The sequence below is a fragment of the Pleurodeles waltl genome, chromosome 11, assembly GCF_031143425.1.
Source record: "Pleurodeles waltl isolate 20211129_DDA chromosome 11, aPleWal1.hap1.20221129, whole genome shotgun sequence".
Taxonomy (NCBI): domain Eukaryota; kingdom Metazoa; phylum Chordata; class Amphibia; order Caudata; family Salamandridae; genus Pleurodeles; species Pleurodeles waltl.
In genome coordinates this window covers 623,058,395-623,130,483 of record NC_090450.1, presented here as the reverse complement: position 1 = coordinate 623,130,483, position 72,089 = coordinate 623,058,395, and positions in this window count along the sequence as shown.

The window sequence follows — 72,089 nt, the reverse complement described above, 5'->3', positions numbered from 1 at the left end:
ATTGTGTCCAAGGCCATCAAGGAGACGTCTTTCTCAATCCAAAATGAGTTTTCATTTCAGTTATACTCAGACATGACTGTCAAGACTGTACTCAGGCACAAGGAGATCAGAAATAACATCCCTTTGTTCCATGCTGCCAATGCTCAGGCCTCGTTAGTTCACACATACAAACTGAAAGTTCTGTCCAAAGGACAATTTCACAGTTTTCCCAGACGGAAGAAGCACAAACATTCCTTACGGAATTGAAACCCGCATGATAGGTTAGATGGTAACCTTCGTAGGATGGTCTGAATGGGATTCAAAGTTAAATGACTGAAAATATTTGAAATTCAAAATGTTAAATTATAAGGGGGGCATGTAGTGGTATGATGGAGGTGGGGTTAGTTTAAGATCTTGGAATGTGGAACTGGGAAAGGTTCACAAGACCCTGTCATTGCCTTTGGACCCAGGGAGGGAGCTGTGAGCAGGATGTTGGGCAGGTTTCTCACTGTAGCTCTGTTGGCAGCCCTCAGTTTGTTATCAGAAGTCTACAAGTAATGTAAAATGCAGCTACTCGTATACCTTTGAAGATACCTAAACTCAACACTATTTCTAGAGTATTGGATTCTCTATATGAACTGCCTGTTTCTAAGGAAATACAGTTTAAAGATGTTTGCATAACTGATTGGGTTCTACACAACAAGAGTCCTCATCTATTTTATCACTTGGTATTTCCTTACATTCCAAAGAGATCGTTACATTCCCCTGCCCTATGACTATTAAAAGTTCCTAAGATAAATTTATCTAGGAGTGAAGGAAGATATGTAGCCTATTTGGGTCCCAAATGATAAAATGTACTGCCTGTAGCATTACAAAAGACAAAAGATGTGCTGCGCATTAGAAAGCAGTTAAAGAAGTTGCTGTTCAACAAATAGCTGAGTATACTAAGACTTATATGGTCTACTAGTGCTGAGAGGCATATTGGGTAGAATGGAAAACACAGTGGTAGCTGGTTGCTCCCTCGTTGAAGTCCTACACTAAAAGTTCTGCACCACTGAAACAGTTTTCCAGAAAGAAAGATGTAAAATAATGAGAATAATGGAGCCTTTCTCTTCGTGCCAGTGGCTGGTAGATTTGCAATAAATTGACCATTGAGCTGTCTCCCATTTTAGATTCTATGTTAGTGACCCTACTTGGCATGAAAAAATGCATCATAAACTATGGCAAGGATTCTGTAGCACACTTTGAATTGCTGGAATACTGCAATCAGACCATCATCATCTATGTCATCTAAAGAGCAAGGGATTGTGAGTCTGGGCTTGCATTATGTGGTGCTCCAGGTATAACAAATGGGACTACCAGGTGTATTCATTGTTTATATCATAATGATCTTGGTTCTCAACAGGCAAGTTGACTCTGAAATGCTAGAGAGCGATACATGTGACCCCACTGCATACTTGTTGCCATTCGGTTGGTGGTCTTCATGGGGCTTTGTTTGGAATGGGTCCAAAGAACCTCTTTTTAGCGCAGGCTTCCATTAGCCATCAAAGACCTTCACTAATAGGTATACAATTAGTCCGCACCTATATGCAACATTTTTATGCTAGTGATACTAGGCAGCATGGTGGAAAACAGGTCTAAAACCACTGCAGGTGGTGGTGGCGGTGTTCAACCTTGTGGGTGATGTGTACTATTTGGGATAAGGGAAGATTTTGCTTTAAGAATTATGTTTCCTGTTCACATTGGATCATGTTGGGCTCTTGTAACCAGAGTTATAGTCCTGTCAAAGATACACTTAAGGAAGCTTGGTTGGGGCTACACGGGGATCACTGAAAATCAACAGCAAGACTGCCAATGAGTTCAAAGATGCTGCTAATTCTTTCTGCATGAATTAACATTTGAATATACTGACAAATAGAAGGGATCAATTTAAACAATTTCTGGTTTTTTATCACCCTATACACTCTTAGCATGAAATCATTGTTTTTTTAATTATTTAAAATGTTCTAATTCAGTCTTTTGCCTGCACTATGGTTTCTCTAAGGGCAACTCAAAAATATTCGATCACTAGGAAAGTGGGATTCAAACTCTAGGTCAACATAGAGTTTAAACTAGAAAATAGTTGCTTGAGTGTGAAGAATCAAACACATGATTTTACACCAATTCATTTGTGGCTTTTTTAATCCCAAATGGGGAAAACAAACATTGCTTTTTGTCTCAAATGAAAATAAATATGTGGGAAACCTATGTATAATGCTATAGTATTTGGAATAGGAAAAAATAGAGGAAATGGTACTCTCTCATCAATTGGCCCTGTGCATATTGGAATTAAAAAGTTGTAAGTTTTGTATCTAGACTGGCTGTAGATCTGAATATTGACTATGAAGACATCAAACTACAATAACATCAAGGTCAACCATAATATTGATAACCTTATACTTATGATTAAAATAAAAAAAAAATTGTTTCCAAGATATAGCTAAACAAAATATATTTTGTTAAAACATTGGATGTAAAAATAAAGATTACAATATTATTGAGTTTTAAAATTAGAATGTCAATGAATACAATTATTTAAAACTAAATTATAGTGTAAAATGTTTAAAATATATCTTTAAATTATTATATTAAACATACTTAACCAAATAGAATTTTGAAAAGTAAAATGTTGCTATTAACTTTTAAATATATATTTAAATAAGAAAAATAAATTCATTTTTAAATTATTCTTTACAAAATATATAGAAGGCACAGATAATAAAAAATAAAATAATCGTTATAATGATTGATTCATCTGTACACCAAATAAAAGCACATATATTCACAAATATATTTATTTTTACAATTTAAAAACCTCAAAGATTTTCATATAAACCTTCAAAACTATAAATCATTTCAATACATTGAAATTTTAAATAACAAATGTAAATGGTTGGGGGGAGTCACATTTACTAATCCCACTCCAGAATAAACAGCACTGGAATAGAGAGTCTTCTGATTTCCTATTCCCACCCCAAACTTAACAACATTGAGGAAAAATGTTTGCTCTAGGAGAGGAGACCAGATTTCTTATTTATACTCTAAACTAATCAATGTTAATCAGCAAAACTTAGAGAAAATGTATGTAAATCAAGAGAAAGTAAAAAGCAATAAAAACATCAGTTGTATATTTCAAAAAATTCCAAAAGAATATTTTAAAAATTAAATCTCTAAAATCAAATATAAATGATTTAATAAATGAACTAATAGCTGACATATAACTTTAGAATAACCCAATCATTTAATTCGAAACAACTAATTTCTTCTCTTTAATAAAATAAAAAAAAGTTAAAATACAATCAGAACATTTCTTAATCAAACCAAACTATTTATTTTTATCAAAACGATTAAAATATATTAAAAGATGATGCAACCTTAAAAACACACAAATATTTAGTCTCCTTTTTTCCAACATCCTAGGGATTCTAGAGGTACCCAGGCTTTGTGGGTTCCCCTGAAGGAGACAAAGAAATTAGCCAAAATACAGTGAGAATGTTGATTTTTTTTAAAAAAATGGAAAAAGGGCTGCAGAAGAAGGCTTGTGGGTTTTTCCCTGAAAATGACATCAACAAAGGGTCTGCGGTGCTAAAATCACCAGCTTCCTAGCCTTCAGGAACAGGCAGACTTGAATCAGAAAACCCCATTCTTCAACACAATTCTGGCATTTTAGTGGGACATACCCCATTTTTACTATTTTTTGTCCTTTCAGCCTCCTTCCAGTTAGTGACAGAAATGGGTGTGAAACCATTCCTTAATCCCAGAAAGCTAAACATTTCTGAAAAGTAGAAGAAATTCTGAATTCAGCAAGGGGTAATTTGTGTAGATCCTACAAGGGTTTTCTACAGAGAATAACAGCTCTGTCAGATCTTTGAAAGCTATATACCGTTACGTCTGCTGGAGTCTTCTGGTTGTGGGGATATATAGGGCTTGTAGGTTCATCAAGATCCCTAGGTACTCAGAGCCAATAAATGAGCTGCACCTTGCTATGGGTTTTCATTCTATATGGGGTATACAACAATTAATTTGCTGAAATATAGAGAGTGAAAATAGGTATCAAGAAAATCTTTGTATTTCTAAAATGGGCACAAGATAAGGTGTTTAGAAGCAGTGGTTATTTGTACATCTCTGAATTCCAGGGTGCCCATACTAGCATTGAATTACAGGGTATTTCTCAAATAGACGTCTTTTTTACACACTGTCTTATATTTGGAAGGAAAAAATGAAGAAAAAAGACAAGGGGCAATAACACTTGTTTTGCTAGTCTGTGTTCCCCTAAGTCTCCCGATGAAAATGGTATCTCACTTGCGTGGGTAGGCCTACCTAATGCTCGCGACAGGAAACACAACATGGACACATCACATTTTTACATTGAAATCTGACGTGTTTTTTGCAAAGTGCCTAGCTGTAGATTTTGGCCCTTAACTCAGCCGGCACCTAGGTAAACCTACCAAACCTGTGCATTTTTTAAAACTGGAAACCTAAGGAAATCCAAATGGGGTGACTTGTGGGGCTCTGACCAGGTTTTGTTACCCAGAATCCTTTGCAAACCTCAAAATATGGCTTAAAAAACACTTTTTCCTCACATTTTGGTGACACAAACTTCTGGAATCTGAGAGGAGTCACAAATGTCCTTCCACTCAGCGTCCCCTGAAAAAAATGGCTCCTCACTTGTGTGGGTAGGCCTAGTGCCTACGACATGAAATGCCCCAAAACACAACATGGACACATAACATTTTCCCAAAGAAAACAGAGTTGTTTTTTGCAAAGTGCCTAGCTTTGGATTTTGCCTCTAGCTCAGCTGACACCTAGGAAAACCTACCAAAACTGTGCATTTTTTAAAATAGTCCTCAAGGGGAATCCAAGATGGGGTAACTTGCTGGGCTCTCACCAGGGTCTGGTACCCAGAATCCTGTGCAAACCTCAAAATTTGGCCAAAAAAAACACTTTTTCCTCACTTTTCGGTGACAGAAAGTTCTGAAACCTCAGAATTTGGCAAAAAAACTAACTTTTTCCTCACATTTCGGTGACAGAATGTCCTGGAATCTGAGAGAAGACACAAATTTCCTTCCACTCAGTGTTCCCCCCAGTCTGCCGAGAAAAATGGCACCTCACTTGTGTGGGTAAGCCTATTGCCTGTAAAAGGAAATGCCCCAAAACACAATGTGAACACATCAAAATGATCAAATAAAAAACTGTTTTTGCGGGGGGCACCTGCGTTTTTGGGCCAAGGCTCAGAAGCCATATAGGGAAACCTACCAAACCCAAACACTTCTGAAAACTAGACACGAGAGGGAGTCCAGGGAAGTATGACTTGCATTCATCCCCCAGTGTTTTCTTACGCAGAATCCTTTGCACACCTCAAAATTTGCCTAAAAAAATACTTTTTCCTCACATTTTAGTGACAGAAAGTTCTGGAACCTGAGAGAAGCCACAAATTTCCTTCCACCCAGCGTTCCCCCAAGTCTCCCGATGAAAATTAAACCCACTTGTGTAGGTTGCCTACGTGCCTGCAACAGTAAAAGGCCAAAAACCTGTTGAGATTGAGGGGATAGCACAGTGAGTTGATAAGCACATATCTTTCTTTCCTACATCTTTAGGCTACATCTTTAGGCTGACTCTGCTTTGGGGGCCCACCCAAGTGTGGTATCATTTTACTTGGGAGACTGAGAGGAACGCTGGGTGGTAGAAAACTTGTTCCGGAGCAGTGATGCTACAAAGAAAAGTGAGTAAAATATGCTTTTTTACGAACATTTTGAGGTTTGCAGAGGAGTCTGGGTAAGAAAATGTTGGGGGATCCAGGCAAGCCACACCTCCCTGGACTCCTTGGGGTGTCTAGTTTTTAAACATTTCTGGGTTTGGTAGGTTTGCCTAGATGAAGGCCGCACCCGGGACCAAAAACATAGGTGGCCCTCCCAAACACAGCTAGTTTTGCAATAGAACATTATGATGTGTCCACGTACTTCTATGATGTTCCAAACACTAAAATTGTGAAAAGAAATACACTTAGGTTATGTTAAAAAGACCACTCACCCACCATACAAGTTGGTGGCATGCTTCATCCGGGTCCCACCTGACACACCTAGCGTGTCACGGGTGTGCTGTAACGCCTGATTACAGTGGAGCAGGTTTTGTCATTTTTACCACACATATTGGTTGAATTTGGCACGAGGGTGAGTGATGGTTCAGTAGATCAAATTTTATTAACAAGTGATTTCACACAAGGCCAAAAACTGAACCAATGACTCACAGCTCGTGAGCTGTAAAGCCGCGTCAAGGCACCAACCGCTTTACAGTTCATTCACACACCTTTCATACATGAGATGCACAAGACCATTCACGACGCCAGCCATGGGCCCAGCACATTACAACCATCTCATCAACAGAGAGCGCCATTCAAGGGCCCATCACTTTCATACGCCCACATGTCTGATACAGCAATCACACCAGCTAATGGGAGTGTGTTGACTGGCGTTTGGCTGGCACTGCCAGCTAAGGGCCACTCCACGCACACCGCCAGCCAAGTGCCACCCCACACACACACCGCCAGCCAAGCAACACTCCACGCACACCACCAGCCAAGCGCAACTCCACGCACACTGCCAGCCAAGCACCACTCCACGCACACTGCAAGCCAAGTGCCACACCATGCACACTGCCATCACTTTGTTTTTTGTTTTTAAACAACAAGGAAACCACTAACTAATTATAAGGACAAAACTACAAACACAAAAGCTCTAGCTGAATACATGACAGTAATGCCAACACTGAAACTGAACATATGAAAATATAAAATGGCAGTTTACACTCACACTAGTTCCCAGTAAGTCTTCTGTGTGTGGTAACTCCTGAAACAGCTTGCCATACATAGCCCAGGCTTTGAAGGACAGTCCGGGCAGTACCACGGGCTTTCCCTCCAGATACCTCTTCGGACACAAACTACATTTATTTTTTGGGAGTGGGAGGAATCGGATCAGGAAAGTGGTTATCTTTCAATCGATCCTCATCCTCCACAATTGCTACTCTAGGAACTCTTGCATGATGCACCATAACTAGGCTCTCTATCACTTACTCCTGAAATTTAACAAATTTCACCCTTGACTCAGGGGACCAATCCTTAAACACAATAAAAGCATTAAAATATGCCAGATTGAACAGTCAACTTTTTATACCACACGTAAGACTTACGAACAACAGTGTAGGGTTCTATCCTCTGATCTACTCTATCAACACCACCCATGTGCTAATTGTAATCTAAAATGCACACAGGTTTGCGCACTTCAGCAATGTGACCCCAAACAGCAACAGGTGAAGTACTCTCATCATGGATGATAGTTAGCATGTACACATCCCTCCTGTCTACAAATTTCAGAGCTAGCAGCTCATCATTCTGTAAGGCACTGCACTGTCCCCCTCTAAAGATTTTTACAGACAAGCTCCCTTGAATAGCCTTTCCGGTTAGAGTGGATTGTGCCAGTAGCAACAGTGTCCACTCTGAACAACTCCTTGAACAACTGAACTCCAGTGTAGAAGTTTCTTACATACAAATGGTGACCTTTGTTAAACAGTCGTCTACCAAGTTCCCACGCAATTTTCTCGCTAACTCCAAAAGTGGGTAGACAACTGGGGGGTCAATACTGGAATCCCTACCAATGTAGACCCAGAAACAATAAACATATCCTGTACTACTTTTAGACAGCATATACAATTTAATTCCACACCGTGCCCTCTTGCTGGAAATGTAATGCTTAAAAACCAAACCAAACGACCCTTGAACAGTACCAAAGACTCATCAAAACTCATTCCTTTGCCTGGCACATAGACCTCTGAAAACCGATCTACAAAATGATCAAGGACAGGCCTAATCTTAAAAAGATGGTCACAAATGGGGTGATCTTGTGGCAAGGCTAAAGCATTGTTAACAAAATGCTGCATCTGAAGAAGAAGCAAATACCGATTACGAGTCATCGTTGCAGGAAATATAGCCATTGCCATCAAGGGACTAGTAGACCAATAAGAAGTCAGTGACGGCTTCCTTATCAACCTCATCAAATAAGTCAAACCCAAGAACTTTTTCTTCTCTTCCAAATTTGTGGGAATCCAATGGGTAGCTCTAGACTGAGGCCTATGTCTGACAGCGTTGTCCCTCAAATACTGCTCTGCATACAAATTAGTCTGCTCAACAATCTCTTACAAAAAATACATCGTCCATAACCAACTCAAAGAAATTGACAGGCAACAAGATTTCTGTATTTACTCTACCCCTCCCCCCCCCCCCCCGGAAGACTAGTTAAGGCAGGCAACTGTGGCTGCTCCATGTTTGGGGCAACCCAGGTGTCAGGTCTTCCAATTGGAAAACTTTCAGCCGCTGGCTGCTGCACCATTGGCACATTGATGTCCTCCTCGAAAACAGGCCCTTCATCTGCACTGAGAGTGGCTTCCTCATCAGAAGACTCCTCTTGGACAGAAATCTCACTGCCAGAATCTCTCTCTTCCTCCTCTGCCTCAGATGCAGAGTCTGTCTCATAATCATGGTCAGAAGACAACTCAAAAAGCATGCCAACAACCAGCTAAGAGGTCACTCTGCAGCTAGCCATGATCCTTTCTAAGAAGTGTAATGTGACAAATGTTCCAACAACAAGCAGCACTGTCTACAATAAGTAATAAACAAAGTGTAGCTTTATAACAAAGAGTTATGTACTCAAAAACTATGCCACTCACTTGCCTGAAAAAGCTACACTCACCAGCAACTAATCTGCACAGACTCAGCAATCACCAAAGTATATCCCACTAAAAAGAAAAACATATTAGACATAAGACAACACAAATGCTGTGCACAAATCTAAGGACAATTTCACACACAATCCTGCATTTAGTATGCCACCTACAAACATGTCATTCATGCACGGCAACAATACTCCTTTTGAGTAAATGTACTTACCTAAAACATGCAACTATGCAAACCGCAGGTCAACCACTGCCAAAACGAGCCACAACAAAAGAAGCAAAAGCTTTGAACTAGAACAAAAAAGAGAAATAAACTGCTATAATCACAAATACAAACACTTTGCCAGTAGAGAAACACCCTGCCACCAAACAGTAAAAAATATTCCCTGGAGTCCAGTGGTCTCCAGGGCAGATGTGCCTAAAAAAAATCTAGGCTGATCTGCCCCCAAGAGGGGCAGAAATGGCATAAAATGTTATGACCCTTTTGAGGAGTGGCCCTGGTGCCATCATGGCTTCTACCCCCTTGGGGGCAGGTCGGCTAAAAAATAATTAGCCGATCTGCCCCCAGGGAGGGCAGAAACGGCATAGAAGATTATGCTCCATTGGGAGAGCGGCCCTTGCCCAAGGGGCCGCCCCGCACAAAAAACTCTTACACATACACACAAAACAAAATCCCTGGTGCCTATTGGGCATTCCTGCTGCCCAACCGCATCGGAATCGGGCAGCAGGAATGCTAAAAGAGGCATTGAGGGAAAGGAAAACCCTATCCTTTCCCCCGATTACTCTTTTTAAGCAATTCCGCCCCACCACGGCTGGAGAAGAAACTTATCTCCTCTTCCTACGACGCGCTTGAAGTAAATGGCTTCCAGCGCATCAGGCGGCCTCTAATGATGTCAGCACGCATCGTGCACTCATGTCATTAGATGGGGCTGGGGGGCGGGAGTGGAAGGGGAAGCACTTCACCTTCCAGCCCTGCCTGGGGGAGCGGAAGGGAGGCCCTCGGTCGGAGCACCAGCTCTTCCCCTGAGGGCCGGGTGCAGGACATAACGGTTACGTCCAGGGCACCCGCGCGGTGCTGCCCAGGACGTAAGCATTACATCCCAGGCATCCGAGGGGTTAAAACAAATTAACATGACTACATTCAAAACACTACCCATCTAAAACCCCTGTAAAATACAACCAATCAAAACATAAACCCCTAAAAATATGTGAATATTAAATAAAAAATGAAAAAAACTATTGAAATTGATTCACTTTTAACATATTAACAAAAAATTTATTATTACCTACCCAAAAACCCAATATCCGAAAAAAAAGATAACATAAAACATAAAAAAGAAAATATTTTTAACATGCCATAAAATATATAAAAATGATTACAAAAAATGTTAAATAAATACAAATAAACCTCTATAACACCCAATACCTTGGAAAACATTCATATGATAATTTGAATCGCTTGGGTGCCTGGGACATAACAGTTACATCCTGGGCAGCACCGCTCGGGTGCCCAGATTCCCAGGACGTAACTGTTACGTTCTGCACCCGGCCCTCGGGGGGAAGCGCTAGCACTCCCCCCAGGGGCTCCCAGCCCCCTCCCATGGGCAGGAATGGAAGGGGAATCGCTTTCCCTTCCACCCCGACCACCCTGGCCTTCTCTAGTGACGTTGCTGGAAGCTCACAGCACGATCGGAAGAGAAATGCAAAGCACTTCTCTTCCGATAGCGGAGTGGGGGCGGCGCAGAGACATGAAAGGAAAGGAAAGGAGCATCTCTGCAGCCCGATTGTGAAACGATCGGGCTGCAGAAATGGCCACTAAACACCAGGGATTTTGTGTTTTTTTGTTTTTGTTGTTGTTTACTGCTGATGAGGGAAGAGGCCCCTTTGGCAAGGGCAGCTCCCTGGGGGGGGGCATTTTTTATAAGGCCTTTTCTGCCCCCATGAGAGCAGATCGGCCTATTTTAATTAGGCCAAACTGACCCCATGGGGGGCAGAAGCCACTAGACACCAGGGAGGTTTTTTTTTTTTAGATATAATCAATAAAGGGGAGCGACCCTTTCAGCACGGGTTGCTCCCCGGGGGGAGGGCATTTTTTTATTAGGCCATTTCTGCCCAGCCTGGGGACAGATCCTCCTATTTTAATTAGGCTGATCTGCCAGAAGCCACTAAACACCAGGGATTCTTTTTCATTTTACATAAGTAATGAAGGGGAGTGACCCCTTGAGTAATTATCTATGAGGCTTTTTCTGGTTCCCCTGGGGGCAGATCAGCCTAATATTATTATACCGATATGCCCCCACGGGGCATAAGCCACTAGGCACCAGGGATTTGTTTTGTTCTTTTTACATTTTTTACAGATGACGAGCGACCCCTTGGGCAGGGGTCGCTCCCATGGAGGGCAAATTCTTTTTAGGCCATTTCTGCCCCCCTTGGTGGCAGATCAGTCTATTTTTATTAGGCCAATTTGCCCCCAAGGGGGGCAGAAACCACTAGGCACCAGTGATTTTTTAAATTATTTTTTACAGATGGGGAGCGACCCCTTAGGCAAGTGTCGCTCACCTGTTGGGCAAATTGACTTTCGGCCATTTCTGCCCCACTTGGGAGCAGATCAACCTAATTCTATTAGCTGATCTGTCGCTGGGGGGTGGAAACCACTTAGGCACCAGGGATTGGTGTGTATGTGTTTATGTTTTGTTTGGGGGGCAGACCCTTGGGCAAGGTTTGCTCCCCATTGGGGCACATTACTGTTGGCCATTTCTTCCTCCCTTGGAGGCATAACGGCCTATTTTTGTAAGGCCCATTTGCCCCCAAAGGGCGCAGAAAGCCCACCAGAGACCATGGAAGATTTTTTTTCAAAAAGTGAGGGTGGGGGTATGGCCAAATAAATGGTGACAAAGTTGTTCTGCCCACCAGTGGGCAGTTGGGGCAATTACCCCCGATTCACTCCCTGGGGAGGCAGAAAGCCTGCTAGATGCATGGGAATTTTTTTAAAAATAGTGGAGTGGTGGCTACCAACCAGTATGGGCATGGTTATGCCCTCACCCCAACTGAAGAGGGTAACAGTCTTTCAGCTCTCCCCCACACTCTAAAAGATCTTATCCTATGGCAAGTAAGAGGACATTTGATAATTTTGGGTTTTGGTTCAACACTTGGGCCATGAGAGCTTGTCTAACTCTCAAAATCGCCTTACTTGGAATGGTGAGGGCTCCACCTTTTTGACTTTGGGGCGCTGCCATCTAGAAAAAGTTACGAGACCTAGGCACATCCGAAAACTAAACATCTGGGTGAGTCCAGGGTGGTGTGCTTCGTATAAACCCTGCACCATTTTCCTACCCACAATGCCATGCAAACCTCCAACTTTGCTTGAAATTACATATTTTCCTCACATTTTTGTTATGAAACCTTCCGGCATCTTCAGTAATCTACATAATTCCTACCACCCTGCATTGTCACATCTATACCAATAAAAATTCTGCCCCACTTGTCAGCTCTTCCCTGTCACTGGCACTTGACCCACCTACACAAGTGAGTTATCATTTTCATCAAGAGACTGAGAGGAACGTTGGGTGGTAGGAACTTTGTGCCAGTGTGGTGATCCCACAGAAAAATGTGGTAAAACTGTGCTTTTTTAGCTAAATTTGAGGTTTGCTGAGGATTCTGGGTAAGAAAACACTGGGGCATCCACGCAAGTCACACCTACCTGGACTCCCTCGGGTGTCTAGGTTTCAGAAATGTCTGGATTTGGAAGGTTTCCCTAGATGGCTGCTGAGACCAGTACCAAAAACACAGGTACCCTCTGCAAAAACAGGTAGTTTTGTATTTGATCATTTTGATGTGTTGATGTAGTGTTTTGGGGCTTTTCCTGTCACGGGAACTAGACCTACCCACACAAGTGAGGTACCATTTTTACTGGGAGACCTGGGAGAATGCTGGGTGGAAGGACGTTTGTGGCTCCCCTCAGATTCCAGAGCTTTCTATAACCGAAATATGAGAAATAAATGTTTGTTTTGCCAAATTTTGAGGTTTGCAAAGGATTCTGGGTAACAGAACCTGGTGAGAGCCCCACAAGTCACCCCGTCCTGGATTTTCCTAGGTTTCTAGTTGAGCTAGAGGCCAAAATCCATAGCTAAGCACTTTCTAAAAAACAGGTCAGTTTTCTTTCATAAAATGTGTTGTGTCCATGTTGTGTTTTGGGACATTTCCTGTCGCGGGCACTAGGCCTACCCACACAAGTGAGGTACCATTTTTATCTGGAGACTTGTGGGAATGCTGGGTGGAAGGGTATTTGTGGCTCCTCTCACGTTACAGAACTTTCTGTCACCGAAATATGAGAAAAACATGTTTTTTTTGCCAAAGTTTGAGGTTTGCAAAGGATTCTGGATCACAGAACCTGGCGACAGCCCCACAAGCCACCACATCCTAGATTCCCCTAGGTGTCTAGTTTTGAAAAAAGCACAGGTTTGGTAGGTTTCCCTAGATGTCAGCTGAGCTAGAGGCCAAAATCCACAGCTAGGCACTTTCCAAAAAACATGTCAGATTTCAATGGAAAAATTTGATGTGTCCATGTTGTGTTTCCTGTCGCGGGCATTAGGCCTACCTACCCAAGTGAGGTACCATTTTTATCGGGAGACTTGGGTGAATACACAATAGAAGAACCAATGTTATTGCCCCTTGTCTTTCTCTATATGTTTCCCTTCGAAATATAAGACAGTGTGGAAAAAAGATGTCTATTTGAGAAATGTCCTGTAATTCACACGCTAGTATGGGGACCCCAGAAATCAGAGATGTGCAAATAACCACTGCTTCTCAACACCTTATCTTCTGCCCATTTTGGAAATACAAAGTTTTCCTTGATACCTATTTTTCACTCTTTATATTTCACCAAAAGAATTGCTGTATACCCACTATACAATGAAAACCCATTCCAAAGAGCAGCTCCTTTATTCGCTCTGGGTACCTAGGGTTCTTGATGAACCTACTAGCCCTATATACCTCCATAACCAGAAGAGTCCAGTAGACATAATAATATATTAATTTTAAAAATCTGCCATAGCTGGAAAAAGTTATAGAAGAAAACGGGTTGAAAATGGCTCTTTTTTCACCTCAATTTCAATATGTTTTATTTTAGCTGTTACTTTCTGTAGGAAACCCTTAAAGGATCTACACAAATGACCCCTTGCTGAATTCAGAATGTTGTCTACTTTTCAGAAATGTTTAGCTGTCCAGGATTCAGCATTGGTTTTACACCCATTTCTGTTGCTAAGTGGACAGAGGCTGAAAGCACAAAAAATAATGAAAATGGGATATGTCTCAGTAAAATGCCAAAATTGTGTTGAAAAATGTGGTTTTCTGATTCAAGTCTGCCTGTTTCTGAAAGCTGGGAAGATCATGATTTTAGCAGCATAAACGATTTGTTGATGGCATTCGCAGGGAAAAGAACACAATCTTTCTTCTGCAGGCCTTTTTTCTCATTTGTTTTTAAAAAAAAGGACATTTTTGCTGTATTTCAGCTAATTTCTTCATCTCCTCCAGGGGAACAAACAAACTGTGGATACCTCTAGAATCCCGAGGATGGCGGAAAAAAGGACGCAAATTTGGCGTGGGTAGCTTATGTGGACAAAAAGTTATGGGGGCCTAAGAGCGAACTGCCCAAAAATAGCTAAAAAAAAGGCCTGCCACCTGAGGGGAAAAAGGCCTGTTAACGAAGGGGTTAAAATACAAAATAGAAATATTAACAAAACATGATAAAACACCCTAATAAAACATAAAGTTAAAAAAATTGAGTGATATTTAATAAAACAATAACAAAATAAATTATAATGTATTACAAAATACATTCAATTCACATTAAAAACTACAATATTAAAGTAAAAGATATTTAAAACATTGAAATGATTGTTAACAAAAAAAAATCCTATATACATACCACCAATTTTCAAAAATTTGATATTATGGTACCCACATTATGATTCAATATAATATAAAATACCATTGATACTCTGCCATCAGTAATAAGGATCCAATTACACACCCACAAATTGAAACATTTTGGGACTAATTACGAAGCTGGTGGTCTTCATAATCGCCGCTGCTGTGGAGGTCCGACTGCCAAATAAAGACCCTGGTGCTCAGACCACCAGGGTTTCGCCAGCACCGCTGAGGTCCATGATCCCGATGGCCTGGAGGGGGTGGAGATCATTATCAGCCCTGAGGATGACGACCTTGTTCTCCGCCAGCCTTTTCATGATGGTTTCACCTCCCGCTTTTTCATGGCAGTTTCACTGCCATGAAAAGGCTGGTGAAGAAGAGGTGTAGGGGCCACACAGGGCCCCCTGCACTGCCTATGTACTTGGCATGGGCAGTGCAGGGTTCCCTCTGCCCAGCACCGCTGCAATGTTCACTGTCTGCTATGCACAAAATGAACATTGTGAGGGTGCTGGTGCACTCTGCGGGCTTAAGCATTGCCACCAGCTTGATTATGAGCCGGAGACAATGCTTTAACATGTTTCCTTTCTAGGCCGACAGGCAGAAACCGAGGTTTCTGCCCACCGGCCTAGTGGGAAACTCCTAATAGTTCCTGTGGGGCGGTCGCCACTATGGCAGCGGCCACCATGTTGGGAGTTTGGCGGCCAGGTTTTCCTGTCTGCCAAACTCAAAATGAGGGCCTCAGTAACACCATTTTGCTCTGCTTCATTTCCTCCCCTCCACTAGGGTGAAATTAGGAACATCACAGTGATGCTACCATGCGCTGAACATTCTGGTGATATATTTTGTGAGCAGAACACCACAGTTAGTTTCATATGAGATGTAATAGCCTTTTTTAAACAACTCATGCACAATTAGAAATGGTTCACTGGTATTCGACAAACATGACCCCATTTTACTGGGGTTTTTGGGACCTTCCATGTCTTTTGTTTGATACCCGTTTAAATATAGGGACTTTTCACTCTATGACTACAGTGTTCAAGGTGCAATGGGTTCGGGATATATTATGTGTAACTCCAGGATAAGCTATCAATTCTACTCATATTCCAGGAATCAGATAAATGAAGGGAGAGTTTTCTCTACCAATTGCTCAATTTTGCCCCTTTACTATACACCAACATTATAACATCCTTGGCCTGCAGTAAAAATGATGGGCTACATTATTTATGATTATTTATCCAGCTCGACATCACAGCTGTCACTGAACCATTTGTAATTAACGTAAAACAAATCTTTCAGGAGTACTACAGAGAGAGGGACTTTAGCTCAGCTCAGATGTTGGCTCACCTGAGTAACACTTTTGACTTGGCATAGGTTTTAGGCATCCACTGAAAGATGACTTGCCTTCCCAACAACTGTGTTATTTTATTATCTAACTGCTTGGGACAATAACAGTATGACCAACTAGACAAGACTTACTAACCCCCATAACGTAACAGGCCAAGTTATTGAGGTACACTGGCATGGAACCTGCCCTTTAAATCACTCACATGCCATTGTAATGTTGTTAAACAAAGTCTCCTTGATGATTAAATTGTTATAGGGTATGTTCTTCTCTGACAGCAACACGGATGGGAGGAGGGTAGTCAATAGGAATGCATTACTCTATTCCAGTTCCAGAACTGTACAGTAAAATTGTGTGTTTGAAATCAGCACTGGAGGCTTAGGCTATGCTAATCTGCATGCATTCTTACGTACGATATCATGGCACTTCTTTAGAGAATGGTGTTTTTTGTTTTTAAATCCTAGAATGCCTTTATTTTATTGCTAGTGCCAAATGCAACGGCCATGTTGCATGTGGCTTTAATTATAACGTACTCTGATGCCTACTAAAAAAAACTACCCTCACACACAATGTGATATCTTATCTGTTTTGTGAGTTCCGATGTTTCACAAACAAACATTCCTGTCCCGTTGATTATGTGATATGTGGCAGCAGACACAGGGACCGACAGCTACCCAGCCAACATTTCAGTGATTAGTCGATATGCAGGACACCTACATGTAAAGGGTGTTTCCGAGGACACTCCAGCACAGTAATCCAACCACAATCTTCCTGATACCACCACTATTGTTGTATTCCAGTGACAACGATATTACAATGACCATGTTACCAGCTTCTGCCACCACGCACATCCCTACACTATTAACAGTGTCCTACCGCTTTACCTTGCACCACTGCCTCCAACCGCTATACGACCAGTCCAGCAATTGCTGTAGAACCACTGCACAACTGCTAAACATCGTTGCACTACAGCATCCTAGCACTGCATTACCTCATCCAGCATTACACTGCTATCTTCTACACCACACTATGTTTATGTTTACGTGTTTTATAAATTGCATCTGACATCACACTGAGGTATCCTGGCACTGACAACAGGTCATAAACCAAACTTCCAAGCAGCCATTTAAATGTTCTTCAATTACGCATAGGGAAACGTCAATCCTTCAGCCTTCTAAACTTTAGATGGTCTAACTTTCCTTTAATAACATTGGGAAGTGTCACTACCAATGTCAAGCGCCACATCGCCTCTCCCCAGCATTGTACACCAACCGCAGGACCACATTGCCACATACTAGCATATCCCTACTATTTCCCAAAGACACAATGGGGGTTATTCTAACTTTGGAGGAGTGTTAATCCGTCCCAAAAGTGACGGTAAAGTGACGGATATACCACGAGCCGTATTACGAGTTCCATAGGATATAATGGACTCGTAATACGGCTGGTGGTAAATCCGTCACTTTTCCGTCACTTTTGGGATGGATTAACACCTCCTCCAAAGTTAGAATAACCCCCAATATCACCAGTTCAGCTAATATTTTCCACATGCCAAAATGACACTACTGATTCTCGCCTTGCTGACTTCCCACCCACACCACAGTACTAAACGTCAGTCCTGTTTAAACAACCCTGGCAGCAGACTACCACTCCTAGATCTACACTATCTGTCCCAGCTCTTCACTTACAGTCCACACCGCGGAACTACCACCCTTTCACTTCAAGACCATCTCACATACCACACTGCCTTCCACACTATCACAGTACCAATCCACACCATTTAGAAAGCAATCTCTCAATCAATCTGTTCTTCGATCCATGTGCAATTGGCAAGCAGTAAACATCCCTTGCAACACAGTACCAGTAAGTACACTCTTTTCTATTGGTATCTTCCCCGATCTTTTGCACATTTATCATGTTTGCCCATCTGTATCCATTCATCCAACCATTCATTTGAACAGACGTGCAGATTGCATTCATGTACAAACCCATCCATGTATCCACCTTCCTTCGTTGTAGATATCCATCACTCATTCCACACAATCACCATCCATCAGTCCTTCCATCGTTATGTTCATTTACACATTCACCTTACATCAACATATGCATTCACCAAGTGTTGGAGCTATCCCTCCAACTAAGTCAATTCACAAACCCATCATCTAGCCATTTCTCCATCTTTTCTTTCAGTGTAGCCCTGTGGGCGGCGTGACGTAAAATAAGTTATAACTAGCCTGGCTCTATTGTTAAACCTCACGCTCCAATATATCTCCTCTTTTCCCATGTTTCCACACACTTCCTGTGTTTGCAGGGCAAAGGACACAGAACTGTATTTCCAGTGCTTAATTTGTAGATAAAAAGGTGCCGGTGCCCACCTCTTAAACATGCGGCTGCTGCAATTAAATGTGGGAACACGGAATACTGAGGCAGCGTAATCCTGAAGCCATCTCCGGCCTCTTCAATCCATATAAAGCCACTCCCTGCCCATTCAGCTCACTTTTGCAGCTTTCTACTTTCTCCCATTGTGACGTTTTTCGTTTTTCCCTTCCTCCGTCTTTCCCATACGTGTCTTTTGCTCGCAGCAAAGGCTTGAGACAGAAGAATAAGCCCCGGCCCTAAAAAAATAAGAGCCTGTCCTAAGCACCAGAAACAACAAGCAAAAATTAAGCACTGTGTGTTTCCCCTGCCAATGCCGCTTTAAAAAATATAGACTTGTGCCTGCAGTCTCCAAAAACGTACTTCCTTGGATAGGTAAGTACTTTATTTCGCAGAGTCCAACGGTTTATCTGTGTAAGCCTGGAGTGAGTTGACCCTGTGTGTATGCAGGGAAAGACATGTGTCTGTGTGTGTGTGAAGTGAGTCTTCTGCCTGCATGCGTGTTGGGTGATTCTTCTACGTGGGTGCAACAGAGAGTAGTGCCTTCGTCAGTGCTGGAGACGAGACGGGTGTGCCTACTAGTGTAGAATAAATTGTACCAGTTGGCGTGTATAGTGAGGAGTGTGGATGTGTGATTCCAAGCTGAGTCATGTGCCTTTGTACATGCAGGGTGATGGAAGTTCTTATGTAATTGCAGGTTGGGATTCTGTAGGTGCAGGGTATACCTCTCGTAGTGCGTGGTGTGCTTGTGTGCAAGCAGAGCACTGGGGGGCCTATTTATAGGCCCCTAGCACCACCTTGCGCCACATTCATGTAATTTATTTTTACGTTAATGTGGCCCAACAAGGCCAAAATCCTTGTGCCTTATTCATAGGGTGGTTAAATGCCACTCTGTAACCCTTTGCGCATCATTATGCCTGTACCAGGCATAATGTATGCAAAGGGGGGGTTCCCCCATTAGGGGAGCCGGAAAAATGGCGTAAGGAAATCTAGGAGTTTCCTTGCACCATTTTTTACGGCACTTTTAATGCCTTCTGAGCAGGCGTTAAAAGGGGGCTGCCATTCTACAGAACAGGGCCCTATGTACTCTGCAGGAGTAACGCCAATATTTTGGCGCTACTTCTGCAGAGTACATTAATAGCATCATAAAAATGATACAATTGCCCTCTACCATACACCATGGTGTGCCGTATTTTAAATACGGCACACACATGGTGGCAGTAGTGGGGTGCTCAGGGGAGCAGGGAAAGTGGCACTGGACTCGGTGGAGCACCACTTTCCATAAATCTGCCTCTAGGTGTGCCAGTGCTTGTGCAGAATGTGAAGTGTCTGAGTGTGTGCAGGATGAAGGGTGTGTCTGACTGAGAGGTGTGCCTGTGAGAGCAGGCTTGAACAGTATGCCTGGTAAACGTACACTTTTTTTGTAAGTACATTGAAAAATAGGGCTGTCCTATCTTGATGTCAGGAGACTCCACGGTCGTACATATGCTACTAGTGAAATACCTTTGTGAATAGCAAACAATCAGAAACTTACACAAAAGTGAAAGTTTAACTTTGTGAATAAGGCCCGAGTGTAGAGTGAGTTATGCCTGTGCGAGTGTATGGACAGAAGTGCACCAGCGTGGCTGCAGGGTGAGTCATTGCTAGTAAAGGGTGAGCGTGTCCTTGTGTGACTGCAGTGTCCAGCACATTAAAGCCAGACCTCCAGCGATTGTCAGTGCTTGTTTAAGCTTCCCACTCATCCCAACTCGAGAGTGCATCATGCGCGTGCTGTTGCCAACATTCCAATACAGAAGACAAAAGTATGCAAAAATACCCCTGGAAACCAAGTTGCGGCCAATGAACGGAAAATGTAATATGAGCTCCAACATTCACATAGTTGTAGGGCCATCCAATTAAAACTACAAAACAATTATTTTTCCAAGTCAACATACATAGTCATCTCTACTGGTGCATTTCAAAAATAACAAAAGCGCCTGTCTCTCAGAGTTAGCAATAGCCATTAAAAAGAGGTTGTCTGGCTTAAGGGCAAATAATATCTTACAGCGTGCTAACGCTTCAGAAATGCCGCTACAGCTTGTTTGAAGTCGAATGCATGCCATCCTAAATGACATACGCCACTATTCCACTGCTGTCTTGTGTGCACCAGGTTCAAGGACCAACCAGAGTTGTTGAACTGTTCCATACTTGGCATGTTAAGGAGAAAACTCACAAATATAGTGGCAAAGGGCAGTTTAGCAATTGACCTTGCTGTGCTGCCCTGCAATACAAGGAAAAGGACATAATTGAAGAGCATTTACGAAATATGGTACATTTCTGTCCATTCTCCCTGCGCTGGCGCCCTTTTGGCTGCCTAGAGCCAACGCAGGCACCCTTGCACCATGGGTACATGGTTACATGCAGGATTATTTTTTGTGCAGGAAAGGACAACTTCCTGCACAAAAACAATCCATGGAGGCATTTTCCTCTTTCTATGTGTTCCATAGCACTCAGTACACATGAAAAGAGGAACAAAAAAGGAGAAATAAAGATATATCCCTCGTTAAGCCCCCCCCCCCGGGAGGAATATGGGCCCTCATTACAACATTGGCGGTAAATGCCACCTACCGCCGTGCTGACGGCCGCCAACATACCGTGATCGTGGCGGTATACCGCTACGGGTATTATGACCCACACAGAGAAATCCGCCACTATACAGACACACACACAAGTCCGCCAGCCCAAAAGTCAGTGATAAACTGGCAGTACCAAAACCCACACTGTTATGCCAACAGAAATATGTCCACAGCATCATGACACACGAATCACCGCGGCGGTCATTCAACCGCGGTAAACCATTGGCGGTATAGACCGCCGAGCTCAAAATAAACACACACTAACAAAACACCACCACATTGGACAATTCAAAATACACACACCGCAACCACATACCCAATCCAATATAAAACACAAACCCACAACATCCACAACCCCTTACTACGAAAATAAATATTGCCACCTGAGAGAGAGACAAGCCAGGAGTACCCACTGAATCAGAGCTACATGACACCATGACCCATACACCATCCATGCACCTCACAGCACACACTCCAACCCATCACCCCACACACCCTCACACATACCACTCACACTACACCCATGGCACCACAAAGACACCCCAGGTTCTCGGAGGAGGAGCTAAGGGTCATGGTGGAGGAAATCATTCAGGTAGAGCCACAGGTATTCGGATCACAGGTGCAGCAGACGTCTATTGCTAGGAAGATGGAGCTATGGCGGAGAGTTGTGGACAGGGTCAATGCCTTGGGACAGCACCCCAGAACAAGGGATGACATCAGCAAGAGTTGGAACGACCTACGGGGTAAGGTGCATTCTGTGGTTGCAAGACACCTGGTAGCTGTACAGAGGACTGGCGGTAGACCCCCACCTCCTCCCCCAAAACTAACAACATGGGAGGAGCAAGTCTTGTCGATCATGCATCCTGAGGGCCTTGCAGGAGTAGCAAGAGGACTGGACTCTGGTAAGTCAAATCTTTACTACTATATCCCCCACCCTACCTGCATGCCATCACAAACTCCTACCCCTATCCTCACCCCCACCACTCCACCACCTCACATATATCCCACTATCCAACCCACCCATCCAAATACCAAACCCTGCATGCAACACCAATGCATGGACACCCATCACAGACCTGCATGGACACCCATCACCCCAGCATGCAAACTAGTGACAATCACTTAGCCAAACCAAGCACAACTCACACAAGCCAAAGCTGCCTTGTTAATAACAACCATAGAGGGAAACATACCCATGCACAAGATGGCACATGCAGATACAATAACACTGCATTTACATCCCCACAGGACCCCCACTCAATGTCACCGGTGAGGAGGTGCCACCAACATCCAGTCCCCTCCTCCAGAAGAGACCCACAGTGATGACAGCAACTCTGCACGCCTGGATCACGATGACCAACCTGGCCCATCAGGGAACTCTGGATAGTCAATTACCCTGCCACAGTCCCAACCCACCACAGAGCCTCCCCCCTCTGGAAACACCAGCATGGCACCCATCCAGCAGGCCCATACCTCTGTCCACAGGACACGTCAATCAGCAGTGTGTCCACCACTACAGGGACCCCAGGCAACCCCACAAACCCAAGACAATCAGAAACCTGGGGTCAGTGGCATTGGGCACACAGTTCAGGGGACAGAGGCACCGGACAAAAGGGAAGCTGGGAGGACTGCTGTGTGACAGGGGGATGACAGATCCAGGGAACCCACTCTCCATGAGGCACTTCTAGGGATCCTGGGAGCATACCACCATTCCCAGGAGACCATAGGTCAGATACTGTACACGTTGCAGGAGACCCAGGGGCTGCAAGAGGGACAATACCTGGAGATCAGGGAGGACCTGAAAGACATCCACACCACCCTGGTCACCATTGCAGGGGTGCTGGCAGACATGGCCAACACCATGAGGGAGGCAGTGGCACACCAAAGGGCCACACTGAAGAACAGCCCTCCACCTCCGCTAGTTGACAGGAGGCCCCGCCACAGGACCAACAGGCCACCAGCACCCCACCCACTGCAGAAGGAGAACCACCCCGCAAATGGTCCCTGCGATCCAGGCAGAAGCTAGAGAACATTACAAAGACCCCCGCTATGAAATAAGTCTTGCCTGATTGTCACTCCTGTGTCCCACTCTGTCACCCTGTCCACCTTGAACTGTCATTGCTCCCCTTCCTATGCCCCCTTGGACAATGCACTTGTGATACAAATAGACTGGACTCTACCCTGGACTTCCCTCCATCAGCAACCCAGCCCATTGCAATACCCACTCCACTTATTAGAACATAAATAAACACCCTTGGAACAAATACAAGTATGGAGTCTGTCAATTGATTGGTTTAACAAGCTGTAAGCATTGCATTTCTAATCTACTGCAATATTAACATAGGTATAACCTGTAGTGGGCAGCAGTAATCACACCAGGAGCCAGAGTGGGGCACAGAGATCCGACAATAGAGATGCCAAAGGGTACAGTAAGTGGCCATAGACATAGGGAAATCAGGCTGCCATGTTTAATGTCAAACACAAAACTGCAATGGAAGGTGAAGTTACAGTGTCTTACTTGTGTGTCACTGGAAGTACTGTTAAATGAGTGTATGTCTGTTGTCCACATCCTTTTCCTCTGACTCCTCTTCGTCACTGTCCACAGGCTCCACCACTTCCACAAGACCATCTCCAGGCTCATCCTCCTGCAGAAAAGGCACCTGGCGTCTCAAGGCCAGGTTGTGCAACATGCAACATGCAATGATGATCTGGCACACCTTCTTGGGCGAGTAGTACAGGGATCCACCTGCCAGATGGAGGCACCGGAATCTGGCCTTCAGGAGGCCAAAGGTTCTCTCAATTATCCTCCTTGTTCACCCATGTGCCTCATTGTAACGTTCCTCTGCCCTTGTCCTGGCATTCCACACTGCGGTCAGTAGCCATGAGAGATTGGGGTAACCAGAATCACCTGTAAATATCGAGGGATACCTGTTAGCCACACACTCACCCTTAGGGCCAAACCCACACCCATATACCTACATCACCTCGGTGGGGACAATGGGCTCACCTATTAGCCACACCCGGTGCCTCTGGAGTTGAGACATCACATATGGAATGTTGCTATTCCTCAAGATATAGGCATAATGCACTGAGGCAGGATACTTGACATTCACATGGGAGATGTACTGGTCCGCCAAACACACCATCTGCACGTTCAGAGGGTGAAAGCTTTTTCTATTCCTGAACACTTGTTCATTTCACGGGGGGACAAATGCTATATGTGTACCATCAGTGGCACCAATGATGTGGGGGATATGTCCCAGGGCATAAAAGTCAGCCTGCACTGTGGCCAAATCCTCCACCTGGGGAAATACGATGTAGCTGCGCATGTGTTTCAGCAGGGAAGACAACACTTGGGTCAGCATGTTGGAAAACATTGGCTGAGACATCCCTGATGCCATGGCCACTGTTGCTTGGAAGGAACCACTTGCCAGGAAATGGAGCACTGACAGGACCTGCATTAGAGGGGGGATACCTGTGGGGTGGCGGATAGCTGAAATCAGGTCTGGCTCCAATTGGGCACACAGTTCTTGGATTGTGGCCCTATCAAGTCTGTAGGTCAGGATAATGTGCCTGTCCTCCATTGTCGCCAGGTCCACCAGGGGTCTGTACACAGAGGGATGTCTCCATCTCCTATTCATCCTCAGCGGTTGTACTCTAGGGTGAAAAACGGTGAGCAGAGGGTCATATTCACATATATGTGAAAATAAAAATGCATTTCTTCCTTTACAGAAACAATATGTGAATTCGAGAGTCAGTTGATGTGCCAATGTCTGCTGTGACGCAGTTAGGTACCATGGCCTGTGCCCCCCTGAAATGGCAGCTGTATGGCCTATGAGGAGAGACAATCAATCAATCCAAAAATTTGTAGAGTGTGCTACTCACCCGTGAGGGTCTCAAGGCGCTGGGGGGGCCGGGAGGGTCACTGATCAAACAACCATGTTTTGAGGTTCTTTCTGAAGACCAGGAGGTCTTTAGTTTTGCGAAGGTCGGAGGGGAGGGAGTTCCAGGTTTTGGGGCCGAGGTAGGAGAAGGACCTGCCTCCTGTGGTGGTGCGTTGGATGCGGTGGACTGTGGCTAGGGCGAGGTCAGCTGATCGGAGGTTGCGTGTGGGAGTATGGAAGTTCACTCTTTCATTGAGGTAGGTTGGGCCGGTGTTGTGAAGGGATTTGTGTGCGTGGATGAGGATCTTGAATGTGATTCTCTTGTCTATGGGGAGCCAGTGAAGAGATCTGAGGTGTGGTGAGATTCGTTCGTGCCGGGGGAGGCCAAGGACGAGGCGTGCGGCTGTGTTCTGGATTCTATGGAGTTGCGTTTGAGTGTGGTGCCAGCGTAGAGGGCATTACCATAGTCCAGTCTGCTGATGATGAGTGCGTGGGTGACTGTCTTCCTGGTTTCTGGGGGAATCCATTTGAAGGATTTTTTTAGAGTGCGGAGTGGGTGGAAGCAGGAGGGGGTTAGGGCATTGATTTGCTGTGTCATGGAGAGGGAGGGGTCTAGGATGATGCCTAGGCTGCATGCGTGGTTTGCGGGGGTAGGTGCGGTGGGCCACCAGGAGTCGTCCCATGTGGTTTTGTTGGGGCCGAAGATGATGAACGCGGTTTTGTTTGAGTAGAGCTTGAGGTGGTTAGTGGTCATCCAGCTAGCAGTGTCTAGGAGAGCAGCGTGTAGGTTGGTTTTGGCAGTGGAGGGGTTGCGGGTGAGGGAGAAGATGAGTTGGGTGTCATCTGCATAGGAGAGGATAGTGATTCCGTGTGCTAGGAGGATGTTGGCTAGGGGGATCATGTAGATGCTGAAGAGTGTGGGGCTGAGGGAGGACCCTGGGGGGACTCCGCAGATGATCTTGGTAGTGTTGGAGTGGAAGAATGGAAGGCGGACACTCTGGGTCCAGTCGGTGAGGAAGGAGGTGAGCCAGTCTAAGGCTTTGTGGCGAATTCCTATGTTGTGGAGGCGTGTGCGGAGTGTGTGGTGGCAGACAGTGTCAAAGGCTACGGAGAGGTCTAGGAGGATGAGTGCGTCAGTCTCGCCTTTGTCGACTTTGGTCCTGATGTCGTCAGTGCATGCGATGAGGGTGGTTTCCGTGCTGTGGTTCTTGCGGAACCCGGATTGTGAGGGGTCAAGAGTGTTGTTTGCTTTGAGTAAGTGGGATAGGCGGGCGTTGATTAATTTCTCTGCAACCTTGGCGGGGAAAGGAAGGAGGGAGATGTGGCGGTAGTTGGAGAGGATCTCCGGGTCGGCTTTTTTTTTTTTTTAGGAGAGCGGTGATTTTCGCGTGCTTCCAGGGGTCTGGGTAGCTGGCGGAGTCGAAAGAGGAGTTGATTATGTTGTAGAGTATGGGGGAGATGGTTGGGCTGGCTTTGTTGTAGATGCGGTGTGGGCAGGGGTCGGAGGGGGAACCGGAGTGGATGGAGTTCACATTTTTTTCGGTTTCTTCGTGTATGGTGGGGGTCCAGGTGGAGAGTGTGGTGGGGGGGTCATGAGTGGGGGTTGGGTTGGGTGAGTGAGGGGTGTGTGTGGTGGTTGTGTGTGGTACGAAGCTGTTGTGGATGTCCAGGATTTTGTGGAGGAAGTGGTTGGACAGAGCGTCACACAGGGGCTGTGTGTGTGTGGGGTCCATGTTGCTGGCTTTGGGTTTGGCAAGTTCATTGATGATGGTGAAGAGTTCTTTGCTGTTTAGAGAGTTGTTGTCAAGGCGTGTCTTGTAGTGATCTCTTTTGGCGGTGCGTATGAGTTGGTGATGGGTGCAAATGGTGGTTTTGAGGGTGGAGAAGTTGGTTGTGGAAGGTTCTAGTCGCCATATTTTCTCCGCTTGGCGGCATTTGCCTTGGAGTCTTGGAGTTCAGGGGTGAACCATGGGGCGTTCTTGATGTTGCTGGTGGCAATGTGTTTTCTGAGGGGGGCTAGTGTGTCTGCACAGGTAGTGATCCATTTGGAGAGGTTGTGTGCTCCTGTGTTGGGGTCGTTGGTGTGGATGGGGGGTTATGGGCCAGTTGGGAGTTTAGTCGTTCTGTGGGGATCTTGTCCCACATGCAGTAGGGTGTGGTGTGTTGATGGTAGCGTGTGGGGGGTTTGGTGAAGGAGAAGTGGACGCAGTGGTGGTCAGTCCAGAGGAGTTCGGTGGTGTGGGTGTAGGCTATGTGTTGGCTTGCGGTGCAAATTGCGTCGAGCGTGTGTCCTGCTGAGTGGGTGGGTGCGGTGACCAGTTGTTTGAGTCCGAGGTTGGTGAGGTTGTCTATGAGGGAGGTAGTGTTGTGGTCTTGTAGGTTTTCTAAGTGAAAGTTGAAGTCACCGAGGAGGATGTAGTCTGTGGATGTGAGGGCGTGCGAGCTGATGCTGTCGGCGATGGTGTCGCAGAAGGCGGGCGTGGTCCTGGTGTTCTGTAGATTAGTGTACCTCTGAGGGTGGAGTTTTGTTAATGTGGATTAGGAAGTGCATGTGTTCAGTGTTGTCGGTAGTGTCTTGGGAGCTGGTGGTGACGTTGATGGTGTCTCTGTGTAGGATGGCGATGCCACCGCCTGGCCTGTTGAGACGGTCTTTGCTTTGGACTTTGTATCCCTTGGGGGTGGCAATGGCTATGTCGGGTTCTGAGAAGGGGTTGGTCCAGGTTTCCGTAAAAAAGGCGATGTCAGGTGAGTGTGATGTGATGAGGTCCCAGAGTTCTATGGCATCTTTGTGAAGGGAGCCGATGTTGAGGAGCAGGCAGTTGAGGTGGTTGTGGTGGGTGGTGTTGGTGTGGTGCGTGAGGGTGTTGTTGCGGGGTGTGTTCTGGTTGTGGGATGGTGTGTGGCGGATTGGTTGGTGGGGGCAGGGCGGGTGAGTCTTGCGTTGGGGGTGTTGTGTTTGTTGAAGGTGGGGTCGCTATGGTTGGTGTGTGGTGTGAGTGATGAGGAGCAGGAGAAGTGACAGGTGTGGCAGGTGAAGGGGCCATAAGTGTGTGTGGGGCTAGATGGGGTGCATGTGGGGCGGGGGCCTGGGTTGAGAGAGTGGAGGGTGAGGGGGGAGTGGGTGTGTCTGAGAGGGCCAGGAGGGGAAGGTGGGAGTGGCAGCTGGGACGCAGCGGTGGGGAAAAACAGGCAAAGATAGACGGTGAGGAGGAGGGGGGAGGCGGGAGGGTCCGCAGGGACGCAGCGGCGGGGAAAAACAGGCAAAGAGAGACAGTGAGGAGGAGGGGGAGTCGGGAGGGGCCGCAGGGGACGCAGCGACAGGAAAAGGAGGAAAAAATAAGGAGTGGAGGTGGCGAGGATTGCGGAGTGGGGAGCGACCTGCCTGCAGAAGCAAGGTCAAAGGTTGACAAGTGGAAATGAGGTAATTCCACTGGTGTTGTGCGCCATTGCCCTGTGGTCGACGACCGCCGTGCAACTTCGCATTGGTTATCATTGGGCCCTATGGGTTCCAGGAGCCAATGGCGATGTACGCCGGCGGCGGCGGTATGCTGCGCCTCGACGTAACCACCATTTTCTATCTGTTCACTCACTTGCTACCTGACCTTCAACAGGAGAGGACCTACACTAGAAGTGCTGCTGTGACCTGTGTCTGGAAGCGACAATGGCTTGAGTGTCTAGGGAAAGGGCCCGCCTTCACTTCGGAGGAGTTGGAGAGACTGGTGGATGGGGTCCTACCCCTGTACACTTTACTCTGTGGTCCTCCAGACAAACAAGTGAGTACACTGTGAGCATGATGAGTGGGCCATGATTGTATGGTTTGCTGTGTATGTAAGCCTTGTGTGGGGGGGGTTGAGGGGTCCTGGGCAGAGTGCTGCATGTCTGGTGGTCAATGTATGTGCGTAAGTGGATGGGGGGATATGGTGGGCTATGAGTATAACAGTCCGGAAGGTATGACTAATCGCTTTTTTCTATGCATATTTTCCTGCAGGTCAGCGGCCATCAGAAAAAGGGTATTTGGCGTGCCATCGCCAAGGAGGTCCTGACCCTGGGGGTCTTTGACAGGTGGAGAACCCACTGCCGCAGACGGTGGGAGGACCTGCGCCGCTGGGCAAGGGAGACGGCAGAGGCCCATCTGGGGCTGGCCTCCCAATGAGGAAGGGGTGCCCCTCGTAGCCTGACCCCCCTGATGTTCTCCACCCTGGCAGTGGCCTATCCAGAGTTGGATGGGTGCTTGAAGGCATCACAGCAGCCACAAGGGGGTGAGTACAGATTCAGATTCATTGATTTGCACTTGTTAAGGTTTTACCTGGGTGGGGGATGTGGGCTGTGGGTGCCCCTAGGCCAGGGTGAACTGGCAGGTTTTGTCCCTTGTTGGGCAGGTTCTGAAGCACTCCAACCCCAATAGTGTTAGTGGGCATCTACTACTGGGCAGCGTCTTCTGGGTTTCAGGTGTTCAGCTAATGGCATTAGGCAATGTACCCCATGGGCTGGTGACTAGCATTGTAACTTGTAGTGTATGGCCTAGTGCGTAGGGCTGATCCCTGTGTGTTGTGTACACCAACGGTAGTGTTGCTGGCATTGACCAAGTGTGTCCTCTGTCTTTCCCCCGCTTTTTGTTTTGTCACCCTGCCCTTGTGTGCATTAGCATCATCTGGCTGAGGAGCAGAAGCACCGGCGATGGAGGAAGCTGCATCCCACATGGGCCTGGAGGCCTAATCCACTGACGGTGAGGGCACCAGTGGGACGGAGGGCAAGGGGAGAACTACGATGGAGACAGGAGGGAACACAATTAACAGTGACTCCTCCTCTGATGTGCCCACCCCAACAACAGGCCCAGCCGCTACCCCGTACCAGAACGCCCTCCCAGCAGCCCCTTAGCGTGTTTCCCATGCCCGCTCACCCAGGAGGGTGGGCATCTCCTTCACCCCAGGCACCTTAGGCCATGCCCCAGTCTGCCCTGCTGCCCTCAGTGAGGAGGATATTGACCTTTTGAGATGCCACACTGTTGGACAGTCAACCATATTGAATGCCATCCAGGGTGTCGAAAAGCATTAGCAACAAACAAATGCATACGTGGAGGGCATTCACTCTGCCCAGCAGAGAGCTTTCCAGGCTCTGGCCTCTGCACTGATGGCAGCCATTGTTCCTGTCTCCAGCCTCCCCCTCCAACTTCCTCTACCCAGTCACAATCCCCTCAACCCCAACCTATACCAAGCACACCTTCAGACCAGCATGCACCCAAATCAACACACAGAAGTGGCTCAGGCAAACACAAGCACTACACTTAATCTCACAGACACTCACACAAGCACCATCCACATGCAGACACACCAACATCCACTGCCTCCACTGCCTCCACTGTGTCCCCCTCCTCCTCCTTGTCCACATCCCTCCCAGTAGCATCTCCACTCACAAGTGCATGCACTACATCCTCACCACTACCTCCATCACCAGCACGCCTATCACTACAAGCCCCTCACTGGCAGGTACCACACCCACATCCATGCACATGTCCCCTGTGTCCTCTCCCACTGCGTCTGTGACCCCTCCTCCCAAAGTACACAAACGCAAGCACTCACCCACCCAACAGCCATCCACCTCACAACAGCATCCAGCTCATGCACCTGCACCCAAACACAGCAGACTGACACCTCCTACAACCACTTCCTCTTCCTCCACTCCCAAACCTTCTCCCTCGTCCCGCCCCAGTGTCCCTAACAAGCTTTTCCTCACCAACATTGACCTCTTCCCTACCCCACCCCCCTATCCTTCACCTCAGGCCAGGGTGGCCAGAACCCAGCCCAGCACCTCAGCCACTCAGTCCATGTCTGCTGTGGTTTCTGCAGCTGTGAGAGGCTCCAAGGAGGCACCCGCCAGCCCAGCCAGTGTGCCACCAACACCTGCCACGGCCAAGAAGGTTCAGCCACCTGGTAAGGGCAAGAAGGGGTCAGCATCCAGCAAGGGGAAGGAGGCACAACCAGCCAGCAAGGCCAAGTCAAAGAACCCAGCTGGCAGAAGCAAGGAGGCACCACCATCTGCCAAGGGCAGGAAGGGGCACAGAACACCAGCCATGGCACTTCAGCCGTCTGAGGCTGCAGGTGAAGGCCAGGAGGCTACCACCACAACCACCAGTATCGCCACCTGCACCGCGGCCAGCACTTCCACCTGCACAGCGGGCAGCACCGCCACCTGCACCGCCGCAAGCAGCAACACTGCCAGCAGAAGCAGCCACAGTGGGCAGCTGTCCGAGGCTGCAGGTGAAGGCCTGGAGGCTACCACCACCACTGCCAGCACCGCCACCTGCAGTGCAAATGCGATTCACTGAGCAGCCGTCACCGCCGGAGAGTAGTGTGTAGTGGTGACTACATGGGCTGCAGTGCATCCTGGTCACTGCAAAAGCTGTCGTTGTGACACCCAGGTGAGAGACTGTGACCTTGCACTCCAAAACATCTGCATCACAGGGCGCAATGCACCCTCCAGGACTAGTGGGAGAAGACATCCAATAAGTCCTTCCTTGCCAGTATGAATCGCACTGGGCACAAGGCCTCCTCCAGAACCAGTGGAAGAAGGCATCCACTCAGCCCCTCCTTGCCAGGATGAAGCACACTGGGCACAATGCCCCCTCCAGAACCAGTGGAAGACGGCATCCACTCAGCCCCTCCTTGCCAGAATGAAGCACACTGGGCGCAATACTCTGCCCCTCCTTGCCAGGGCCCTTCCATAACTAGTGGAAAAAGGCATCCACTCAGCCCCTCTTTGCCAGGATGAAGCACACTGGGCACAATGCCCCCTCCAGAACCAGTGGAAGTAGGCATTCACTCAACCCCTCCTTGACAGGATGAAGCACACTGGGCACAATGCCCCCTCGAGAACCAGTGGAAGAAGGCATCCACTCAGTACCTCCTTGCCAGGTCGAAGCACACTGGGCACAAAGCCCCCTCCAGAACCAGTGGAAGAAGGCATCCACTAGAGAGACTGTGGCTTTGCACTCTCCAGGACCAAGCAGTGGGCAAACCACCCACTTGAGAGACAGTGGCTTTGCACTCCCCAGGACCAAGCAGTGGGCAATCCACCCACTTGAGAGACTGTGGCCTTGCACTCCCCAAGACCAAGCAGTGGGTATACCACCCACTTGAGAGACTGTGGCCTTGCACTCCCCAAGACCAAGCAGTGGGAAAACCACCCACTTGAGAGACTGTGGCATTGCACTCCCCAGGGCAAAGCAGTGGGCATGGAGGCTCCTCCAGGAGCAGTGGCATTGTACTGTCTTCCTGCTCAGGTGCCCCTTCCAGTTCCCGTCCCCCTGAGGTGCCTGTGTGTTTTCGACCTGATGCTCCTGAAGTGTTCTCTTCGTATTGAGGCTGGAGTCAAGTGTGGGCTTGGCCTATGTGTTTTGGCCTAGCGGGCCACGGACAATTTTTGAGTCGGCATTGTCCCACCTTTTGTATATACTGTATATAGTGTACTGTTTTTGCTTTCTGAACTTATTTCTAAGTATTACTAATATTACGCTTATTTGTTATTCCTGAGGGTTACAGGGTGTATATGTAATGTTGTTGCATGTGTTTGTGTGTATGGTGTTGTAAGTGAGGGTGTGGGTGGGGATGTTGCGTGTTGCGTGTGTGTCACTCTCTTTTTCCTCCCCTCCTCCCTTGTGTGCTAAGTGCAGTACTCACTGTGGTCGTCGTTGTCACCGGCGTTCATGCTCCTGGTGTATGAATAGATACACCAGCATGAGGAAAACCTGCAGCTCGGGCTCCGTGGCGTCCTGGTTCTTCCTTGAGTGTAGAGAGGGGAGTCGTTTCCCTTCAGAGTACTGTTTCCGCCGTGCTTTTGATGGCATTGGTACCACCCCGGAAAAGCTGGCGGATGGGCAGGTTGTAATAAAGTGGGCAGTGCATTGTCTTCCACCTGGCTGTTGGCAGTTACAGCCACGGTGTTTGTTGCTACTGCCGTGGTAGTCAGAGTGTTAAAGTTTCTATATGTGTTAGCGGTTTCCGCCATGGTCATGATTCCATTTTTTTTACCGCCGGCCTGTTGGTGGTGTTACCGCCGCTTTAACACCGACCACCAGGGTTGTAATGAGGGCCATGATTCTGATGCATTCCCAGGTTTACACGTCCTGTTAAATCTGGGAATGTTTAAAACCCATAGATGTTGCTTGGGGAAACCCACTGCAGCACACATGTAACACCCCCGATTCAGAGTAAAGCAACACAATGAATTGCATGCAAATTGGCTTTGTATGGCCTCATAAATTTGGGTCTGCACTCTGTGCTGCAGGAGCGTCAAAAAAATTAATGCTCCCACAGCACACAAGACTTGTAAATATACACCTAAGTGTTATTTGACTTCCTCCAAGGGGCTAAGGAGCATGATGCACAGAGCAGATATTCTTTGTGCAGATGGTCAGACAGGGTATGCCATAAATTGAAGCGGGGTCAGAGCATGTGACAGTGTTTAATTTGAACCAGTGATTGCCAGTGGGGCCACCAGCACTAATGTTGGAGGACCAGAACTTATTGTATTGCATTCAATGTTTACAGAGAGCAAGAGAGTGAAAAACAAAGTAGAACAAAAGAGAAAGTGACAGATGGAAAAACGTTCTAACGAGAGAAAGCTGGGACCTGCAAGAGTGACATAAAGAGGCAGGGAGTGTCTGGTAGTGGGCTAAATAGGCACGAGATGGAATAAATACTATGTAGCCTTGATATTGTGTGAGCCAACATTTAATTGTAATGCAGTATGCACAGAATCCCCAGAGGATCCCTTGCCCAACCAAGATCAATAATCAATAACCCCATTTTGGGGTAAAAAGAGAAGCTGAATCAAAACAGACATATTATTATAACTATGAAGAGAGGGAACAGAGAAACTCCAGACTGGAGTAGGATAGAGAGCTTTTGGGTGGTTCATCCAAGAACACCCTCTATCTACATACCTTGCTTTGACATCCATACTGGACATTCATGCCGGCCTTATTGGTTCCTCAACTGATGTGGGACATGTCATTGATCTTGAAAATTGTTTCGATTCTGTTGGTGTAAAATGCAACTTTATACTCATGATTTTCTGGTGTAACAAATTCTTGAATTTGTACACCTGTATAATGACATGGACATATCTAAATGGAAAATGGGGGTTGTATGAAGACCTACTGCGTTGGAGGCACTGAATTCAATAGAGAGTGCCATGGACATATTGGGGATACACAGGGGGCAATTCCTGCACTTTTATGCACTATACGAGGTGGCACAATGTCTCTGGGGAGACATTCAAGTCATGCCACAGGAGTCGAATATGCTGAGCATGGTGGGAGGGGCAGTTCAGGGTAGAGGATGCATCACTTGATTCTGAGAGAAGATTCACCAAAACAGGTGTTGTGGGGTAGAGGAAAATGGGGAACCTACACTGGGACACAGTAGACAGACAATTAATGACAAGAAACACTTACAGTAACATGTGACACTTCTAGCTCTGCCAGGCTTCAACTTTGGAAGTTTAATAACATTTTCTACACAGAACCTAAGCGACCTCAGCCATGCTACAGAAACTAGAACCAATTAAGATCATGGAATGCCCTAAATGTAACGAACAAAGGCCCACATATTACAATTTGGTATGAGATTGCTCACATGTACACAAATACTGGACACAAGAGGTAAATAGATGCACTATCTACAGTTGACAATTCTGTCACTTTCAAAGACATTTTACACACCTAAGTAATAATGAGATGGATTTAAAAGAAGGTACTCTCTAAGGGGTTCGTTTTTTATGGGATAAAAGTACCCTAAACCAGAATTAGCAGCATACTTCATCATTGGGCTGCTATCACATTCCCTGTGTTGCCATCAGCTGGGGTGGAACACAAATATGTTTTATGTTACTTGATTGTTATAGATCCAATTGTTTTCCAATTACATAATTAAAACTACTTTATGGATACCTGCTTAATAGCAATTCTTTAATTATGTGTTTCCTACATGGTCTCTGGGCTTTATCACCCTACCATCCCATGTTAGATATTGTCTGCATGTTTCAGCCAACCATCTTGCACCACTACAGGTCTATGGCCTTCATCAGGGATGTGAGACCCCTTGATTTTCAGTCACTTTCAGCGTCACTCTGTCAGATCCTTTTGGTGAACTGCAAGGTGTTGATTATCATATCATGTACTGTTCTCCTCGATTCTTGACATGCCTGTTAGGTATCACTGAAATCCACTCAAAAAAATCAAGACCGGGTTTGTTTAGTTTACATAATTGCTTCCCAAAAGACATATTGCAATCCAATTGCTGACATCTAAGAAGCTAACAATAGAAAGTTAGATAAAAGATGTCAGAGAATTAACTCTACCTGAAGAAATACATAAGAGTCTAGTCAGGTGTGTATCCAATGAATTTCAAGCATTAACATCCTGTAGAATTGCTAAGATACCCTATCAAAATCATTCTATATGTGCAGACTCCTCATACACAAATATAGAAAGTCATAAAGATACTACTTGTAAAACTCCTTTGTGAATTGCTAAAAATTGTAAACATAAACAAAAATGTAGAGGAGAGGCATCACTGCACATGTTAATGTTGTCAATACTCAGTTTAAAGCTGCTTGATCACTCAAAACGAATGCAGCAATAACCCTAGTTAACATCAAGAATGGTTTTGATAGGGTATCCTGGTCATACTATTAGACGGTAATGCTTGAGATGCATTGGATACACAATTCATAAAACGGAATTCAGCCCTATATCTCAGCTTGCAGGCATCTGTCATTATTGATGAGGGGCAATCAGAAAGAATTAAGGTAACCAGAGGAACTCACCAGGAATACCTATCTCTCCTTTATTTTTTGTGATAAATTAGACCGTTATTTATTTAAGAATATAATAGGATATCCATCTGTTCTACCACTAGACCTTAATCACTTCATTTTTAAGGTATTTTTATATGTGAATGATGTTACAGGAGATACAGAAGACATAATGAGAAATCAAGCAAGCAGTAATATGATTTGGAAGAGGAGGTTACTTGAAGAGAAGCAAGACACAGATACATGCTAATCATAAATTGGACGCACGACAGACAAATAGAGAGTGAAAAAGCTCATATATATGGGAACTAAGATACACTGCAATGTAAAACTGATAGTTAAAAATGGCAAAAAACTGTACTAAACATAGATGTAAAATTATTATGTGCATGGCATAAGCTGTCAATCGGTCCGAATGAGTAAGTGTATTCTATTCAAAAATATAATTCATAAATATTCATACTTCTTTCACTCTATTCCACTAACAGTCCAAAATGTATTCCAAACATATTTTATTTTAGAAAATTGGAAACTGTACTAACAATTTGATTTGGGGATATAAAATATTAGAAAGGCTATAGAAGTTTTAAAAATGCCACTTGTACATGCAGTTAGGCTTTGCCAGATTTCTAAGTATATTATTGAGTGAGAAAAGGCCATCAACACTAGGTATTATGGAGAATAAACCATCTACCAAGTGTAAATAGAGACAGATGTTAAAGGCTGTCTGGTGAAGAATAATCCAAACTGCATCAAGAGGGTAAGATTCACATTTGAAAAATCCACATGTAAAATGTAGCAAGAATGGAACACCTTTTTTCCCATATAACTGACAATATACTATACACCCCATTATGAGAAGAAAGAACTGTTCCATAATCATTTTTTATGTAAATGGGTAGAGCATGGGATACAGACAGTCAATATTTATTTAAACACATGGATGTAAAATCTTTTCAGGGATTACTGCATGAATAAGGATTATCAAAGACAAGTTTGTTTTCTCACAATTTACGGATGCAACCCTTTCCGAGAAGTGAGGAGCCAGAGTCTGTAAGTGTAGATGAAAACCCACTATTAGAAGTACTATTATAAGACCCAAAAAATGTCTCTTCATGACTCATTGTTGGGACATTGGATGATCTTTTGAAACTCACATCTAGGCAAAGCAGTTGAGATGTGGGGCTCAAAATATCAATGAATACACTTACACAGTGAATTAAAATGGGGTACCAATTAATGAAGGTAAATGCAGCAAATCTTAAGTTATGTTTTTATAACGTTATTCATAGGTTATGTAATATTCCATCTAAATTACACAAATGATTAAGAAGTGACAATTCTAACTGCCCTAAATGTCATAAAAGAAACAAATGAAATACACATGTTTGCCAATTGTTCAGAATTAAACATGCTTTGGTGATGTTGTTACTAAGGAACTATGATTGATTACCAGGAAGTTAAATCATCTTACTACCCAAGTGACATTAATTGGATTAGATCCTGCTTTAGGGAACACATTGGTGGACTGGTGGTGGATTTTAAGTACAACACGTTCTCTACTGTTGCAGACCGGGGTTGGAATGGTAAATTATACTATTCCAAAGTCCAGCATTTTCCTAAAGCACATCGAAATGACGTGTGGTAAATATATGCATGGTAACGCCATGATTGTTGTTTAGACTGCGTTCTAAAGTCACGTGTGATAAATGCATGCAGAGTTTCATCATACAACCAAAAAGGAATATGTTTTAATGCAGTATGTGTTGAATGAATATGCACTGCCAGTGCCAAGCAAAGGGCAAGCTAGGAACTATTCCAGAGTGATCATTGGCAGGCTTCATTTCGGAAAATGTATGAATTAGAGAAAGTTATATATAAAACTAAAGGGAGATAGGATGCACTGTTCAAAACTATCTAGGGTATTGTATAGTTAGAATCTTGTAAGTGAATGTTGGGATGGATGATAGAAGTTATGTGAATACAATATAATGCTTGCTGTTAATTCGTGAAGAATCAAGATATAAATGATAATGTGATGACAGCTTTCTCAAATACAGATAAAATAAAAAAAGCAGTAAAGTGTGTGCTTAAACCCACAAGACAAGGTGAATAATTTATTTTTAAAAATGATTTTATGTTATGTTTTGTTGATTGTAAAGCACAGCAAATACCCAGAAGGGCATCTTGTTGCTGAAGGTCAAAGGGAGGTAGGGGGGTATCCCAAGACAAATGATATAATCAGGTTTTAAGTTCTCTTCTGAAATGAGGTAGTCTCAACTGCAGTTCTAAATACAAGAGATAAGGCATTGAAGAACCTGGAAGCAAGGTGCAAAAGACACTAGCTGTGCATATTGGAATTTTGGATTGCAGGAACCACCACAAGTTTTGAGGAGCAGGAGCATAAGATTTGAGGAAGATGATATAGCCTTAATTGATTTCTTAGGTGAATAGAACCTGTGTGGTAGGTGGTTTTGTAAGTTAGAGATAAGACATTACAGGGGAGGTAGAAGGAAGAGTCCAAATCAGATGAGCTACCACATTCTGAATGATTTTCGGATGGTAAGATAACCTGGCAAACTTAGGGAGATGGAGTTTCCATAACCTATTGGTCAGGTAGTCCGGGAAAACTCAAACATTTTCTTAAAGAAAAAAGGAAGAAAGGGAATGGTTTTCCTGAGCATGCAAAGCACAGAAAGACAAATCCTGGAAACATGACTGATATACTTTCAAATGAGAGATTTTGATCAAAGATGAAGACAAAAATACTTGCTCATCCTAGAGGTATGGAGGGTACAAACTCCTACGGCTACCAGGATGGACACCAGGCAACTGCATGCTGATCGAATAAAGGTTGGATTGCATTTAGTCCAAATTATTTGAGATAGAGATAATAATCGGGGTAATATCTGTATATGAAACAAGGTCAAGTGCAAATGACAGAAGAAGTAAGGCTAGGGAGGAGGTGTGAACATTGAATGATTCCTGGGTGTTAGAAATACCCTTTTCTGCAGGGTCATCCCCAAACCTTTTGCCTTTTTCCCTCTACTTTTTGCTGAATTGTTTTGTTGGCTTTAGGACTTTGATCACCTTACCACTGCTGACCAGTGCTAAAGTGCATATGCTTCTCCCCTAAACATGGTAACAATGGTGTACATAATTGGCATATTGAATTTACTTGTAATTCCCTTGTGAAATGGTATACCGTATACCCATGGCATGTACATTGAATGCTACTAGCAGACCCACAGCTCTGATTGTGCCATCCATTTCAGTAGCCCTTTGAACATGTCTCAGGCCTGCCACTGCAGAGCCTGTGTATGCAGTTTCACTTTCACCTTTACTTGGCATTTTAAAACCCCTTGCCAAGCCTAAAATACCCCTTCTATCACATTTAAGTCACTCCTAAGGTATGCCCTATGTAGCCCATAGTGAAGGGTGCCATGGACATAAAAGACAAGGCAGTTACTTTTAAGTTTTACATGTCCTGGTAGTCAAAAAATCCCCAAAGTCATTTTTCACTACTGTGAGGCCTACTCCTCTCATAGGCCAGCACTGGATGTTATTTTTTATACTTTTAAACTGTAATTCCTGATCACAAATGAGTAGCTACATCATGTTTCAAATCATTGGAATGGTAATGATTAATCCTCTTTACAGGTAAAGTCGGATTTAACATTACTATTTTAGAAATGCCACTTTTAGAAAGTGAGCATTTCTCTGCTCTACGTGCCTTGCAGCCTGCCTCTAATACATGTCTGGACTAGGTGACAGCTAGACTTTGTGCATAGCCTATAGTCAGCCACAAACAAAAGAAGGGTGGATATGACAAATCACTCATTTGCATTCATCTGCATTCTAATGAGCCTTTCTGGGCTGTAAGGGTGGAAGGGAGCTAACATTTACACTTCAAGTTGGAAATATCTGTTCCCACACAAAGGGCTGATTGCCTCCTACTGATAATCTGGAGGTAGGTCTATGAAGAAAGGATCTCTGTGCGCTACAAAGACCCTTCTTTGCAGCCACCCCAACTTCAAAGGCACATTTGAGTCTAAGTACTGGGTCTCTGATCCTACTGAATCAGTACACTACTGGACCTGGGAAGAACTCTGCTGGAGTAAAGACTGCTATGCTGTAAATATTGCTACTTTTCCTTGGACTGACCATTCAAAGACACTGCATCTCTGTGTTAAGATTAGAATAATCAATGTTCATGCACATAAGAATACATTCACATATGAGAACAAAGTTGCATCACTACTATTGGATTACCCTGTCATGAGCTCCCCATGAACTCCAGCACAGAAGTGTGTGGTCAGGCATGCTCTGAGACATAGGCTGGAGGTTACAGACTAACAGGTAAAAGGTGGGGTGGCGTGTAGCAGGCAGACAAACGTGTGAACAGGAATCCTAGATCAGTCCCACAGACAGGCAAAGCAACACCATAATGGTCTGTGTTATTTAGCCCCAATAAAACACACATGGCCACAGGGGTGCGCACATTCCCCAGCACACCATAAAGTCAGATGTCACTTAAGTTAGGAACACATAGCCAATCAGAACACAGCGTGCACAGGAACACTCAGCGACATCTGGACACATAATTGTTAGCCCACATTGTGTCAACACAAGGTCAAGGCCCACCTGTATATGCAATTAGTACCTTATTTATTACTCCTAGACAACTGTTCTCATTCTTCACCCCAAAAAAGAATGTTGTAATTGCTTTATGGCACTCATAGAATTGTATAAAACACTGCTCAAAACCACTGTATGTTGAGACAGTCCTCAGACCCTCTGTTTGGTAACTGTTCTCCCAGCTGAACTGTTTAATTAAACAAACTGTTCCTGCTTTGCCAGATAACTCTTAGAATTAGCTTTTTTAGATAAATCCACATTCGTGCAACATCTGTTTTGCTGAGCTCCCTTGCTGTCTGCAGATCTGTGCCCCGCTGAGTACAAGGACTGGACCCATCTTGCTTCACTGTCACAGTGCCTTTTCCTCGGGATCTGCACGCTGCTGAACAAAAGGCCCACCTCCCGGCGTCACCAACTCAGAAAGCTATCAGAGCACAGAGTTATGATAAAGCTAGGCGGGGGGAAGGGAATTAGGGTAGGGAACTGCAGGGAGAGAGATCTGAAAAGAAAAGGTTAGAACAAATATGCATATACTCATTAATAACAGTATAACTCAGCAATAGACTTTTGAATAAAGGTGTCTCCGTGGTATCAGATTGAGACCCTTTGTGAATTGGGCGCAACCCCTTCTTTGAATCATAGAACCAGAACAAACTGCAACCTCTGAACCTAGAGATGGCAAGAGCTTTGGACTATGGTCATACTCTGAATATCAATCATGTAACAATTATGCAGTTATAACATAAACGTTTGATCTCAGCCTAGAAATTCTCAAAGACTTAAATATGTATCTCACATATTATGCTTCCCAAAAAACAATGAAACTATAATTTGCTTATCTCCAAAACGTTTCACATTTACTACTAAGGCCTGAAAGTTTTACTCATTGAACTTGAAGCGTTTTGTTCGTTGTGCAGAAGCGCCTTGTTTGTTGTTCATGAGGTGCTTTGGTCATCATACATGAAGCGCTTTGCTCATTATGCCAGAGAGCGCTTTTACTTGCTTTGTCTGAAGCACTACACTCGTTGTGCTAAGGGGCGCTTTACTCATGTGGCCTGAAGCGTTATTATCCTCGTGCCAAGACCGCTTTACTCATGTGGCCTGAAACGCTGTGATTGTCGTGCCAAGGGCGCTTTACTCTTGTGACCTGAAGCGCTTTGCTCGTTGTGCTAAGGGGGCGCTTTCCTCATATGGCATGAAGAGCTTTGACCATCGTGCCAAGGTCGCTTTACTCGTGTGGCCTGAAACGCTTTTGATTGTCGTGCCAAGGGTGCTTTACTCGTGTGGCCTAAAGTGCCTTTGATTGTCTTGCCAAGGGCGCTTTACTCATGTGGACTGAAGTGCTCTGATTATCGTGCCAAGGGCGTTTTACACGTGTGGCCTGAAGCGCTTTGCTCATTGTGCTAAGGGGCGCTTTACTGATGTGGTTCGAAGCGCTTTGATCGTCACGCCAAGGCCGCTTTACTCATTTGGCCTGAAGCGCTTTTATCGTCGTGCCAGGAGCGCTTTACTCTGTGGACTAAAAGCGCTTTGCTCGTTGTGCTAAGAGGCGCTTTACTTTTGGAAGTAACGACTCTCTTCAAGATTGGGCTCATCAAGACCTTACCGCTACGAGTACGACCTACTTGTATCTGAATTCACCATGGAAACAAGGATACTCCGATTTGCTGTCAATCTGCCTTGCAGGAACTCTGCTCTTATTCAGAGGAACCCCCACAAGGTCTGACTTCACCAAAGTCTTCAAAATAGTGAGCAATGTGCTTGGGTGTGGCTGGACTGTATTGGCCTGCCACAACCCAAGATGGCCGCTGCCTCTAGAAACCTGGGATTTGTAGTCCATTCATAGAATAGCACTGATAAGTGCATCTTGTCCACCAATGTCCTGACCCTGCAGCTATATGAGCTTTACCACAGGGAAGGCAACACTGATAACCACTTCTAGAACAAGAGGGGATGACAAGTGGTGCGCATGAAGCCCCGCAAATATGCGCAACGCAGTTTCGGTGGGACCTGGACCGCGCACAGCCTTATTCCTGACATTAACCTAAAGTGAATCCAAAGGCTTGCTGGCTTGCCCCCTGTTTTTCAGCAGTATCAGGGGTATCAAAGACTGCCTGCAACCCTCCTGATGCTGCTGGACTCTGCGGTCTATGAGTCTTATCTATTGCCTGAGCTTCCCCCCTCCAGTCCTGAGCCTCAGAAGTGGGTTCTGCAGCTGATTTCTGAAAAAACGGATGAATGATCACCACTGTGCCTGTCGGAACCTATGCATAGCTAATTCATTGCTGGCGCAGAGGCTGTCTGACATCACTAAATCCACATCCACATGGCCCGACGATAACACTCTATGCCGCTCGACAACAACACATTGCATTCACTTCAACGGAGTTTGACACAGACACTGGACCCAACTGTGAGGCTTGATGATGACTCATCTACCCGACTGCTCAGATCAGAACCAACACATAGTGCCCTCAACTTCAATGTTTTGCTCCATCTAAGGTACTTTTCAGCGGACCCTGACTGGGTTCTGTAGTTCACCTACCCTGCATCGTGGTTGGCCTGAAGTTTGGAGGAACACGGGTCCCTCGCAATCTCAAGTAACCTTTTGACCGTTCGAATTCCAGTGATTGGATTTTCACTATTATGGTCTTGTATTACTCAGATAAATATTCTCTATTTTTCGAAACCTGTGTGGGGCATTTTTGTGGTGTTTTGCTTTGTGTTACTGTGTATGTTGCACATATATTTTACACATTACCTAAGTTAAGCCTCATTGCTCTGTGCCGAGCTACCAGATGGTGATCACAGGCTAATTTAAGGTGATTTACCCTGATAAGGATTGTGGTCCCTACTTCAACAGGGCGCATACCTCTGCCAACTAGACACTCAATTTCTAACAATAGGGTACGCTAAAATTCAAAGGGGGCTGCTGATCTATAAGGAGTGAAGGGAACTTGACCCCGCCTTCTCACCAGGGAACAACATCACCATCTCTCGCTCCTCTGAACACTATTGGATCGACCACAAGTGTGTCTACTTTACCTTCTCAAAGAACACTGCACCCCAATATGCCCCCTGCTCCATCAGCAGTTGCTGGAGCAAGCTTACAGAAGCACAACTCACCAATGCTCTCAACCACTCCCCCTTCAACAGACGTAGAGGACTCTAATGAAGCCTCACGCAATCTACACTGCTGGTTATCGGAATGCGCCAACAATGTAGCCCCCTAAGGAAGCCAGCAGGAAACCAACATAGCACAACACCTAAATGGTTTACGGCTGGCCCACCAGAATCCAAACACTGTTGCAGACGACTGGAAGGAAAATGGAGGAACAGCAAATCAACCGAAGACCTCACAGCCTACAAGAACTCAGTCACCATGCACTACCAGAACATCAGAGCCACCAAAAAAGTCACCATTCAAGAACCTCTCAATACCAGCACTCACAACAGCAAAGAGATCTTTTGTCATCGTCAAAGAGTGTCAAACCCCGGGACAGACACCTCATCCATCTCTCCCTCCAAAGACCTCTGCAACGACCTCGCCACCTTTTTCCAAAGAAACATCCAAGACATTTACAAAGGCTTCAGGAAGAAAAACCTGCTGGCACCACCCACAGACACCACCACGGACCCAGCACCACACCAGATCCTGCACTCCTGGACCCCTATCACCAAAGAGGACACCCAAAGGCTCATAAACTCCACCCACTCAGGAGCAACCTCGCATCCATGCCCTCATCATATCTTTAACTTTGCCTGTGTCACCATAGCACCTGGCCTCTGCTGTACTATCAACTGATCCTTCAAGACCGCTACCTTCCCATCAGTCTGGAAGACCGCTGCGATCAACCTGCTGTTCAAAAAACCCACTGCTGACGTAAGGGAGCTGAAAAACTACAGACCAATCTCTCTGCCCTTCTTTCCAGCCAAAGAAACAGAAAAGGCCATCAACCAGCAACTCACAGAATTCCTTGAGAAACACCAAATCCTAGACTCATCCCAATCTGGATTCAGAAGCAGCTACAGCACTGAAACAGCACTCCTAGCAGCCACTGACAACATACGCACCATACTAGATTAGGGTGGCACAGCTGCACTCATTCTCCTTGACTGTCTCTCACTCCACCCTCTGCGGCAGACTACACGATGCCAGCATCCAAGATAGAGCACTGGATTGGATCAGGTCCTTCCTCAATGGAAGAACACAGAGTGTCATACTACAGTTGTTCACATCAGAACCCAATGACACATGCTGCGGAGTGCCCCAAGGATCATCAATCAGCTCAATGCTTTTCAACATCTACATGGCCCCACTAGCCAAGATCATAAAACAACATGGGCTAAACATTAGTCTCCTACGCCGATGATACCAAAATTATCCTCTCCCTGTCCGATGATGCTGCAAAGGCCAACAGAAATTTCCACACCAGGATGAAAGCATTTGCGGCCTGGATGGCGGCAACTGATAATTGGCTCCACCCATTCCACCTGGAATGACTCCTGGTGGCACACCGCTCTGGGAAATGCCCCACTCCCATGGACCAGGCACGCAATCTGGACATAATCCTGGACTCCTCTCTATCCATGACCCGCCAAGTCAATGCCATCTAATCGTCATGATTCCACACCATCAAATTCCTTCAAAAGATTTTCAAGTGGATGCCCTCTGACATGAGGAAGACAGTCACTCACTCGTCACTAGGAAACTGGACTATGGCAACACACTCTGTGCCGACATCACCAAGAAACTACAATCAAGACTACAAAGAATCCAAAATGCAGCAGCCAGACTCATCCTGGACATCCCCTGACACAGCCAAATCTCCTCCCATCTCAGAGACCTACACTGACTCCCAGTCAACAAGCGCATCACATACAAACTCCTGATCCACACATACAAGGCACTACACAACATAGAATCGGCATACCTCAACTACTGCCTCCCCTTCTATGTACCCAACAGATGGCTCCACTCTTCCCAACTTGCAGGCATTCCCAAGATCTGAAAAAGCACAACAGTAGAAAGATCCTTCTCTTACCTTGCCGCCTGGACATAAAACACGCTACCTCCCAAACTCAGGCAGACTGCATCACTGAATGGATGGAATAGCCTGTGAATGAGAATAGAGTGAGACACAGTGTTGAAAGCTGCTGACAAATCAAGTAGAACAAGAGAAGCAGGGCATCCGATGTTGAGATGCATTCTAAAGTCATCAATCATCAACACTAGAAAAGTTTCTCTGTTGCATAATAGGCAGAATGCTGATTGAGTAATAGGCAGTTGTTTTGAAGATAATTCAACAATTGCTTGTTAGTACCTTCTCCACAATCATAGCAGAAGAAGGGAGGACAGAAATTGGGTTATAGTTCCTGAGGATATTGAGGTCTGCATTTTTTGTTTTTTATGAGGAGAATGATAAAAGCCTGCATACACATTTCTGGCACAGAAACAGTGTAGATTAACATGCTGCACAGTTCAGCGAAGGATGATTGCAAGATATTTGGGGCAGATTTTGCAATGCTAGGAGGACAGGGATCAATCAGGGACACTGATGTAATTGACAGCAGAAAGTGCTGTACCTCCTAGGAAGACAGATTTTCAGATTGGTCAAAGAAATGTTTCCAGGTGTGATCCACTGCTTGACAACAGAGAGAAAAGAATCCAGTAGGGTAGATGAATATACCTCCCTGAATTAATGCAATTATTTGAACTAGAAGGTGGAGAGCATTGAGCATAGCTTATATGAAGGCTCTATGGACTTGCTGCAAAATATGGGATGCAGAGGTCTTTCACAATAGTAAAAATTTCACAAAAGGAATTGAAGGATGTTTCAATTCTTTTGGCATAATAAGTTTCTCATACAGAATGGAGTAATCATTGATAGTTTTTTGTAGTGACTTTGTAAGAAGCATTAGGGGATGCATTGTGAGCTAAATGTCATTGATGTCCCAGTTTCTTGCATTGTCGCTTAGCCACTATAAGTACAAAAGTGAGAAGAGGTTGTTTATTGGGAGGGAAGAGGCTTATGGGCACAATCAGATCCAGAGTGCCTAATATCAAATTGTCAAATGCTTCAGCTGAGGCAGTGGTATAAGTTATATTTAAAATGTGAGAAGTCTGAAATGCATCAGCAAAGCTGATGGGGTTAAATTTAAATAAAATATTTATGGATGGGGAATTATGGCGGTCATTATGAACAAGGCGGTAACAACCGACATGTTCATGCTGGCAGTCAAAAAACTGACCGCCAGCGTCCCCAGATCCCTGCCAGCCACATAAGGAACCGTCCTGTGGGCTGGCGGGCAGAAACATTGTTTCCGCCCGCCAGCCCACACGAAGGCCTGGCTGGGACATTGACGGTGGCTCCACATGGAGCCGCCGCCAATGCCTCTGTGCGGCGGGTGCAGCTGCACCCGTTGCGCAGATCACTGCCCGAAAATCAGGCAGTGATCTGCACGATTGGGCACTGCACCGGGGCCCCAGCACTTCCCATGCCAAGTGCATGGGCAGTGCAGGGGCCCCCAGGGGTGCCCCGGTGCACCCCTTCCACCAGCTTTTCCCTGGTGGGGAAACCCACCAGGGAAAAGCTGGAGGCTGAGGAAACATTATCCGAGGGGTAGCACTGCTGCCCTTTCGAGTAATGTTTCCGCCTGCTGCCAGGCTGCCTGATGGAGGAAGCCTGGCGGTGAGTCCGGCAGCCCTCACCGGGTTCATTATGTGGCGGTTTGGCCTACCATGCCGGCTGGCGGTTTCACCCACCAATGCTGGCATGGCGGGCCAAACCGCCATGTTCATAATGACCGCCTATGTTTGGGGCAAGTTTCCGCTTTTATTATTGCTTAAAGGAACAGAAACAGTGCCTTAAATTGGTTAATGGAATGTATGTGCTGATCTTTGCATGGTTAGAACAAATAGAAAGCAGTAAGTGACCAGTCTTGTGAGTAAGGGATAATGTGATGAAGGAGTATAAGGGTGTTGTGAGAGAGGGCCTCTCTTTGACATGGTTACTTCCCCCCACTTTTTGCCTGATGTTGATGTGTCCTATAAATTGTAGTGCCCAGGGCCCCTGCTAACCAGGTTCCCTGGGCCAAATCTCTTTCCCTAAATCTGTTGAGATGCCTTGTACAATTGGATTCACCGAGGCTACAACTATGAGTCCCAGGTAAGTGGGCACCTATGTGCCCAGGGCATGGGGTACTACGGATAGGCCTCTGAGGGCAGCAGCACTGATTGTACCACCCTCTAGGGCCATGCATCCAGATGCACCCAGCACTGTCATTGCAGGCTGGGTGTTCTAGTGAAAACCTGAAACACAAACTTGACATGGCACACTACCTGTGTGCCCTGTCCACCATACACTGCTTTTACTATGGGTAGGTCACCCCTCTGACAGACCTTACAGCCGTAAGGCAGGGTGCTCCATATTATATGTGAAGACATAGCTGCATGAGCAATATGTCCCCTCTGTGTCCTTGCCAAACCCGGGACATGGCGAGTTTACAGAACAGCCATTTCAATACATCTGCTGGACAATGGTCAACACAAGGTTCCCAGCTACATGATGACCACTCTAAACCCTGGGTTGTCTGTTATCAAACAACTCAGAATGATAAATCTAAACTTGTGCCAGTCTTGGATTCAACACTAAACATACCCAGGGGGCTCCTTAGAGGTGCCCCTGCAAACACTAACTATCCTGGCATGGTTGCTGACTGGTCTTATCCAGCTGCCTCCTCCAGAGAGCTGATATACAAACCTTGGGGGAGAGTCCTGCCTCTCTGGTTTGTAAGACAATTCCCTTCCTGGATGGAGGAGCTAACACCCCCTCCTCCAGGAATGTGCACTGTCCTGGCGGTGAACTTCAAGGGGCCTTGAAACCCGACCCCCAAGCCTGCTGCTAGCAGCAGATGGCATCTCCCTTTGAAAACTCACACTTTTAGCAGGAGCAAAGGCAGGAAACCTAACACAGTGTAGGAGGAGTGGCCTCACCTGGCATGCACCACCCCTAGGTTGTTGCCTGCTAAGTGGACCCTCTTTTTTAGTTTCCTCCATCTAGGGATAGAGGAAAATAGCCAATGAGACCCTTCCCACAGAAAGTGGTCACTATAGTGGGTGTAGCCACCCAAAGGTAAGTGTCCCATTGGACACTACCAGGTTCCCCCTAAAATGCCCCCTAAATTCAGTATTTAGTGGGCACCCCAGCCTAAGATTTCAAATTAGAAAGGACAAAGACGATCAGCACCAAAGAAGATCCAAAGGAAGAGGACTGTGGACCTGCTGCATCAAGAAAAGGCACCAACCCTGCCTGCTGCACCCAGGACCGGAAAATTGCTGCTGCGGAGGAGCTGGACACTGGACTGACCCCAAGAAACCCAGGGGACCTCCAGGCTTCACAAATTGCCCTAGATCTCCCTTCTGAGTGGAGGCACCACTCTGCAAACCAACAAAGACCAACAAGCCAGTGAGGGTCACTTCACTCACCGGCTGATATCTTCCAAACCGGAAGTTGCAGCCAGACTTGGCAAAATACCAGTGACTGCCAGGACAAACCCCATAAGTGTGCAAAGCTTGGTGGTACTGTGCCCTCAACTTGCCAAGTAGTGCCAATGCCCCAGGTGCTGGTCAGTGGACATCGCAAACCAAGTAAAACAGCTCCCACTGAGCTGCAACTGGACCAGAGAGGCATCTTTGTGCACAGCCCTTGGATCAACAACTCACTTTGCACCCAGCCGCCCTGCACCTTGCAATGAGGAACCAGCTGTGCCTCAAGGGTCCCTCACCCCTTGCAACCTCAACACCACAAGGGGACCCCAAGGCACCACCTTTAAACTTGCCTCCTCAGACCTTTTCCAAGTGGCCCCTCGCAGTGGCCCTGCACCAGCTCCAAGATGCTTTCCAAAACTCTTCCCACCAGAACTAGGAGCAGCCCAAACTTATCCTGCTGGCACAGCATTCCCACCGATGACTGTGACCAACCTGCCAAAGCTGATCTTGGTAAGGCAAAAGTATAATTGTATATGCATTTTTACAGGTGGCCTTCCTTTTATTCCTATAGTGCGTAATTATGCACAGAAAGACTGCATTTATTAAAACTGCAAAAATCCATAACTTCAAAAGTACTTAACCAATCTTAATGATCTTGGTCTTAAAATGTCTATCAACATCTGAAGGATTTTTATAAATTTGTCTTGAGTTATTCCTTTGAGTGTGTGGGTCACATGATAGATACTGTGAGTACAACAAATGCTTTGCACTTCTCCAAAATTAGCCTAACTGCTCGACCAAGCTGCCTCAAAAATTAGAGCATTAGGTGATCTAGTTTTCACCCCTGGAAACCAACATGTGGTTGCCCTGACCCCTACACAGTGTGTCTAGTTTGTACACTACATAGAGGGCCAGTCTTCTACAGGTGTCTACCAAATCACTGAATGTGGAGGCTTCAATACTAACTAACTTTCAAAATTATTGTTAAATTCCCCCATGATGGTAGAGTTGTAGAATTTTGTACATCAGGAGCTAAAAATCCATCAAATTCGAAATGAAGTTTAATTTGGCACCAAGAGGGTAGTAAATTAAGGCTCAGAAAATGGATATTTAAATTCAATTTCAAAATAAAGACCATCATTTTTCCTAGGGAAAAGAATAGTGCAGTTGAAGGAAAAGTCAAATATAATTGTTCGGCCACCACCAGGTTTACTTTGGTGTGCTGGTGAAGAACAGGATAACACTGCAAAAAGGCCATTGCAATAGCAAGGGACAATGAGGCATGCAGCCATGTTTCATTTTAAAACAATGGATCAGGGTAAGAGGAGTAAATACAATTGAAAATATTCAGTTGATTTTAGGTAAAGATTTGACATTGATTAGATAAAAGTTTGGATGTAATTGTGAGAGTCATGCAAGAGAGTCTTAACTATGCAATGCAAGTAACAAAAATACAAATGAGCTAGAATAAAGCAGAACTGTAAGACCCACAAGTTTTGAAAAGGCAAGAGGACTGGGCAGAGGTCAGGTCTTGTGTTTATATGTATCTATGCTGTTTAAATATGCTGTCATAACGGTGAGTTTATAGCCCTTTTTCTGAGGCATGGTGGAGCATGAGTGATCCAAGTGCAAAAAGAGGGTAGGAGGAATTAGAATTCCAACTGGGGCCCAGCCACAGCTGATACAGTCACTAAGCTCTCTTGATGGCTTAACGTCTTGGGAAATAAATATAAACTAAAATAAAAGTGTGAAAGTAAAATGCATAAAAGTAATACAAAGTGATACTACTACCAACATTTAGACACAATAAAAGACCCAATAGTATGCAGTGCCAGGCACCACACATTTTCAGTAGAATGAATGAAAATACAAATTAGGTAGTTTAGAGCAAGACTACAAGACTCACAAGCCTATTAAAAGGTAGGAAGGTAGGAACACTAATGCAGGGTCAGGTCCAGTGACAAGTGATGCAGTACATATTTAAGAAGTGTGCATCACAGTGACGGTAGACCTAAAAGCTATTTCCAAAATGTAGGTTTAGCTACATTTCATAATCCCATGAGGAATTAAAATATGGATTTTCTTTCTTAACCTGGGAAAATGCTGAAAGTTTCATTCAAAATTAATTCCCATTTAATTTTCAAAATCTAATTTCTCACAGCATCATTTTTTCATCCTGTCTTTCCAATAAGATTCTCAATGGTATTAAATGAAAGTGAAGGAGATGGATATTATAATGAAAAGAAGACAACATTTAGAAGGGAAGTGATAGGCTTTGCACAGTCAAAATAAAAATTAAATAAGCGATCTGAAAAATTAGTCTACATCAGTGGATCTCCAGAGGATACAGAAAAATTGGTCCAGTGAATCAGTAATGTACATTTTGCAGATGCCATCATCTTCAGATTGAATCACAAATGTATGCAGAGGTAGGGAAATCATAATCTTCTCCCAATTACCTAATGTCCAATTTTCTGGCTTTCAACAATGTTAGTTTTGCTTTTTGTTCTCCATGAAATAAGATCAATGTAAGTTGTAACAAAACAATCAGCAGTATACCCAGATCCCAGAAACAAATGTATTGTCCACTCCCTAATGGATTGCAACAGTAGACCAAACGGAAAAGAACAGTTCAATCACATGTCAATAATCATAAAGGAGGCACTGGGGGGATACCAGTAAGCTAACCTCAGCTATATATATGTGCATGGTCACTGTAATATCTAAATCCATGTATACTAACAGATGAACCCCTTTAATATATTCATAGGCCAAAGCTCTGGTACTGGCAACCCCAGTACACAGTCAAAGGGAAGTATGCAATATCAGGATGATGTTATATGGTTACCAGGGGCAGCATGGCAATTAAAGTGGCAAATTGTTACAAAGTCATTTGAACAACAAAGCAGCCAATTTTCATATAAGGGCCATAAACCAACACACAAATGTATGTTGCTTAGGGGAGTAAAAAAACAGGGAGAAAGTCTGCCATGAACCACAGTTGGGGTGGGGAGGTATGAAGTCTGTCTCAATGTCTAGTAATCAATGCAACCCAACTTTATTGCAGCACTAAAACCATATTTGAAATGCATCTCTAAATGCCTTTATACATTTTTTCTCTTAATCAGTCTTCGAGGACCTATTGTTATACAAACTCATCCAAATTCAGCTATGTAAGTTGCCTTCTGCTAACATTATTATCTCTGATTAGGTTGCAGATCATTGCTCAATTTGTGGAGTCAGTACTTCTTGGGAAATATCTCCATAAAACATATCCCATTTCTGATTATCGATTGCTCTAACTTACTGAAGATTTTCTAAGGTGGGTGCATCACTGGGTGAGCTTCGAGAGGGGTGAGAGGTGGCCCCTGTGATAATAGCACACCAAGGGCCTCATTAAGGGGGCTTGGAAAATCCAAGCCAAAATGAAGAATCAGCAGTATAACTGGACAATGAAAGTGACTAACAAAGGACTGGACTGTCAACATGACCTGGAAAACCACTAAAGAGAGTGTGAGAACTTGAGAATGGATGTGAATAAATTAGTATGACCCTCCAAGCATAGATATCGACGAGAGTAAGACTTAGAGGTTACCATCTGTTAAAGGATTACTTAGCTGACATCAGTTACTGTAGGAAAGTATCATCTTGCCTGGCATGTTACCCCCATTTTTCACTGTATATATGTTGTTTTAGTTGAATGTGTCACTGGGACCCTGCTAGTCAGGGCCCCAGTGCTCATAAGTGTGCCTGAATGTGTTACCTGTGTTATGACTAACTGTCTCACTGAGGCTCTGCTAATCAGAACCTCAGTGGTTATGCTCTCTCATTTTTTTCAAATTGTCACTAACAGGCTAGTGACCAATTTTACCAATTTACATTGGCTTACTGGAACACCCTTATAATTCCCTAGTGTATGGTACTGAGGTACCCAGGGTATTGGGGTTCCAGGAGATCCCTATGGGCTGCAGCATTTCTTTTGCCATCCATAGGGAGCTCTGACAATTCTTACACAGGCCTGCCACTGCAGCCTGAGTGAAATAACGTCCACGTTATTTCACAGCCATTTTACACTGCACTCAAGTAACTTATAAGTCACCTATATGTCTAACCTTTACCTGGTAAAGGTTGGGTGCTAAGTTACTTAGTGTGAGGGCTCCCTGGCACTAGCCAAGGTGCCCCCACATTGTTCAGGGCCAATTTCCCGGACTTGGTGAGTGCGGGGACACCATTACACGCGTGCACTACATATAGGTCACTACCTATATGTAGCTTCACAATGGTAACTCCGAATATGGCCATGTAATATGTCTATGATCATGGAATTGCCCCCTCTATGCCATCCTGGCATAGTTGGCACAATCCCATGATCCCAGTGGTCTGTAGCACAGACCCTGGTACTGCCAAACTGCCTTTCCCGGGGTTTCACTGCAGCTGCTGCTGCTGCCGACCCCTCAGACAGGCTTCTGCCCTCCTGGGGTCCAGCCAGGCCTGGCCCAGGATGGCAGAACAAAGGACTTCCTCTGAGAGAGGGTGTTACACCCTTTCCCTTTGGAAAATGGTGTGAAGGCAGGGGAGGAGTAGCCTCCCGCAGCCTCTGGAAATGCTTTCATGGGCACACATGGTGCCCATTTCTGCATAAGCCAGTCTACACTGGTTCAGGGATCCCTTAGCCCTGCTCTGGCACGAAACTGGACAAAGGGAAGGGGAGTGACCACTCCCCTGACCTGTACCTCCCCTGGGAGGTGCCCAGAGCTCCTCCAGTGTGCTCCAGACCTCTGCCATCTTGGAAACAGAGGTGCTGCTGGCACACTGGACTGCTCTGAGTGGCCAGTGCCATCAGGTGATGTCAGAGACTCCTTCTGATAGGCTCCTTCAGGTGTTGCTAGCCTATCCTCTCTCCTAGGTAGCCAAACACTCTTTTCTGGCTATTTAGGGTCTCTGTCTCTTGGGATTCCTTAGATAACGAATGCAAGAGCTCATCCGAGTTCCTCTGCATCTCTCTCTTCACCTTCTGCAAGTAATCGACTGCTGACCTCGCTGGAAGTCTGCAAAACTGCAACATAGTAGCAAAGACGACTACTGCAACTCTGTAACGCTGATCCTGCCGCCTTCTCGACTGTTTTCCTGGTGGTGCATGCTGTGGGGGTAGTCTGCCTCCTCTCTGCACTAGAAGCTCCGAAGAAATCTCCCGTGGGCCGACGGAATCGTCCCCCTGCAACCGCAGGCACCAAAGAACTGCATCACCGGTACCCTGGGTCTCCTCTCAGCACGACGTTAGAGGTCCCTTGAATCCAGCAACTCTGTCCAAGTGACTCCCACAGTCCAGTGACTCTTCAGTCCAAGTTTGGTGGAGGTAAGTCCTTGCCTCCCCAGGCCAGACTGCATTGCTGGGAACCGCGACTTTTGCAGCTACTCCGGCCACCGTGCACTTTCGGCGGAAATCCTTTGTGCACAGTCCAGCCTGGGTCCACGGCACTCTAACCTGCATTGCACGACCTCCTAAGTTGTTCTCCGGCGACGTGGGACTCCTTTGTGCAACTTTGGGTGAGCACTGTTTCACGCATCCTCATAGTGCCTGTTTCTGGCACTTCTGCAGGTGCTGCCTGCTGCTGAGATGGCTTCTTGTCTTGCTCGACACCCCCTCTGTCCCCAGACGCAATTGGCGACATCCTGGTCCCTCCTGGGCCACAGCAGCATCCAAAAAACCATAACTGCACGATTTGCAGCTAGCAAGGCTTGTTGGCGGTCTTTCTTCAGGAAAACACTTCTGCACGACTCTCCACGGCGTGTGGGATCCATCCTCCAAAGGGGAAGTCTCTAGCCCTTGTTGTTCTTGCAGAACCTTCAGCTTCTACTGTCCAGTAGCAGCTTCTTGGCATCCACAGCTGGCATTTCCTGGGCATCTGCCCATCTCCGACTTGCTTGTGACTTTTGGACTTGGTCCCCTTGTTCCACAGGTACCCTCGACTGGAAATCCATCGTTGTTGCATTGCTGGTTTGTGTCTTTCCTGCAGAATTCCCCTATCACGACTTCTATGTCCTTTGTGGAACTTTAGTGCACTTTGCACTCACTTTTCAGGGTCTTGGGGTGGGCTATTTTTCTAACCCTTACTATTTTCTAATAGTCCCAGCGACCCTCTACAAGGTCACATAGGTTTGGGGTCCATTCGTGATTCGCATTCCACTTTTGGAGTATATGGTTTGTGTTGCCCCTATCCCTATGTGTCCCCATTGCATCCTATTGTAACTATACATTGTTTGCACTGTTTTCTAATACTATTACTGCATATTTTGGTATTGTGTACATATATCTTGTGTATATTTGCTATCCTCATACTGAGGGTACTCACTGAGATACTTTTGGCATATTGTCATAAAAATAAAGTACCTTTATTTTTAGTATATCTGTGTATTGTGTTTTCTTATGATATTGTGCATATGACACTAGTGGTACTGTAGGAGCTTCACTCGTCTCCTAGTTCAGCCTAAGCTGCTCTGCTAAGCTACCATTATCTATCAGCCTATGCTGCTAGACACCCTATACACTAATAAGGGATAAATGGGCCTGGTGCAAGGTGCAAGTACCCCTAGGTACTCACTACAAGCCAGTCCAGCCTCCTACATTGGTTGTGCAGCGGTGGGATAAGTGCTTTGAGACTACTTACCACTCTTGTCATTGTACTTTTCATAAGAGAAAAATATACAAAACAAGTTCAGTGTATGTACAACTAACAAAAAAGTTTTGCATTTCTTTTCTCACCTCTTTTCTAAAGTGCTGAAAAGTACCTCTAAACTTTCTAAAAAGTTCTTAAAAAGTTTTAAAAGTTTTTTTTCTGTCTTTCCAAAAGTTTTTAAAACTTTTTTCTCTTTTTCTATCACTTAAACTCTTTCTAAAAAATGTCTGGCACAGGCCAAAATGTTGATCTGTCCAAACTTACATATGACCACCTTAGCTGGAAAGGAGCAAGGAGTCTCTGTGTAGAAAGAGGTTTGAGTGTAGGGAAGAATCCTTCTTTGGAATTATTGCTTAACATGCTTAGAGAACAAGATAAGGCCAGAAGGGCCCCATCTGTAGAAAAAGTAGCTAATGGTTCCCAATCTGATCCAGGGACTCCCCTAGGAAAAGATTCAGGAAAGAAACTTCCTAGCCTGCCCAATACTAGACAGCCTAGCATAGTTGGTACTGAGGTTGAGTCACACCATACAGATAGTGTTGTCTCACATCATAGCAAGAGCATTCATTCTCACCACAGTAGAAGTGATGTTTCTGTTAACCAAGCTGTTAGGGTGCCTTCTGTAAGGGACAGGTCTCCTTCTGTCCATTCTCATCATACTTCTGTTTCTAGACATGTCCCTCCCACCCACCCTGATGACAGATTGTTAGAAAGGGAGCTCAATAGATTGAGAGTGGAACAAACCAGACTGAAGCTCAAAAAGCAACAGCTGGATTTGGATAGACAGTCCTTAGAAGTAGAGAAGGAGAGACAGAAACTGGGTTTAGAAACCCATGGTGGCAGCAGCAGTATTCCCAATAGTCATCCTGCAAAAGAGCATGATTTTAGGAATCTGCACAAGATGGTTCCCCCCTTATAAGGAGGGGGATGACATTAAAAAGTGGTTTGCTGCACTTGAGAGGGCCTGTGTTGTACAGGATGTCCCTCAAAGGCAGTGGGCTGCTATCCTATGGCTATCATTTAGTGGAAAGGGTAGGGATAGGCTCCTTGCTGTGAAAGAAAGTGATGCCAATAATTTTCCAGTTCTTACGAATGCACTCCTGGATGGTTATGGCTTAACCACTGAACAATACAGAATAAAGTTCAGAGAGACCAAAAATGAGTCTTCACAAGACTGGGTTGATTTCATTGACCATTCAGTGAAGGCCTTGGAGGGGTGGTTACATGGCAGTAAAGTTACTGATTATGACAGCCTGTATAACTTGATCCTGAGAGAGCATATTCTTAATAATTGTGTGTCTGATTTGTTGCACCAGTACTTGGTGGACTCTGATCTGACCTCTCCCCAAGAATTGGGAAAGAAGGCAGACAAATGGGTCAGAACAAGGGTGAACAGAAAAGTTCATACAGGGGGTGACAAAGATGGCAACAAGAAGAAGGATGGTAAGTCTTCTGACAAGGATGGGGACAAATCTAAAAATGAGTCTTCATCAGGCCCACAAAAACACTCTGGTGGGGGTGGTGGGCCCAAATCCTCTTCAAATAAAAACAAAGAAAATAAACCATGGTGCTATTTATGTAAAATAAAAGGCCATTGGACAACAGATCCCAGTTGTCTAAAGAAAAGCACCAAGCCTCCTACCACTACAACCCCTACTGCTACACCTAGTGTCCCTACTAATAGCAGTGGTGGTGGGAGCAAACCTACTAATAGCCAATCCAAGGGAGTAGCTGGGCTCACTTTTGGTAACTTAGTTGGGGTTGGTCTGATTAGGGAGACCACAGAGGCTGTGTTAGTCTCTGAGGGGGCTATTGATTTAGCCACGTTGGTTGCTTGTCCCCTTAACATGGATAAGTACAAGCAACTACCCCTAATAAATGGTGTTGAGGTTCAGGCCTACAGGGACACTGGTGCCAGTGTGACTATGGTCATAGAGAAACTGGTCCACCCTGAACAACACCTACTTGGTCACCAGTACCAAGTAACCGATGCTCACAACAACACACTTAGCCACCCCATGGCTGTTGTAAATCTCAACTGGGGGGGGGTCACTGGTCCAAAGAAAGTTGTGGTAGCCTCAGATGTACCTGTAGACTGTCTACTAGGAAATGATTTGGAGACATCAGCTTGGTCAGATGTGGAGTTGGAGGCATCCCAGGGCATATTCTTGCTTTAACCAGGGCTCAGGCCAAAAAGCAAAAAAGGACAGGGTGACTTGGATCCTGGAACAATGGGCCAAGTGCTCCCTAAAGTTAGGGCTAGTAGAAGTAAAGCACTTCCTACTATCCCTCCCTCTACAGTGGATTCTACTTCTGAGGAAGAAGAATTTCCACCCTGTGCAGAACCTAAACCAGAGGAGCTGGAAGCAGACACTGCTGAGCTTTTGGGTGAAGGGGGGCCTGCCAGGGAGGAGCTGAGTGTGGCACAGCATACCTGTCCCACACTAGAGGGTCTAAGACAGCAAGCTGTCAAACAAGCTAATGGGGATGTCAGTGACTCTCACAGAGTTTACTGGGAGGACAACCTCTTGTACACTGAAGCAAGGGATCCTAAGCCTGGAACTGCCAGGAGGTTAGTGATTCCCCAGGAGTACAGAAAGTTCCTCCTAACTCTAGCCCACAACATTCCCCTAGCTGGACATCTGGGACAAATGAAAACTTGGGACAGGCTTGTTCCCTTGTTTCATTGGCCTAGAATGTCTGAGGACACAAAAGAGTTTTGTAAGTCCTGTGAAACCTGTCAAGCCAGTGGCAAGACACGTGGCACCCCAAAGCCATCCCTTATCCCACTGCCTGTGGTTGGGGTTCCCTTTGAAAGGGTAGGGGTTGACATAGTTGGCCCCCTTGACCCTCCTACTGCTTCAGGCAATAAGTTTATCTTGGTGGTAGTGGACCATGCCACAAGATATCCTGAAGCAATTCCTTTAAGGACCACTACAGCACCTGCAGTGGCAAAGGCCCTCCTGGGAATATTTTCCAGGGTGGGCTTCCCAAAGGAAGTAGTATCAGACAGGGGAAGCAATTTCATGTCTGCTTACTTAAAGGCCATGTGGAAGGAGTGTGGTGTAACTTACAAGTTCACTACACCCTATCATCCACAAACAAATGGACTGGTGGAGAGATTTAACAAAACTCTCAAAGGCATGATTATGGGACTCCCGGAAAAACTCCGCAGGAGATGGGATATCCTTTTACCATGCCTCCTTTTTGCCTACAGGGAGGTACCCCAGAAAGGAGTGGGCTTCAGCCCCTTTGAACTCCTCTTTGGACACCCTGTTAGGTGTCCACTAACACTTGTCAAGGAGGGTTGGGAACAACCTTTAAAAGCTCCAAAGCAAGATATTGTGGATTATGTACTTGGCCTCAGATCAAGGATGGCTGAGTATATGAAAAAGGCCAGTAAAAACCTTCAGGCCAGCCAAGAGCTCCAGAAGCAATGGCATGATCAGAAGGCTGTTTTGGTTCAGTACCAACCAGGGCAGAAAGTGTGGGTCTTGGAGCCTGTGGCCCCAAGAGCACTCCAAGATAAATGGAGTGGACCCCACATAATTGTTGAAAAGAATGGTGAAGTCACCTACTTAGTTGACTTAGGCACTGCCAGGAGTCCCCTTAGGGTGCTCCATGTCAATCGCCTGAAACCCTACTATGACAGGGCTGATCTCACCCTGCTCATGGCAACTGATGAGGGACAGGAAGAAGACAGTGATCCTCTACCTGATCTCTTCTCTTCCACAGAACAAGATGCTCTAGTGGAAGGTGTAGTTTTGGCTGATTGTCTTACTGCTGAGCAGAAAGACCATTGCATAAATCTCCTGGGTCAGTTTTCTGAACTCTTCTCTACTGTGCCAGGTACCACTTCTTGGTGTGAGCACACTATAGATACTGGAGACAGCTTGCCTGTCAAAAGTAAGATCTATAGGCAGCCTGACCATGTCAGAGACTGCATAAAGCAAGAGGTGCAGAAAATGTTAGAACTTGGAGTGGTTGAGCACTCTGACAGTCCATGGGCTTCTCCTGTGGTACTTGTATCAAAACCTCATTCCAAGGATGAAAAGAAAGAAATGCGGTTTTGTGTAGATTACAGAGGTCTCAACCAGGTAACCAAAACTGATGCTCACCCTATACCCAGGGCAGATGAGCTCATAGATACACTGGCATCTGCCAAGTATCTAAGCACTTTTGATTTGACTGCAGGGTATTGGCAGATCAAATTATCAGAAGATGCTAAACCTAAAACTGCATTTTCAACCATTGGAGGCCATTACCAATTCACAGTAATGCCTTTTGGATGGAAAAATGCACCTGCCACTTTTCAGAGGTTGGTGAACACAGTCCTGCAAGGGCTGGAAGCTTTTAGTGCAGCATATCTGGACGATATAGCTGTCTTTAGCTCCAGTTGGGATGATCACCAGGTCCACCTATGGAAAGTTTTAGAGGCCCTGCAAAAGGCAGGCCTCACTATCAAGGCTTCAAAGTGCCAGATAGGGCAGGGGAAGGTGGTTTATATGGGACACCTTGTTGGTGGGGAACAGATTGCACCACTGCAGGGGAAAATCCAAACTAGTATAGATTGGGTTCCCCCTACTACTCAGACTCAGGTGAGAGCCTTCCTAGGCCTCACTGGGTATTACAGGAGGTTCATTAAGAACTATGGCTCCATTGCAGCCCCTCTTAATGACCTCACATCCAAAAAGATGCCTAGAAAGGTATTGTGGACAGCTAGCTGTCAGAAAGCTTTTGAGGAGCTGAAGCAGGCCATGTGCTCTGCACCTGTCCTGAAAAGCCCGTGTTACTCTAAAAAATTCTATGTCCAAACTGATGCATCTGAATTAGGAGTAGGGGCAGTCCTATCACAACTTAATTCTGAGGGCCAGGATCAAACCTGTTGCTTTTATTAGTAGGAGGTTGACCCCTAGAGAAAAGCGTTGGTCTGCCATTGAGAGGGAGGCCTTTGCTGTGGTCTGGGCACTGAAGAAGTTGAGGCCATACTTGTTTGGCACTCACTTCATTGTTCAGACAGACCACAAACCTCTACTTTGGCTAAAACAAATGAAAGGTGAAAATCCTAAAGACTGAGGTGGTCCATATCCCTACAGGGAATGGACTATACAGTGGAACATAGACCTGGGAGTAGCCACTCCAATGCAGATGGACTCTCCAGATATTTCCACTTAGACAATAAAGACTCATCAGGTCATGGCTAGTCTTATTGTCCTTCGTTTGGGGGGGGGGTTGTGTAGGAAAGTACCATCTTGCCTGGCATGTTACCCCCATTTTTCACTGTATATATGTTGTTTTAGTTGTATGTGTCACTGCGACCCTGCTAGTCAGGGCCCCAGTGCTCATAAGTGTGCCAGAATGTGTTACCTGTGTTATGACTAACTGTCTCACTGAGGCTCTGCTAATCAGAACCTCAGTGGTTATGCTCTCTCATTTCTTTCAAATTGTCACTAACAGGCTAGTGACCAATTTTACCAATTTACATTGGCTTACTGGAACACCCTTATAATTCCCTAGTATATGGTACTGAGGTACCCAGGGTATTGGGGTTCCAGGAGATCCCTATGGGCTGCAGCATTTCTTTTGCCACCCATAGGGAGCTCTGACAATTCTTACTCAGGCCTGCCACTGCAGCCTGAGTGAAATAACATCCACGTTATTTCACAGCCATTTTACACTGCACTTAAGTAACTTATAAGTCACCTATATGTCTAACCTTTACCTGGTAAAAGTTGGGTGCTAAGTTACTTAGTGTGAGGGCACCCTGGCACTAGCCAAGGTGCCCCCACATTGTTCAGGGCCAATTCCCCGGACTTTGTGAGTGCGGGGACACCATTACACGCGTGCACTACATTTAGGTCACTACCTATATGTAGCTTCACAATGGTAACTCCGAATATGGCCATGTAATATGTCTATGATCATGGAATTGCCCCCTCTATGCCATCCTGGCATAGTTGGCACAATTCCATGATCCCAGTGGTCTGTAGCACAGACCCTGGTACTGCCAAACTGCCTTTCCCAGGGTTTCACTGCAGCTGCTGCTGCTGCCAACCCCTCAGACAGGCTTCTGCCCTCCTGGAGTCCAGCAAGGCCTGGCCCAGGATGGCAGAACAAAGGACTTCCTCTGAGAGAGGGTGTTACACCCTCTCCCTTTGGAAAATGGTGTGAAGGCAGGGGAGGAGTAGCCTCCCCCAGCCTCTGGAAATGCTTTCATGGGCACACATGGTGCCCATTTCTGCATAAGCCAGTCTACACCGGTTCAGGGACCCCTTAGCCCTGCTCTGGCACGAAACTGGACAAAGGGAAGGGGAGTGACCACTCCCCTGACCTGTACCTCCCCTGGGAGGTGCCCAGAGCTCCTCCAGTGTGCTCCAGACCTCTGCCATCTTGGAAACAGAGGTGCTGCTGGCACACTGGACTGCTCTGAGTGGCCAGTGGCATCAGGTGACATCAGAGACTCCTTCTGATAGGCTCCTTCAGGTGTTGCTAGCCTATCCTCTCTCCTAGGTAGCCAAACACTCTTTTCTGGCTATTTAGGGTCTCTGTCTCTTGGGATTCCTTAGATAACGAATGCAAGAGCTCATCCGAGTTCCTCTGCATCTCTCTCTTCACCTTCTGCCAAGTAATCGTCTGCTGACCTCGCTGGAAGCCTGCAAAACTGCAACATAGTAGCGAAGACGACTACTGCAACTCTGTAACGCTGATCCTGCCGCCTTCTCGACTGTTTTCCTGGTGGTGCATGCTGTGGGGGTAGTCTGCCTCCTCTCTGCACTAGAAGCTCCGAAGAAATCTCCCGTGGGCTGACGGAATCGTCCCCCTGCAACCGCAGGCACCAAAGAACTGCATCACCGGTACCCTGGGTCTCCTCTCAGCACGACGAGCGAGGTCCCTTGAATCCAGCAACTCTGTCCAAGTGACTCCCACAGTCCAGTGCCTCTTCAGTCCAAGTTTGGTGGAGGTAAGTCCTTGCCTCCCCACGCCAGACTGCATTGCTGGGAACCGCGACTTTTGCAGCTACTCCGGCCTCCGTGCACTTCCGGCGGAAATCCTTTGTACACAGTCCAGCCTAGGTCCACGGCACTCTAACCTGCATTGCACGACCTCCTAAGTTGTTCTCGGCGACGTGGGACTCCTTTGTGCGACTTCGGGTGAGCACTGTTTCATGCATCCTTGTAGTGCCTGTTTCCGGCACTTCTGTGGGTGCTGCCTGCTGCTGAGAGGGCTCTTTGTCTTGCTCGACGCCCCCTCTGTCCCCAGACGCAATTGGCGACATCCTGGTCCCTCCTGGGCCACAGCAGCATCCAAAAACCCTAACCACATGATTTGCAGCTAGCAAGGCTTGTTGGCGGTCTTTCTTCAGGAAAACACTTCTGCACAACTCTCCACAGCGTGTGGGATCCATCCTCCAAAGGGGAATTCTCTAGCCCTTGTCGTTCCTGCAGAACCTTCAGCTTCTACTGTCCAGTAGCAGCTTCTTTGCATCCACAGCTGGCATTTCCTGGGCATCTGCCCATCTCCGACTTGCTTGTGACTTTTGGACTTGGTCCCCTTGTTCCACAGGTACCCTCAACTGGAAATCCATTGTTGTTGCATTGCTGGTTTGTGTCTTTCCTGCAGAATTCCCCTATCACGACTTCTATGTCCTTTGTGGAACTTTAGTGCACTTTGCACTCCCTTTTCAGGGTCTTGGGGTGGGCTATTTTTCTAACCCTTACTATTTTCTAATAGTCCCAGCGACCCTCTACAAGGTCACATAGGTTTGGGGTCCATTCGTGATTCGCATTCCACTTTTGGAGTATATGGTTTGTGTTGTCCCTATCCCTATGTGTCCCCATTGCATCCTATTGTAACTATACATTGTTTGCACTGTTTTCTAATACTATTACTGCATATTTTGGTATTGTGTACATATATCTTGTGTATATTTGCTATCCTCATACTGAGGGTACTCACTGAGATACTTTTGGCATATTGTCATAAAAATAAAGTACCTTTATTTTTAGTATATCTGTGTATTGTGTTTTCTTATGATATTGTGCATATGACACTAGTGGTACTGTAGGAGCTTCACTCGTCTCCTAGTTCAGCCTAAGCTGCTCTGCTAAGCTACCATTATCTATCAGCCTATGCTGCTAGACACCCTATACACTAATAAGGGATATCTGGGCCTGGTGCAAGGTGCAAGTACCCCTAGGTACTCACTACAAGCCAGTCCAGCCTCCTACAGTTACTGAAACAACTCAAAACCTCTTTTCACTTTAGGGAACCCAATAAAGTACAACCACTTCCACACCCCTCTCAGGGCTTCAAAGTACTCGTGGTGTTTTTGCCACCAATAGCGAAGCTTCAACTAATCACCACACCGCAGAATTATGTAAGCCCCTTTTCAGGTAAAAATGGGTGAGTCAGTGAGTTGGTCAGTTTCACCAATTTACTCAAGCATTTATCCAGAGGTAACTCAGCTCATAATATAGAGCTTCTTATAAGGTTATGCTACAGATATTAAAGTATCATACTGGACTAAGAAATGTGACTGTAAAAATTAGTTTTAATATTATTTGATTATTTCTAAATAATCTATGATACTCACTCAATTGATTAGCTCAAATCTCAATAGCAGAACCACAATATACCATGCGTAAATGATAGCTAGATAATATATGTACGTAGTAGGTGATGAAGCGGTTCCCAGGTGATTCGTTGAAAGGGCCGCAATAACTTTTCATGATTATGGCTCACAGTTGTTACATACATAATTAGTTCATTTCTTATCACTGCGCTCAATGCAAACAGTAAAAACTGTGTAACGTTCATCAGCAGAAAGCAAAGGAAAGCTTAACCAAATAAATGTGATTTAAATGTCATTGATGAACTCAGATATGAAGTATCTCAATCTAGTTTTAGGTTTAAAAAGCATGGAAACAAATTGAGTGTTTGTTAACATGTTTGAATTAATTAATATATATAGTTTTCTCCGCAGCCTGGATACGTTACAAAGCAAATTCCTTCAGACAGCACGAGTGTAAGCACTGATCAAAAGTATGCATGGAATTGCTTTGGGAATCTATTTCCCCGTGCTCCCCATCAATTAAAAAAGAATGCGACCTTGTGTAATATCACTGGTGCTCATGTAAAGCGCTTTAATACCATGGGACTGGATTTGTGCTGTATAAAACAGAAAAAAACACATAACTCAATCAATGACATGATCTGCTCCCGTGAAACCTAGGCATCACTTTGAAAAGCGCACTACGGTAGACAACTGCCTACTGGGAAGTGTAAGAGGCGCGGAACAGAACTCTGTTAAATCCCATCAACAGTGGTACAAATATGAGATTAGTACTTGGATCATTAAGGAAGGACACGCTTGGAATACCAAGGTCAACAATATTATTATGTCACAGGAAAGTATGCAGCAACGTGCATTACCCAAGTAGAGCAGGCAGCTTCCCTTCTTATCCTACCCTAGTTACTGCACTGCTTGTGACACATATTTTATCGCTCTCTCCATATTAACCCCGCCATTATCAGATTCAGCTCCTGATCAGTAATCATACAGTAGCACAATCTACAATCAGCACGTCTACATCCTTACAAGAGCATCTAACAGCACAAGCTGCAATAAATGTTCCCCGTTAACAGAAAACAAGAGCACAAGAAACAATAATTCTTAAAACTGTCCTCTACGAGTGGGAAGAAACGCGAAAAAAGGCCCAGTCACACTGAAGGGTACATGAATTGATCGAGTCCCCCAGCAAGGATGCTGGTGCAGGAAGAAGGTGAGGTAGTCTGGAGGATGAAAGTTTCTTTCCTTCTGGAAGCAGCATGGCAACTGTAGAATATTCCATGCAACCTCGCCATAAGGGGGATAGAAACTTGGAGAAAAAAAGCAAGCCTGAAGTCTGGGTTCTTTTTCAAAATATTTAAAACTATTCCTCCTCCACATGCTCCTATATTTGTATGCGTAACAAAGGAAAGCAATTTTCTGCTGCTGCAGCATGAGTTACATGGAAGTTCAAGGACAGGGCAGACAACAGGGTTTAATCATTTTCAACTTTGTCTTTCTCTTCTGCCACAATTACCATCGCCCTTCCTCTCAGAGTTACTTTACAAATTGAAAACACATGGAATATTAGCTTATTCATGACATTACTGTTTGCTGTCTAGTTTGGTGCAACATATTTGAAGTAAAATCCCTTTCAAATGGCTGAATAAACAATACACACTTTATCAAACATTATGAAGAAAGGAATCGGTTTATTGAAATTTTCGCGGAATGTCATGAGTGGACGAGATTAACCGTGAGCAATTAGAACAATATGTTTTGAATGCATTCTTTATTCTAGCCCTAGAGATCAGACATCATTTTTCCTGCAGCATCCTAGGAAGACATATTTTACTGCACTAAAAAATACAACAGTTAAGGAATGAGTATCAATTTCATGCCAAAATGGCGATCTTTGAAAAAGTGAGAACCATACCCCTTTAATTTGGAAAGACATATTCTTCTAAAAGGATGGAATTCACAACGGATTGCGTCCCAGTGCTACATTTTAGTTGTTTTCTTTTTACTTAAAACAAAACTCTCTGGGCAGGAATCCTAGACTCCTTCTTCAGGCCAGAGATATCATCGCTGTGACTGTGCCAAGCTATGCGGTGGGTTTGAAATTTACACAGCTTGCAATCTGCAAACTCATGCATAGTCGGATAGGATTGTCTTTCTTTTGTGTTTGCGGTCAAAGGGAAATCCAGATTATGGTCTCATATTCCCTTATCTGTCTGTGCCGCAAGTGTTTCCTTTTAATGTACAAAACATAATTTGAAAATGATTTGGAGAAGTAGCAGACCACCTAACTTGTGAATCTGCAATTGTATTTTTAACTAAAGGCCAAGGGAGTGCCTAGATGTTTTTCATCTCCACGCCGACTAGCTAGTTTCCACTGCCACTGAACTCCGTTCAAGATAAAGATAGAAATAAGAGAGGACAAAGCTGCGTTGAATGGTTGCTATTTTGCAATATTTTCCTAAACCGACAACATGTAGGAAGAATAAAGCCATAGTACTAACGAATACAAAAAAGGGACCATAACAAAAGACTGGGGAAGCCTAGCGATTATTGGTTGCTGTTTTGAGCAAATAAATTATTTAAAGTCTTTACTTTGAGGCTTGAAATCATGGCTCTAAACTCCAGAATAATAATAAAATAAAAAAAAACTCACCTGAAGAGCCCCACAAATGTATTCATTTGTCTTCTAGCAGAAGGGCTACGTAGCTATAATAATTCGTTTGAGGGTACTATAGTTTTCAGAAAATGTAGTGTACATGCACACCCAATAAACCTGTTGAGAAAAAAAAATTCATATCGAAAGCTTTTCTATTCCAGTTGTCATATTAAAAAAAGACATACGTAAAAAAGAAACTTGTTCTATTAAGTTGAACGAAAAAAAAGCAGTGTATACCAGCATCTATGAGTAACAGCGTTTCAATATCGGGGTTTTTGGACCTGGCCCTTTTTGCATGGTCATCCCTAAACTTTTTGCCTCCTTCCACTTATTTTTTCTGAACTCGTATTATTGGCTCTAGGACTCTGAGCATTCTAACTCTGCTGATCAGGAATGTATGTCAGAACCACACCTGCTGGAACAACGCATGCCTGAACAACGAGGTCGGAACAACAACCTGGTTGTTACCACTAATGCCTTTACCATGAATGCCTTAACAATGATTTTTCGTTGTAAAGGCATTCCTGGTAAAGGCATTAGTGATAGGCATGCATTGTTCCAGCATGCGTCCCCCCTGGTCCCCCACCCCCACTCCTAAAAATTACTGCGAACCCCCCACCACCCCAAAACCACACCAACCCCCCACCCTTGCCCCTAAAACTACCCCAACCCGCACCTCCTCCCTAAAATTACTGCAACCCCCACCCTACCCCAAAGCCTAAAACAACCCCGTCCCATTCCTGAAACCTAAAGTACCCCAACACCCACCCCTAAAACTACTCCGAGCCCCCCACCCTGCCCCTATACCTAAACCCCCCGACCCACCCACCCCGCCCCTAAAATTACCCGACCCCCAACCCACCCCTAAAACCAAAAACCACCCCAGCCCCCACCCCTAAACAACCCCAACCCCCATACCTAAAACCTAAACTACCCCAACCCCCACCCCTAAAACAACCCCAACCCCCACCCCATCCCAAAAACCTAAACTACCCCAACCCCCACCCCTAAAACCACCCCAACCCCTGCTCCTAAAATGAAAAATCCAGAGTCGGCCTTCAGGGCGTTTTCCTCTGATCAGTCCTAAACTGCAGGTGCTCTCCCATCTAAAGTTGTTATGATTGGCGTACACCTAATTGGCACATATAATTTACCTGTAAGTCTCTTGTACAGTGGTATCCCTATACCCAGGGCCTGTAAATTAAATGCTACTAGTGGGCCTGCAGCGCTGCTTGCGCCACCCACAGAAGTAGCCTTTCAAACCTATCTCACGCCTGTTAGCGCAAGGCTTGCATGCAGTTTACTGCCACAGGTGTCTGGCATCTAAATTTACTTGCCAGGCCTGGACCTCACTATTCACCGCATGTAAGTCACCCCTAAGGTAGGCCCTAGCTAGCCCTATGGGTAGGGTGCTATGTATGTGGAGGCAGGATACGTGCCTGGTTGTGAGGCCTGCCCTGGTAGTGACACACAGCCTATTTGGTTTCTCACTGCTGTGAGTGCTGCTTTGCTCATAGGATTGCATTGGAAATGCCCTGCCTTATGTCTAGGGGGTATTGTCTGATCTATGAGGGGTAGCATAGGAATGTTTGATATGGTTGTAATGGTAGTGAGAAATGCTGCTTACTGGGGTAGGTGGATTTTTTATTACCATCATAGAAATGTCACTTCTAGAAAGTGAGCATTTCTCTGTGCTTATGATGGTGTTTTGCAGCTTGACTCCACTCCCCATCTGGGGCAGAGTGACAACTGGGCTTTGTGCATTCTTTTCAGATAGCCTGTACACAGGGAGGGTGGAGGTGTCACAGAGGTGCATCTGCATATTGAATGGTCTTCCTGGGCTGGGAGAAGTGGAGGTGGGCACATTTACATTTGAAAAGACTGCCTTGTCCTCACACAAAGAGCTTGTTTACCCCCAACTGATATCTGGAGCCTGTGCTGGAGGAGAGAGGGGACACTCCTAGAAACAGTTGGAACTGGTTGGAACTTCTTCCAGCCCTCCTTGTGAAAGCTTGTGCAAATGATAAGTATAGGGGGTTTTCCCATGAAAGAGACACACTTGGACACAAGAAGATATACTTGGAGACATTTTTAAAGTGCTGACCTGGACACAGAATGCTGCTGAAGGGACTCAACAATAACCACTTTGGACTGCTGCTGTTGTGCTGATCTGTGACCTGTTTGGTCACTAGGAGGACCTGCCTGACTGCAAACCCCTTGTGCTGGCCTGCTTGTGGGATCCTACTGCTTGTGCTTCCACTTGTGTCCCCGGGGACTGGATGCTATGGTCCCTGTGCCCCTGCAGCTACTTACTTCCAGCGCGAGAACAGCGCTGCACCTGAATGATCTTGTGCTGGAGCATGGTGCTCAAGAAGCGCTTTTCTTTATTTATTGAAGGTCATGAAGAAGCACTCTACTTCATTTGTTTAATGCACATTGAGAGTGCTTTCTTCCTCACTGCTGTGACTGGGGTGGGCTGCAACATTCGAGCGCATCTGAGATGCACTGGTTGAGGTGCCTCTGGGGCACGGGAGACCAAAGTCTGGAGTGAACTCGCTCCTGGTGGTGCCCATGGGGCGAGGCGTGCTAAAAGGAGTGTCCCTGGGGCACAGGCAGGCACCTCTTTTGGTGCATTCACCGCTGCAGCCCGGGAGGGCCAAAGAAGGAGGCTTGCGCACCACATCAGAAGCAGGCTCATCATCTGGCATGGGGAAGACCCCCTTCACTGTCTGGTGGCTCACAGGCAGGGTGGCAACCTCAACAGAGGTTCCCCCTTCCGCTAGGCCCCCATTGAAGCGTGCATGCCAATTGATGCACTCGCGCCCACACCGGCGGGCAGGAGAGCCTCTGCCAGTTGAGGATTAGAGAGACAAGGTGGCCCCTAGTAAACAGTGGGGTCACTCGTCCCATGTACTGTTTCCCCCTGATAGAAGTGTCGGAGCTCCTTGGTTAAACTGGGTGCTCCTTGGAGTCATGGCCTGGCTGTAGCCCCCCAGCACTACAATAAGGGTGGTGTGAGGAGCGCAAGAACTTCCATGGTAAACAGGGTGGATCATGCTTCCCCCATGTAAACCCCAGTGGATGATCTGTGTTGCCTCTATTTTTTGGTGATTGATAATGAGGACATACAACCAAGGGGAATAATTCTGGAGATATATTAAGAAAAACATTTTGGCCCCTGTTAATGTGTTGGATGCACATTGTGAATCTTTGGGGTGATGGTTCTTCTTAGGAGCAGTCATAATGTGGTATACAGTCATGATATTGTTTTATGCCATGGACGTTTGTGTTGTGTCATGCTATGCACAATCATGATAATGTTTTGGCAATGATAATCATATGTTTATTAGGCATCCTTTTAGTAATCTTTACCTGACTACTGCTTATGTTGCAGGATAACCAGTAACCTGTGTTTTTATGTGACTACTGCTGGCTTTTGCAGAGTAATAGTACTGTATAATGTTCTGACAACTGCTTAGGTAGCAGGTTATTACTCACAAGTTGTGTTTGGTCTAATGATATTGTGTACAATATAGTTTATTTTTATATAACTTGGTGTGGTATTTCATTTGTGGTGGGGATAGTGCATCACGTGTGTTGTGTGTGTTGTGCAATCACTTTACACATTGCCTCTGGGATAGTCTTACTGCTCGTGACAAGCTATCAAGGGGGTGAGTAGGGGTTATCTTGGGTGTGTAAATCCCTCACTCCGACTAGAGTGGTGGGTTCCTCCTGGCTTAGGTGCATTCCCTAGCCAACCAGAAACCTAATTTCTAACAGGGATTTTGTTGACACAGTATTGAGAAAGACTCTAGAGACCGGATCTCATTTTGTTTCTGTCCGTGCCCTCTTATGGATGCCACAATAACTGTGAAAATATTGTCCTAGGGGCATTGCACTGACTAGTATGTCAGGAGTGCCTATAGTGTGCAGGGACTCACTCTAATATAAGCATCAGCAGGTGATTGGTTGGCTGATTGAGTGCAGAGGAGTAGCTGTGGAAGTGCAGTGTAAGAGTGTTCTTGTAAAATTCAGTTCTTCATAATTCTTTTAGGAGTCACTGAGCTAAGGTGCATCTCAGAGAGAAACAAAAGCCAAAATGATCAGCAGTTTGTTTCTCTCGAGCCTGATGCAACAGAGTCGTCTTCTTCCTTAGTGGGTGTTGGAACAGTTCTGACAGATCTTCTCTGGGAATGACCAGGGATGTGGTTTGTATGGTGATGAGGGAGCAGAGGCCATGCCATCCGGGGACAACCTCTGTGGACGCAAAATTGCTGCATTGCTAGTAACTGTGCTTCACTGTGAGGTGCCCCATTTCATGTCTGGAATGTGCAGGATTGTGCTACAGTTTTCATTTGTACCCAGCAGAATGGTTCTTTTGCCTCTGAAACATAAGGAATACAGTATGAGCTTCTGCACAGTTAGGGGTTGGCCTTTCTCTTCTATCCATGTATACCTATCTATCTCAGTGTCCCTGATCTCCTGACATGGGGCATCTATGCTGTAATTCAACCATCTACTACAAGACTCATTCCCCTTTGTATCATCGAAACAGAAGGCCCTACACTGAAACTCCATGTCTGGGGTCCACTTCTTGTTAATGAAGACAGCCCCAGGTACGCTAAGGGCTACCCTGGGACCACAGATGGAAGTGGGAGCGGATGTGTTTGTGCTTTGGCTTGGTGGTTTTGCTACTTCCAAGAGTCTATTTTGAGGAAAGTCTTGGGGCCAAACAGCATCCTATCTAGCTTAGTTTGGACATTGCTAGGGTTGGTGAAAAGGTACAATGCTGTGAGATTGGTCTCGTAGCGGGTCAGATTTACTACTATCCTATAGGGATGTATTCTCTTATGCTGTAGCTTGGCCCTAAACCTACATAGGTATAAGTGGAGAAGCCATTTTGCTTTTTCTGGGGCTGCCTCTTGGAACAAGTAAAGCCTGTCTGAGACTACTGCATGCGGTATCAGCGAACAGACATATCACGGCACCAGAAGGTGTCTCCACTCTTAGTACCTAGTGTGGAAACAATGGGTTACTGTTTATGAACCTATCTATTTTTATGGTTTGTTTGTCCTCCCCACTCTCGGTGCCTGCCTAAGTGTACGTCAGTAAAGCAGATTGTACAAGGTGATCTTGTGAGCCTGTGGGTAACTTTCAGTCACAAATTGGGTCCGAGGAACCAATCAGCTCTAACCTGGCTCACCAAAATGTAGATTGATTCAATAGAACACAAAAGCTGAGGCATTTGGCAAAGTAGGAACAGTTTGTTTAATTAAAAATTATGTCCGGGCCTCAGTTACAGAAATGAGGTTTGAGGACTATTCTCTCAGTGTACAATCGATCTGAGTTATGTTTT